Below are 72,089 nucleotides of genomic sequence, written 5' to 3'. Positions count from 1 at the left end.
TTTCCACAAAGGAGGGGCCACAACTGACCCTGGTAACTATCGCCCCATAAGCCTGACTAGCCTAGTCTGCAAGGCTATGGAGTGCATCATCATGGAACTCATTAACAGAGACATTGGGAACCTCCAAACACTTGATCCGTCCCAGTTCGGCTTTGTTACGGGCAGATCATGCCTACTAAACCTGGTTGACTTCTTTGAGACAGTCACCAAGGCCATAGATGAGGGAAAGGTGGTTCACACAGCCTATCTTGACCTCACGAAGGCTTTCAACACCATTCCCCACTTGGGTATTACAGAAAAACTCACCAGCCTGAACATAAACCCCTACATCATGAGATGGGTTGCCAACTGGCTTACAGACAGAACTCACACAATAAGAATAGTGGGCTCCAGGTCCAACTCTAAACCAGTCACAAGTGGTGTCCCACAAGGCTCAGTCCTGGGACCCCTACTGTTTGGCATATACTTCTCAGAAGTACAGGCAAACACAGGAGGACTATGGCTAACTATGTTCGCCGATGACTGCAAACTGGGAGCCATAATTGACTCTCTGGCTGACACAGACATCCTCCAAAAGGGCCTTACTGAGATGGACACCCAGTGTCAAAGTCATGGCCTCAAGCTAAATGCCAAAAAATGCATAGTTATCCCATTTGGGAAAAACAAAGCACCCACGAATTACCACATAGGTGGCAGCCCCCTTAATACAGGCAAGGTAATAAGGGATCTGGGGACCCAGGTAGATAGTAATCTCTCCTTTGACAATCATATTGCCAAAGTAGTTAGGAAATCTATGTGGCCCATCTAATTACTAAAGGGTTCCCATCTAAAAATAAAGAGGTTATAGTGCCCCTCTACTCTTCACTCATTAGACCCATATAAAGTACAATGCCCCATTTGGGGTGTACCTCACAAGGCACTTCCAACAGCTGGAAAGACCACAAAAGTACCTCACCGAGAGGATTACTGGCCTCAAACATATGTCCTATGCAGCCCGACTGAAAAAATTCTGGTTGTACTCAGTGGCATATCGCTTACTCAGAGGTGATCTCTGCCTGACTTACAAAGCCATGTCCAACTCAGAATTGATGGACATGCTCCACCTAAAGAAATCCAAGTCACTGTGGGCCATGTGCTCTAGTGAGCTAAACCTCACCACAATAATAAATAGAACATGCTGGAGGGATAGTTTTCTGTCACAGAGATTCCCCATGCTTTGGAACAAAATTCCAAACTACATCAGGCAGAGCCCCTCACTAACACTCTTCAAGAGAAACCTTGATGAGTGGATGGGTAACAGAAAATACACCCCTGGGATCACTTCATTGGCTCTTCTTGACAGAGGATCAGTTAATTAATCAATGGGAGGGCGAAAGCTAACACACTCTGGCTAGGCTTATAAATGCCCTCGGGCAGATAGCCTAGTTCCTACCTATGAACCTATGAACCTATGAAGTAACGTTAGCGCTTTTGTATTGGGAAATGCCAATATTTAATCAGACAAAAATCACAATGTGAGCTTCCTTTAAATAACTAACAGTCAATCACATGACATAAATCAGCTGACTACAAGTTAAAAAGACAAAAAAATCAAAGCTCAGATATATCTACAATGTTTAAAATATACAATGATTCTACGAAACATCAAGTGTTTCAACAACAATATTTCATCCCTTGTCACTGAAAAATAAGTAAATGACCTTAGCAAGGCTTTTAATTTTAAAATACAAGCTAGAGAACAGGTTTCATTCAAACATGGTTCTTTTGAGAAATATGTTTTTGAAATAAGATTACCCATAAGTATTAATTGATAATTTGGTTAAAGAGGTTAGTCTGAAAAGGATGTCTGGCCACTTTAAAGCTATATTGAATGATCAGTATATGAGAACTACATCCTCATTAGAACTTTTAGATGCACCATCTGATATTGACCTTACTGTTCAATTTTTGGAAGAGCAGAATATGACTATTCTGTCCCCTTTGAACCTTATGAATGCATCAGTTATTAATATCACCAATAACGATTGTGGTATAACTAGCTATCCTGATAGCACAGGTGATAACAATAGTAATGAACCTTTAAGTTTTTCATTGACTTTTGTTACACCTTATATCAGACATGCTAATAATTTAAAGTATATTTTGTTTAGAAACTGGAGATTGATTGTAACAGACACAATTCTTGCTCCAAAATTTCCTTTTCACCCTAAACTGATTTTTAAGAAGGGTCAAAATCTTAAAAACTTGCTAGAGTTTAAAAAATGTAACAATATTTTTTCTAGGGTGACTAGTATATATGTGTGAGGCTTGTCCATATTGCCGATACATAGAAACAGGGAAATCATTTACGATTAGGGATGTAAAATGTGATGTGAAATGAAGGTATAATTGTCATTCTAAAAGCATTATTTATTTGGCTAAGTGTAAAATCTGTCCATGTTTTTACATTGGTAAAACCGATAGAAGATTTAAAGAATGCCTTTACGAACATGTATATGCTATTAGAAACCATAAGTGTGACAATGCCTTAGCTAAACACATTTTCAATAAACCACAGCATTAATTTTCATTTAAAATTATTGATCATGTTATACAGGAGAAGAAAGGTAGACCACTATCTTTAAAATTAGAACAAAAAGAACTTTTATGGCAACTCTGAATGGATGCTTACAGAGAACCAGGTTTGAATGAAACCAGTTCTCTAGCTTGTATTTTGTAGCTTGTATTTTAAAATTAAAAGCCTTGCTAATGTAATTTACTTATTTTTCAGTGACAAGGGATGAAATATTGTTGCTGAAACATTTTACTGATGTTTCGTAGAACCATTGTATATTTTAAACATTGTAAATATATTTGAGTTTTGATGTTTTGTATTTTTAATTTGTAGTCAGCTGATTTGTGTCATGTGATTGATTGCTAGTTATTTAAAGGAAGCTCACATTGTGATTTTTGTCTGATAAAGTATTGACATTTCATAATACGAAAGCACTAATGTTACTTCATTAAATTCTGTTTCTTACTGCTGTCATGCCTTTCTTTCTTTTTTATATGCAAAGAATTATATACACCATATCACCATGGAATGTAAGAATAATGAAACAAGGTAAACCTGAGGTGGAGAATGATGAGTCTACAAGGACAAGCAGTGACATCTTGGAAATTAGTGAATTAAAAGAGCCTGGAATGGGGATAATCATCAGATCTTCTTGTGTCATGACTTTTACAGAAGAAATGGAGTAACACTTGTAGTTAAAAAAACTTAGTGTTTGGCTACAACTCAAAAATGATAGCATGGTCTTAATCAGACTGCATAGCTAGACATTTAGTATTGCAGTAATACTAGTTTATGACCCAACTACATATGCCTACAAGGAAGTTAATCAGTTTTATAAGGATCTGCAATAAAAAGATGTTATATTCATCATAGGTGATTGCAATTCTAAAGTTGATGATAAGAGAACACCTCAAATAATGGACAGGCCTGACCTTGGAGTAAGAAATGAAGTAAGACATGCACTGGTAGAGTTCTGTAAAGATAATTCACTCATCATAGCAAATAGTCTCTCTCAACAATATAAGAGATGGCTTTACACAAAACTATCATGATATGGCCAACACCAAAATTAGACTCACTGTGTAATTTGCAGTTAAAGATGGAAGGGTTCTATACAATCAGGAAAAACAAGCCTTGGAGATGATTGTGGCTTAGTCCATCAGCTTTTTATTGCAAAATTTAGAAACAAATTAAAGAAAGCAAGAATAAAAATGTGGTCAGTGAGATATGACCTCAACAGTATTTGAAGTTAATATGTAGTGAAAGTGAAGAGCAGATTTAAGCAATGTGTTTGATATTGTCCAGGAGGTGACATAAAAAAAAACATTCCAAACAGGAAGAAGTTTAAGAATGTAAAATGTTTGTATGGAATGTAAAATGCTTGTATGTGCATGCTTCAGGAATGGCTGAGAAAGTGAAGGTAATGTAGTTAGGAGAAATATGTCAAACTATGTGCAGAGCTTCAGAGAACAGCAAGAAAACCTAAAAGACATATTTAAAACAATAGTTAAAAAAACTGGATGAAGTCAATGGAAAGGGAAAGCAAAAGATACGTTGTTGTAGTTGTTGTTGTGTCTTTCGGCTTTTCCCAGTTAGGGGTCACCACAGCGGAACTCCGGTCCGCTAATGATTGGCAGTAGATTTTTTACACGCCGAGTTGCCAGCTCTGACGCACAACCTTCAACGAAGGTATGCCCATTCACACGTGTCTCCACACAGAAGATGCTTTAGCTGAGAATCTAACGGGACAACGTCTTAGTGTGAGGCGACAATGCTACCGCAGCACCACCACCGCAGTACAGAAAGCAAAAGATATACTCAAGAAAATTGGTGCCATTAGGTGAAACTTACAGTTAAAAATGGGCATGATCAAAATCAAAGATGGGAGGAGCCTGGCAGAGGCAGAAGACATTAATTTATTTTTATTTATTTTATTTTATTTTATTTTACATTTGTTAACCGGGAGAGTCCGAATGGATACATGTCCATTTTCAGCGGAGGCCCGGGGAGAAAAGCTCCAGGTACATAACAGACATATGAACATTGTTAATGCAAAAAAGGAAGATAGTTGAGTTCTAAATACAATATAAAGATACATCACATCTTGGGAAAAAAATAACAGCAGCATATAAAAAAAAACATAGGTCAGTTACAAAGGCAAGGCGCCTAAGGATAGTGAGGTAAGAGAAGGGTAAATGATAGTGGTTAATCAGGTTTGGAACAGGGACATTGCCAGAGAGTATTGAGATGGGGTTTAAGCTTTTTTTGAATTGTAGGAGTGAAGGCTCTGAGGTGAGCATGGTCGGTAGGGAGTTCCACATTTTACCTACAAAGTTTGAGAATAGAGAATCCCCAGCAGAATTATTGGCTTTGGTAGTTTGAGCTAAGATCTTATTGGAGGAGCATAAAGATTGCAGGTTAATATAGGGGTGAATGATGTTTTTCAGAGCTGGTGTTTTCTCTGGGTGATACAGTATCTGGTGAGCCGTTTTGAGTTGGTTGAAATGGAGTTGGCTGGAAAACTCTAACCACCCTAGTTGCTTCAAGTTAGTGCAGTGGTGCATTCTAAAGGTGGATTTTGTGGCAAATCTAGCTATGTGATTGTAACAAGAAGCAAGTTTGTTAAGGGTTGTCTTGTTTAGGTTTGCAAAGAGGGAGGCATAGAAAAGAGTTGATAGTAGGTGTGTGCTGGCAATTGTAATTTTAGCGTGAGGAGTGAGAAAGTGTTTTACTTTATAGAGAGCCAAGCTTTTTATTGACGGTTTTGATGGTTAGATTGAAATGGGTGTCAAATTTAAGGGAGTTATCAATGGTAACACCTAATAGCTTTGTGTGAGCTTCTGGTGATATAGTGATTCCATTGGAGGATGTAATAGAGAAGGTGGGGGGAAGAGTCTTGTTAGTGGGTGAGAAAGTAAGTAGTTTTGTTTTGTTGGGGTTAAGAACTAGTTGATGACTTGAGAACCATTTTTCTATTAGGTTGAAGGTGTCTTGGGTTGAAGCAGTGAGGTCTGCCAGGTTGGAGGCAGTGCTGATGATAGTCGCATCATCTGAATATTGAATGCATGTGGCATGGGGGGTGATTGTGGGCAGGTCATTAACAAAGATGGTGAAGAGAAGAGGGCCAAGAATAGATCCTTGGGGAACTCCAAGTGTAACAGGTAGGCATGTGGATAATTTGTCCTGCCATAGAACAGCCTGTTGCCTATTGGACAGGTAGGATTGGAACCATTTCAGCGTGGAATTGCTGAGTGATAGTTTTTTTAATGTATGGAGGAGTTGAATGTGGTTCACCATATCAAAGGCCTTGGAGAGTTCTAAGAAAAGAGCAGATGATAGTTTATTATTGTTTCTGAAGTTATTGATGGTATTAGAAAAGGATAGTAGGGCTGATGTGGTACTGTGATTTGGCCTGAAGCCATGTTGGGAGTTGGCTAGAATTTTATTTTTGGTGAGGTGTTCCATCAGTTGTTTGTGGACACACTTTTCCATAATTTTGGCCAGGGGTGAGAGTATAGCTATAGGTCTGTAGTTGGTTAGCTCTAGTGAGCTACCACCTTTATGGAGAGGAATAATGTGGGACATTTTCCATATGGAGGATGAAGGCTTCTGACAAGGTACGGTTTATTATTATGGAGACGGGATAGGAAATGGCCTCAGCTGCTTTTGCAGAAACTCAGCTGGGAGAAGGTCAGCTGCTAGCTTAGTGGTTTTAGTTTTTAAGAAGAGATGTTATAGAGGATATGGGTACTGGATCAAAGGTAAACAGATGATCTGATGTAGTTGTAGTATTCTGCTGGCATGGGTAGTGGAGTGGGCTGGTTGTTTGTTTGAATTGTGTGGCCAGGGATTGTATAGTTTCTGTGAAGAAACTATTGAATGTGTTAGCAATGTTTACAGGGCACTGTTGTTTGCAAGTTGTTGGAGTGGGGCTGGTTGCCTGGCCTGGGTGCAGGAGCTTGTTTAAGCCTGCCCAGAATTTTTGTGGATTATTAAGGTGTTTGTGTTGGAGGTGGAGGAAGAAGTTTTTTTTATAATTTAAGATCATTCTTTTAGTTTCATTTCTAAGTTGCCGGAAGGTTTGGTGGGAGTGTGGGTCTTTAGAGGTACGCCATGTGACCCACATCTTGTTTGTAGATAGGATTTTGGATTTTGTTTCCTTAGAGAGTCATGGTGCGGTTTGAGTTCTAATGGACCGTTTTGGAGCATGGGAATCTAGAATCTTGAGGAGGGTGGTGTTGAAGTAGATAACTGCCTCTTCAAGAGGAAGAGACTTGAGTATTGTCCAGTTATGGGCTTTAAGTTCAGTTTGAAAAATGGAGGCGTTGAATTTATTATTGTTCCTGATTTTTTTTATGGTTGTAAGAAGGGGGGTGATTTTCTTGAATTTGATAACATAGGTGAGTAAGTGATCACTCATGTCCTCTGGGTGATTACCTGCTGAGTACTGGTTAGGATCTTTATTAGTAAGGATCCAGTCCAGGATGCTGTCTTTGTTTTGGGGATTACCTAGTCTGGTAGGAGTGGATATGAGCTGAGAATAGCCATGTAGATTTATGCTGCTAGATGGGGAGCTAGATGAGAAGGAATTCTAATCGATGTTGAAGTCACCTAACACTATGGATTCCTGGGGGTGAGTTTGAGTTAACCAGTGGAGAAAGTCCTCTAAGGTTTTGTTATTATTGTTGCCTGGGGGGATGTAAATACATGCTATATTTATGCTTTTATGTTTGTTTGGTTGAAGTTTTACAAGTAGAATTTTGGCATTGTTTGTTAGGAGGGGTTGTGACAAGAGTTCACAGAGTTCACAGCAAATTAAGAGTTAGTGACAAGAATATACAGGAGGTCTATATAAGAAAGTCCATAACATTACTGATATGCACATCGGTATGTTCACATATCTAGAGCTGGATATCCTCTAGAGTGAAGTCTTGTGAAAAACAAGACTGCATGACATAAAAATGATGGAATTTCAGAAAAATTGTCAAAATTCTGCAAAATAATTATGTTTCAGTGTTGCCCAGAATTTTGGGCAAATTTGAAAAACACGACAGTGGCATGTAGATTGTTAAAGGTTAATTTATATACCAATGCCTAAAAGGGTAACGCTGAAGAGTGCTCAACTTATTGAATAAGTGTAAATGTTTTATACATTTGCAAGATAATGATCCCAGAAGCTAGACTCCAGCAGTATCTGGAGTGAGAATAGCCAGATGTACAAATCAGTTTTAGAAGGGGCACATGAACTAGAGGTCAAATTGTCAAATTCTGCTAGATAAGTGAGGACGCACATAACTGCACAGGAATTTACCTTTCAGTTAAGGATTTGAGGCCTAGAGTAGACACTAAGGTGGGCAATAAACCGAGGAAGCTGTAAAGCTGTAGAATACCACAGAAGAAAGTCCTGTGGGTGTAGTCAAGGTATAACAGAAAAAACCTACACATAGATGAACTTAAGCAGTTTGGTTTGAATGGCTGAAGCAAACCTGCTGTGTTCCAATTAAGAGACTTTTCCCCAGGATTCAATAAAGCTTATACAGAATGTAAGAATAGTGCAGCTGCTCCTGCATGGAATATGGCTGCCAAGCGATCCAGTAAACAAGCCTGGGGATGTGCACGAACACCACTGAATAATGCTAATTACCTCATTTTCTGCTGAAAACCATGCAAATGAGGTGAATTAGTGATTCAGTAAGCAGACAGGCATCCATGCAGGAATAGTGTAAGGTACAGAAATATATTCGGCTACTAGCCAAATACATTTCTGCAAAAATCAAAACAGAGGCATGACAGCTCAAAGTAAAGCATGTATTATACCTCTTAGGCATACCAATGGTCAAATATATTGCCATTGGCATGGAAATGTGTTGCAAAATTATAAAAATAAAAGTTTTTTTTTTTTTTTTGGCCGATCTCGGCTGTTTAAGCATATTGCAGTGGCGCGCAAATGGGATCATGCCGAGAATAAAAAAGAAACATGAAAAGCCAATTTTAAGTCAAATCTGCATTTTGCTATTATAGTCTATGGCATGCAGAATCAAAACAATAACAGGTAACACTGGTTGCTAAGGAGGAAGGCTGTGGTCTAGTGGTATAACCAGGGACTAAGGCAGTGGGTACTGAATCACTAAAGGGGAGACCATTCTCTGGCTGCACCTAATCATGTAGGAGATATAAGGCAGAGGTGTAAGCAGGAGAAGCAGCTGACATGAAAAGGAGGGTGTGTCATGCTTGGTGTAAGCAAACTGGAGCTCCACTGCAGAGAGTTGAGCTTAGCTAAGCACAGCTAAGCAAAGGGGTGTGTCTCAGGCTGTATTGACTTATTCCATGAAATGAAGAGAGTGTTTGTGTCCATAGGAGGGCCATTTCTGCTTAAAAGTGTTTACTTTAGCTAAACGAGTTTGCTTGGTGAGCACCGGGTCTAAAACAAAACAAAAACAAAATGGAAAAAAAATGTAAATAGCAGAACTGTTTACATTTGGGCACCCGGGTTGTGCAGTGCAACTCATGGCTTAAAAGAGGCAGAAATGGGAAGAGAAAAAAAAGGCAAATAGCAGAATAAAAGCAATCAAGTACTAATAAAATAGCAAGCAGGTGGAATGTACCATAGCTTGCCAATCATGCAGGCAGCATCTGCAGCACAATAGTATAAACTGTACAAACACCTTTCAGTCTGGTTTTCCCACAAACCTTGCACCATTGGTATACAGATGCAGGGGGATTTTAACCAAAAAATGTTAAGGGTTGCCGTTGCTTTGATATATCAGTATGTGCTAGAGACTGAGGGTTGTGGGAAGGATAATGCTGACAACCGCCCCAGAATGAGGAGGAAGAGAAAAGTGTTCAGATCCAGGGTAACCTACCAGAGGCTACATGATCTGGAGATAGTAGAGCACTACAGGGTGGACAGAGACATCCTTCAGCAAATCATCAAGCTGTGCCAGCCTCAACTCAGACCCAGAGCCAACAGAGGGGAACCCATCCCAGTAGATACCAAGGTATGTGTATCCTTAAGAATACAAGCTACAGGTACTTTCCAAAGAGCTACTGGGGACATGATGGGGGTCTAACAGGAATCTGCATCCTGGGTACTCCACCAGTTCCTGGATGCCATGCTGCCACATGCCAGTGAGCACATTTACATCCCCAACATCCGTGAGGAGAAGAACAGCAATATGCTTCTCTTCCACCATGTAGCAGAATACCCGGAGTTACTGGGTGTGATAGACTGCACGCACATCCACATCAAAGCACCACCCAATGAACAGGGTAGGGTCTACATAAACCACAAGGGCTTCCCCTCCATCAACTGCCAGGCCTTGTGCAATGCCCAGGGCATTATTATAAATGTATGTGCTGGCAGCCCCCTTGAAGCTATTACGACTCCCACATCTGGCATTTGTCACAGCTGTACCAGGCATTTGCCAGGGGGGACATCCCATATGGCCATCTGGTGGGGGATGCTGGCTATGCATTGGAGCCATGGATGATGACACCCATCCAGAATGCACACACACCCACTCAGGAATGACATAATGAGGCACACACACAAACCAGGATCATTATAAAGCATGTGTTTGAAATGCTCAAGTCATGGTTCCACTGCCTTGACATATCTGTGGAACCTTGCAGTACTCTCCAGCCACATGTTCATACATGTTCATAGTATGTGCCATGCTGCACAATATGATCCTGTGGAAACAGCTGCAGCAGGAACAGCACGGGGAAGGGTCACACAGCCCCGCACCATTGCCAAGGTCCCCACAAGCACAGAGGGTCTCAAAGGAGCAAGCCCCTCAGCCAACTCTGTAGGCAGACGGAGGTGTGCTCAATATGCCCAGGCCTTGGCAAAGAGGCAATGCATAGCACACACACACTGACACTGTAGGGACCCAGGAACTGACACCTCTCTGACTTGCACACACATAAAAATGGATGCCAAACACATCACAATACCTGTAGCTTACCCTGTACAGGCAGTGTACTGCGTGCATCCGACAGAGTCAGCTCTCACCCACCATCTCCACAACTGCCACAGGCACAAGGTAAGTCAGTCTTCTAAACAATAAATGAATGGAGTAGTATGTTCTGGTAGCATATCTATGGTATCACTGCATGCGTGCAAGGGAATGGGGTGGCCTACCGCAGTAGCAGCAGATAACTGACAGCTATGTGGAACACCAGGAAATGTCTGACCAATAATGGTTTGCCCACACTATGCAGTATTTTCCAAGGTGACAGATTTCACTGCAGTATATGCGGGGGGGGGGGGGGCAACTAAGGGGGGTCATAGGTCACATGCATGGATGCTAATATGGGGATCCCATACTCACCCCTCAGACTCACCCAGCAAGTCAGCCATAGAAAACCATAAAAGAATGTCTGGCAAAAGCCCACAAATGGTGACAATGATGTAATACCCCCTACAGACTTACACAGTGATATCACAGCAAGCCTTCTAGTTGCAGTAAGGGTCTGAAGGGTAAGAAGTCTGAAACTCAATTGTATGCCATTACAATCTAACCTGTGGCCTCTAGTGATATACCTCTATTCTCCAAGATAGGGTATGATACTCTGCTAAATGGAACCAAAACGTAAAGCCAATATCAGCACAGCATGTGCAAATGTGTACCAATGACAGGTGTGCCCCCTCACACCTATATTCCCATAGAAATGCAGTAACATGTAGGTTTGTAGGGTAATAGCAGCAGAGCACACATATTGCCAGGGCTGTCTCAATCAACATGATAACTTGTTGCATGTCCACAATATGCAGGGGTCAATGATCTATGTATATGAGTGGGAAATACTGTGAGGATGTGGCCAGCACTTACTCTCAACTGTTGCATCTTAGTGGCCTAGGTACAGTACTGTGGTATACAGGGCCATGTTCCAAGAATTGCAGTGCCAACTACTTTGCTTGTCAGCTACACCTACGGTGGGAGTTGTACACACTGTCCAGATGTCAATATCCATTACTGCCGGTAATCTGGACAGGTCATGGACAGGGGGCCACACATATGAACAGTACACAGGTCGGAGTAACCTACACAAAGCCTACTATACCTCCCAACTGTACAGACCTTTTTCAGAATGTACAGAGGTTTGCATCATATTTGTGGTGTCTCTGGCATGAAATAGTGATTGTGTGGTAAATCATTGGCAAACCACTAAAGTCTAAAGTCAGAAAATAATGATGGATTGTAGTTTCAGACCTCACACTCTATAGAAAATGTATGCTAATGCATCATCTGTTATTGCATCACCCTTCTAAGTTTGTAAGGCCAATTGTTAAAATGGTCCCTATATTTAGGCCTTTGTCACCCAATTACTTATGGCTTTGTCTAGATATCTAGCTGTTATACGTAGAGAGGTATGGTGCCTAGTAACACAGCAAGTATCTGAAGGTCAGTGTACTGGCAGGTCATAAAAGGCTGCCACCTTACCATGTCAGCACTGACAAAATGTCACTGGCCAACAGCCATACCCCTGGAATGGCAGGTTGCCACAGAAGGAGCAGAAGTATGACTTGTATATCTGTTATGCTTGTCCTAACATTGTATTTTCCTGCAAAGTATTTGTAAAACAAGAAAAGGTCATGTTAAAACATCAATGGCAGACAGTGGAGAAGCAGATGTCATACCATGACAGAAAGCAAGCAAGTAACAAATTGGTCCCCCAACTGTCTATGTATGGCAGAACAGTATCAACACCCTGTCCCCATGTGTGGGCCTTCATCTGACCGTCATATGTGGGCCTGTCCAGATATCAGACTCAGTGACAGTTTGACAGCTAGGCCAAAATGTAGCCACATAATAACATAGTAACAAAAGCTGTCTGTGGACCCCAGCAAATGTAGTGGTGCAATGATGGACAACCTGCCAATTAGGTATACTCAGAGGTGTATAGACCATAACTGTGTGTGATGTTATGGCATTTTGAAACACAGTAGTGATAGTACCCAGTTTCAAACCACAAACGAAGTTACACCAAAACCAGTTTATTCGATAAAGCTTTCGGGTCTACACCCTTCATCAGTATAATTTTACAACAGAAATGAGACATTTAAGTAGGAGAACCAATTAAACAAATGCTTCAGCCCAACCCACTCACTCACTAACCTAAAATTATTTAAAAGGGCAACCCCATACACACAAGAGAATTCTTATACATACACATACAAAGAATTTAAATTCACTTTAAATATATCTTAAAATAGCTTAAAATATATATACATATATACATACAACACATACATGCATGATTCACATTAGTCAAATAAATTTAAACATATATTTATACCTAAGAGATAATAAAAATAAAATAATGCCCTCTTACTATAGCTAATAGCTTCATAATTTTTCTCTTTGCTTCTTCACTAATAAGGGTTTTAAATTCACAGCATTATTCAAACCTGGACTCACGTCTGCTTGGAGCCTAATGATCCATTCCAATTCCTTTAATTCTAGGAGGTTATTAATGTCTCCCTTTCTTATACTAATATTGACTGCTGCCAATACCCTAAACTTGAATATATGATTACTTCCTTCTTCCATAATGTGCTTACTTAAAGCATTAGTTTGTAGCTTTCTTCTAATGTCTGACTTATGTTCTATTATCCTTTCTTTGAGATTTCTAGTAGTTTTGCCTACATAAAATGAAGTGCAGGCTAAACACGATGCTAAATATACAATTTTTCTACATTACATGTGGTCAGTGTATTTATTTTATAAATCTGTCCATCAGTAGGATGTTCAAAATAATCTCTACCCTCAAATAAATCATTGCAGCATGAACAATTATAACATTTCCTTGTGCCTATCTCTTTCTGAGTTGTAGGTTTACTCTTGAAATCTTTATAGCAAAGCTTTTGTTTTAAAGTTTCTGCACTTCTATATGCCAAAGAAGGTTTACCTCCTACTATAGATTGAATCTCAGGCATAGCTAACAGTATAGGCCAGTTTTTCCTTAATATAGCATTCACATTATATGTATTAAGGTTATAGGTAGTTATATACCTTACATAATCCTTACCTTTATACACTTTATCCTTTTCAGATGTCATACCTCCTAACAATATAGGTTTATAGTGTCCTTCTCTTTCTATTATAACTTTATTTAACTCCTGCTCAATAAGTTCTAGGGGGTATCCACTTGCTTGGAACTCTTGAGCTATGCTGTTAACTTGCTCAGTAAAATTACCATCATCTGTGTTTAACTTACACAGTCTAATAAATTGTGATTTCATAACACCTTTATAAATATGAGGTGCATGCATACTATTCTTAGTTATATATCTTAAAGAGTCAACCTCTTTCCAATATACCTTTGATGTTATTTTGTTGTTATTTATTGAAAGTGTTACATCCAGGAAGTTAATACTATCCTTAGAAGCTTCTAGTTTAAATCTCAAAAAATCAGTAGAACTATTTAAGTATTGCACATATTCCTCAAGTTCTAGTAGTGTACCTTTCCATAACAAAAAACAGTCATCGACAAATCTTTGTAAAAAACTACCATCTTATTTAGAGGGTTGTCATTTTGCATCAGCACTTCTTTCTCCCATTCATATAGTACTAAATTGGCATAAGTATTTGCCACTGATGTGCCCATCGCAACACCTTTAAGCTGTAGAAATAGTTTCTGATCAAAAATAAATACATTGTGCATCAATACTACTTCTAAAAGCGCACATAAAGTTTCTATTTCCCTACTATGCATTTTTATTTCATTATTTAGAAAATTCCTTACTGCATTAACCCCATATTCATTAGGGATAACAGTGAATATGGATGTGATATCTAAAGTGACCATAATACAATTGTCCATATTATTTCCAGACTGCCATTTATACAGGCATTCCAGGAAGTCATCAGTATTTTTAACACTGTATTACAAGTTTTAAATACTTTCCTAGCATATTCTGTAGATATTTTGAAATGGGTTCTGTTATCCATCCACCACCTGAGACTATAGGCCTCAGAGGTGGATTTAACAGATCTTTATGTATTTTGGGGTTACCATAAATTTGGGGTATTCTAGGGCATGAAACAGTCAGATAATTAAACAATTCCAAACTAATGTCATTTGTTAATTGTAAATCATAAATCATCATGTTAACATCAGCTATAACTTTCTGCACTTGGACATATGGAATTTCTTTAAAAGTTCCCTCATCATTTAAGATCTCATACAATTTTTCATAATAATACTCTCTTTTCATGATCACACTTGCACCACCTTTATCTGCTTGTTTTATCACAATAGCATCATTAATCATCAATTCATTCATGGCCAAGTTCTCCTGATATGTGATATTATAAACTTTCTTCTTACAAGTTCTACTTTTGTAATAATTTCTTATATCACACTCAACTACATTTGCAGTGGCAGAGGCTCAGTTTTCAAGCATATATTGAGCTGGGTATTGTGCCAAGAGGCTTAAGAATCTTGAAAATGCCATCATATGGCAATACTTATAGTGACTTATTAATGCAATGGCAAAAGCTTAATTTAAAATTAAGAGCAGACTATATCGCTCTAATGAATACCTTTTTTGAGCCTATAGAGAATGCACTACTAAAAGAAATAGAAGTACTAGAACAAAGAATAACATCTATGTCTTGCTTTAATGAGCTAATAGAACTTTATCAAGATTTTTTAACACGTATTCAAACACTAGACTTGAAATTGCAGCAAAGAAAAAGAACTAAGCTACAAAGAGATATGTTTGATTTTAAGCATAATCAAATCTTCTCTTGGCCAAGAGAAGCACCTAAGGGTGTTGTTAATAATAAGAAGATTCAACCTAATATTCAAAGTAACAGAAAATCTAATACGTTAGATCAACTGAATACATTTGAATCCACTAACGTAATATCTAAAGATTCCACGCAATTTACTGCAGTTTCTAATCCTGGTAGGATTAGTGCATCTGTTACTTTAAGAACTGCTGAAGCTGAAAGAAGACAAGATACGCATGACGATGTTAATAAAAATGATGCAGTACGCCCTAGAGTGAAAACCAGCATGGCGCCGGAATTAACAGCAGGCAAAAAGAAATTAATCCAAAAGGAAATTACTTCGCTTTCACCTTTTTCGTTAAAACTTCCTGAGAAGGTCGTTTCACCATCTATACAAAAGGAGACCCCTTTTTTATTCCAGCAGCAACATCTACCGAATGCGAGCGGGAAACGGAAGGTCAGCAGTCCATTAATTCACGACAAACCGAACAAACGCTAACTAAAGTAATTAAAGGTACATTAAATTTATCTAACATTATATTAACAGAAGCGCAAAGCTCACTTTTAAGCAAAGGGCTAAAATTCATTCCGAATAAGAGAGACAACGTGGTGCAAGCGTTGATGGACTTGAAAATGTTTATACGTAGTATTGCACTGAAACTGATTTTTAAAAATGAAAATGAACATAAACCTGTTTTTAAAAGATCTAGTTTATTTATGCCTTTACTATGCCTGATTTTGCTTGCTTTTTCAAATGTAGTTGAGTGTGATATAAGAAATTATTACAAAAGTAGAACTTGTAAGAAGAAAGTTTATAATATGACATATCAGGAGAACTTGGCCATGAATGAATTGATGATTAATGATGCTATTGTGATAAAACAAGCAGATAAAGGTGGTGCAAGTGTGATCATGAAAAGAGAGTATTATTATGAAAAATTCTATGATATCTTGAATGATGAGGAAACTTTTAAAGAAATTCCATATGTCCAAGTGCAGAAAGTTATAGCTGATGTTAACATGATGATTTATGATTTACAATTAACAAATGACATTAGTTTGGAATTGTTTAATTATCTGACTGTTTCATGCCCTAGAATACCCCAAATTTATGGTAACCCCAAAATACATAAAGATCTGTTAAATCCACCTCTGAGGCCTATAGTCTCAGGTGGTGGATGGATAACAGAACCCATTTCAAAATATCTACAGAATATGCTAGGAAAGTATTTAAAAACTTGTAATACAGTGTTAAAAAATACTGATGACTTCCTGGAATGCCTGTATAAATGGCAGTCTGGAAATAATATGGACAATTGTATTATGGTCACTTTAGATATCACATCCCTATTCACTATTATCCCTAATGAATATGGGGTTAATGCAGTAAGGAATTTTCTAAATAATGAAATAAAAATGCATAGTAAGGAAATAGAAACTTTATGTGCACTTTTAGAAGTAGTATTGATGCACAATGTATTTATTTTTGATCAGAAACTATTTCTACAGCTTAAAGGTGTTGCGATGGGCACATCAGTGGCAAATACTTATGCCAATTTAGTACTATATGAATGGGAGAAAGAAGTGCTGATGCAAAATGACAACCCTCTAAATAAGATGGTAGTTTTTTTACAAAAGATTTGTAGATGACTGTTTTTTGTTATGGAAAGGTACACTACTAGCACTTGAGGAATATGTGCAATACTTAAATAGTTCTACTGATTTTTTTGAGATTTAAACTAGAAGCTTCTAAGGATAGTATTAACTTCCTGGATGTAACACTTTCAATAAATAACAACAAAATAACATCAAAGGTATATAGGAAAGAGGTTGACTCTTTAAGATATATAACTAAGAATAGTATGCATGCACCTCATATTTATAAAGGTGTTATGAAATCACAATTTATTAGACTGTGTAAGTTAAACACAGATGATGGTAATTTTACTGAGCAAGTTAACAGCATAGCTCAAGAGCTCCAAGCAAGGGGATACCCCCTAGAACTTATTGAGCAGGAGTTAAATAAAGTTATAATAGAAAGAGAAGGACACTATAACCCTATATTGTTCGGAGGTATGACATCTGAAAAGGATAAAGTGTATAAAGGTAAGGATTATGTAAGGTATATAACTACCTATAACCTTAATACATATAATGTGAATGCTATATTAAGGAAAAACTGGCCTATACTGTTAGCTATGCCTGAGATTCAATCTATAGTAGGAGGTAAACCTTCTTTGGCATATAGAAGTGCAGAAACTTTAAAACAAAAGCTTTGCTATAAAGATTTCAAGAGTAAACCTACAACTCAGAAAGAGATAGGCACAAGGAAATGTTATAATTGTTCATGCTGCAATGATTTATTTGAGGGTAGAGATTATTTTGAACATCCTACTGATGGACAGATTTATAAAATAAATACACTGACCACATGTAATGTAGAAAAAAATGTATATTTAGCATCGTGTTTAGCCTGCACTTCATTTTATGTAGGCAAAACTACTAGAAAAGTCAAAGAAAGGATAATAGAACACAAGTCAGACATTAGAAGAAAGCTACAAACTAATGCTTTAAGTAAGCACATTATGGAAGAAGGAAGTAATCATATATTCAAGTTTAGGGTATTGGCAGCAGTCAATATTAGTATAAGAAAGGGAGACATTAATAACCTCCTAGAATTAAAGGAATTGGAATGGATCATTAGGCTCCAAGCAGACGTGAGTCCAGGTTTGAATAATACTGTGAATTTAAAACCCTTATTAGTGAAGAAGCAAAGAAAATTATGAAGCTATTAGCTATAGTAAGAGGGCATTATTTTATTTTTATTATCTCTTAGGTATAAATATATGTTTAAATTTATTTGACTAATGTGAATCATGCATGTATGTGTTGTATGTATATATGTGTATATATTTTAAGCTATTTTAAGATATATTTAAAGTGAATTTAAATTCTTTGTATGTGTATATATAAAAATTCTCTTGTGTGTATGGGGTTGCCCTTTTAAATAATTTTAGGTTAGTGAGTGAGTGGGTTGGGCTGAAGCATTTGTTTAATTGGTTCTCCTACTTAAATGTCTCATTTCTGTTGTAAAATTATACTGATGAAGGGTGTAGACCCGAAAGCTTTATCGAATAAACTGGTTTTGGTGTAACTTCGTTTATGTTATGGCATTTACCATGCTCACACCAGAATTACAAATACATAATAGCAGCCACTGTGGACAAAGCTTGTGACCAGACTTCAGAAGGACAAAGAGACACACAGAAGTGGGAGGTGAACTACTGGCCAGACAAATGGAGAATGTGCACACCAGAGCATATTTTGCAGTAACATAGGTGCCTTGCAGTGTATGGAGTCAGTAAGCATCACCTGCAAATACAAAACACACATCCACATAAGTGGAGGTCCACAACAAATCAAACCCTAAGTAAAGGACACCTCAGACGCAAAAACACATGAGAACTTCCCAAATCTACACATCATAGACCACGCATACACCACACACCAGGGTCCTGCAAATACTAAGGTCTTACCATACACACTGTGAGACACACAGATGTGCTACACACCAGGCAGGATAAAGAGAAAGTCATGATTACTTGTTTGCCAGGTGCTATAAACTGCCATATCACACATGCACTCATGCCACCCAACAACAGGTACAGGCATCACACTAGCCTGGTCCATGCTGGTGTGAAAGATGTCAGAGGTACCTCATGGACTATAAAAAGACAGACATGATGCAGTGTGCTGAATATGTGTCCCATGCAGGTATGTCCCTAGCTGTAAACAGCATCCTACTGTCACCCAGAGTGATGGATCAATACGAACAGAAAGTGATTGTCAGTAACACCTGACTCACTTACCATTGTCACCCCAGGGGGATCCACTGCCTGGCAGCCTGGGAACATATGAGTAACCAAATGCACTGCCTTGCTACAGATGGCCTGCATCAGTCTCACAAGGCCTACAGGCCTCTGGCAAAGCCCCATGCCTCACCCATAGTGCCATTGCAAGGAATGTCATGAGGTCCATACTACCAACATAACACAGTCAACAAAATGCAAATGAAAGGCCATGCCGCTAAATGCTTGTAGCATACCTCTTGACCTCGTAGAGCAGGAAATCTGGACAAAGCTATACATAATGATGGGATAAAGGCCCAAATATAGGGACACTTGTGAAATAATGCTCTCATAATGTTAGAAAGGTGATAGAATAACAGAGGGGGTGTGTAGTAGCATTGATGTCATGATGGGTGTGAAGTCTGAAACTCTACTGTTCAGTCATTATTCTCTGACTGCAACCCTGAGTGATATGCAACAAACTTGCTAGAAAACTGCAATGTTAAGGGAAACTGACCAGATATATGAAGCATGAATCTGGATAATCTGTAAGAATCTGTACAGTTGACAGGTATGGCCACACCAGGATATGACCTTTCAGGTAAGAAGAATACCACACAACCAGGAGATCCCCAGCCAGTATATCACCAAGATGCTCAACCTTTTACACAGCTTCATCAGTCAATCGGCTATAGCTACACCTCCCACATGGCCAGATTGTGCAATAATGTCTAGCCTTTCCCTCATAATATAGGTCTGTGCATCATCCATCTTCTGTTTCTCTGGTAAATAACTGTGATTATCTGATTATATCTGTCAGGAGGTAATGACACAATACAGTACAGTGTCAAACATTACATATGTCAAAATTGTCTGCTAAAACAAACCCCTGTAACTCAAGCAACTCATACATTGATAAGAGCAATAGTTACAGTACCCCCTATGTTTGGCCCATTGTTTCCCCATATTGGCAGCCTATCACCAGATATATTGCACAAACAGGTTACAAGGTATGGCTGTAGCACACAACACCCTGGACTGGAGTACAACTATCCCTGGAATGGAGTCCCACACTTACTATAGAAGATCATACTGAGTATGCTGCTACACATAAGAGAATTGAAGCCCATGTCTAAAACCACATCAGACTTATATGTATCTGTATTGTGCAAATTTCTTTGCATACACACAGCTATGTGAACCTGTCTCCACACACGCCCATCAGACAGGATTACCCACAGCCAGCTGTAGGTGGCACATATGTGGTATATTTGCATCTGTTACATGTGATACACACACATATATATTGGAAACATATTACAATATGTCAAGCATGCACACACATAGACATGGGGAAGAGAGGGATAAACAGTGATAGAGTGAGACACACAGGGAGACACACACAGAGTGAGTCATACATAAGGATAACCTGAATGGCACAGAGTGATGTCCTGCTTCAGACAGTTGCATACCAGTTGTAACCATTGGCACTTGCCAGCAAGAAGATGAGATTCATTGTCTGATGGGACTGAGGTGGGGGTTGGAATATCACATCACTTACATGTGTGTGTGTGTGTGTGTGTGTGTGTGTGTGTGTGTGTGTGTGTGTGTGTGTGTGTGTGTGTGTGTGTGTGTGTGTGTGTGTGTGTGTGTGTGTGTGTGTGTGTGTCTGTCTGTAGGTCTAAGTATTATGATGCCTTACCCACCCAGTACATTTCCCATGTCTCTACTTTACAAGATCTGCTAATGTCATTCACTTTAGAAGTACCTTTGGGCTGGCTTCAGTCCTGTAAGCACTATAGCATGTGTGATAACTGTGTAACACTCTCATACAAATAACTAGATAGTTAGAGGTTCTAACCACAGTCCTTGCATATGTAACTGTGTGTGTGTGTGTGTGTGTGTGTGTGTGTGTGTGTGTGTGTGTGTGTGTGTGTGTGTGTGTGTGTGTGTTTGGGGAAGGAGGGGAATGTGTGTGTGTAAGAATAAGTGTTTTAGTCCATTCCCACCCAGTACACCTGCCATGGGGAGGGTGTGTGTGTGTATGTGTGTGTGTGTGTGTGTGTGTGTGTGTGTGTGTGTGTGTGTGCGTGTGTGTGTGTGTGTGTGTGTGTGTGTGTGTGTGTGTGTGTGTGTGTGTGTGTGTGTGTGTGTGTCTGTAGGAATAAGTGTTTTAAGAATTCCCACATAGTGCACCTCCCATTACCCCACTTCACAAGATCTGCTGATGTAATTCACTGTAGAAGTACCGTTGGAGTGGCCTCTGCCTTATAAGCTCTGTGGTGCATGTGATAATTGCATAGCACTATAGTACAAATGACTATTTAGGTAGGGGTTCTAATCTCAGTCCTGGCAAATGTAAAAATGTTTGTAGGTTAAAGATTTTGAGCCCAGTCACACCCAGTTCACTTCCCATTGCCATACGTTAGCAGCCCTGCCAATGTCAGTCACCTTAGAAGTACCTTTGGGCAGCCCACAGCTGTACAAGCTCTGTGGTGCATGTGATAAATGTGTAACACTATAGTGCAAATATCTATTTAGGTAGGGGTTCTAATCTCAGTCCTGCCAAATGTAAAAGTGTTTGTAAGTTAAAGATTTTGAGCCCAGTCACACCCAGTACAATTGCCATTGCACTACTTCAGCAGTCCTGCTGATGTCAGCCACCTTAAAAGTACCTTTGGGCAGCCCACAGCCATACATGTGTGATAATTGCGTAGCACTATAATACAAATAACTAGCCAATTATGGGTTCTAATCTCAGTCCTGGCAAATATAAAAGTGTGTGTGTGTATGTGTCTGTAGTTTAAGGATTTTGAGCCCATTCACACCCAATACACTTCCCATTGCCCTACCATTGCCCTACTTTAGCAGTCATGCTGATGTCAGTCACCTTAGAAGTACCTTTGGGCAGCCCACAGCCCTACAAACTCTGTGGTGCATGGGGTAACTTTGTAACACTATAATACAAATATCTAATTATATAGGAGTTCTAATCTCAGTCCTGGCAAATGTAAAAGTGTGTGTGTTTGTAGGTTAAAGATTTTGATCCCAGTACACTTCCCATTGCCCTACTTTAGCAGTCCTGCTGATGCCAGTCACCTTAGAAATACCTTTGGGCAACCTACAGCCCTACAAGCTCTATAGTATGTATGATACTTGCATAACACTATAGTACAAATAACTAGTTAGGTAGGGGTTCTAATCTCAGTCCTGGTAAATGTAAAAGCTTGTGTGTATTTGTAGGTTAAAGATTTTGAGCCCACTCACACCCAGTACACTTCCCATTGCCCTAGGTTTGCAGTCCTGCTGATGTCAGTCACCTTAGAACTACCTTTGGGCAGCTGACAGCCCTACAAGCTGTGTGGTGCATGTGATAATTGTGTAATACTATAGTACAAATAACTAGTTAAGCAGAGGTTCTAATCTCAGTCCTGGCAAATGTGCATTTGTGTAAGTATGTATATGTGTAGGTTAAAGTATTTTATGTCCTCTCTATCACCCAATACATCACCCAATGCCATACTTTACAAGGGTTGGTGATGTTCCTCACCTTAGAAGTACCTTGGGACACCCTTCATCCTATAAGCTCTGTGGCGCATGCGATAAATGCATAACACTGTATAGCAATAACTAGGTAAGTAGGGGTTCTAATGTCAGTCCTGCCAAGTGTGTGGGTGTGGATAAACAGTGTTCTTTTGGGGTGTGTGTGTGTGTTTGGGATGAGAACTATATCCATTGGGGGGTGGGTTTTGCAAGTTTTTGTTGTGGTCCACCCAGTACACGTCACAATGTCCACTTTACAAGGCCCATTGTTGTCATCCACTGTAGATCTAGCTGTAGACACTCTACAGCCCTATAAGCTCTGTGCCACATGCAATAACTATGCAATGGTATGGAATAAATAACAAGACAGGCAGGACTTCTAATCCTTGGATACCATTCCCCACTCAGGAATCATAGACAAACACAGTCAGTTAGGCATCAACCCCTATATCACTAGGTGGTTTGCAAACTGGCTCACAGATAGAACCCACAGAGTGAAAGCAGCGGACTCCATGTCAGACTGCTGACCAGTCATGAGTGGAGTTCCACAGGGTTTGGTCCTGGGTCCCCTCGTGTTTGGTATCTAAGGCTCTGAAGTTCAGCCCAACATGAAGGGACTCTGACTGACAATGTTCACAGACTACTGCAAGATGGGTGCTATTATTACCTCCCCACATGATGCTGACATCCTGCAGAAAGGCCTTACTGAGACCTACGACTGGTGTCCAAACCCTGGAGTTAAGCTCAATGCCAGAAAATGTGCCACCATCTCCTTTGGGAACAACTTGGTTCCCATGAATCACCTTATTGATGGTAGTCCACTAAACACTGAAGTCATTATAAGAGAACTGGGAACACAGGTTGACAGCGAGCTCTCTGTTGACCACCACAGTGCCACTGTGTTCAGCTCATTACTAAGGGTGTTGCATCCAGGAAATAAGAGGTCATTGTCTCCCTCTAATCTTCCTTCATTAGGCCAATCAATGAGTACAATGGCTCATTTGGCATGTACCTCACTGGACACCTGCAACAACTGTAGAAGCTGCAAAAGTGTCTCACAAAGAGGATCCTAGGCCTTAAAAACTTGTCCTATATGGACAGACTACAATAACTCCAACTATTCTCCGTCTCATATCACCTACTTAGAGGCAATCTCTGCTTGACTTACAAAGCCATGTCTGACCCAGCTCTGTCAGGAATGCTACATCTAAGGAACTCAATCTGTCCACACTACATGGCCCAGAGACCTCAAACCTATTTCCACAATCAACAGAATATGCTGGAGGCACAGGTTTATAACCAAGAGACTGCCCAAGCTATGGAATAGACTTCACATACATGTCAAGCAGAGCACCTCACTGGCCCTCTGCAAGAGAAACCTGGATGAGTGAATGAGGAATAGAAATCCCACCCTGTGGATCACTCCAGTGGTTATACTCGTTAGACACACTGGGGACTAATGTCAGGTGGTACGATGCTAAGGTAATCCCATGGGCTAGGCTTGTAAAGGCTCCATGGCCATTCACCTAGTACACACCTATGAACCTATGGATCTCAGTGCTGACAAACTTGTATGTGTTCAATAGTGTGTATAAAAGTGTTTGCGAGTGTGTAAACATGTAGATGAAAGTAGTTTGAGGCCCTTCTCACCTGGTACACCTTCCATTGCCATTCTTTACAAGGGCTGGTGATGTTATTCACTTTATAGGTACCTTGCTCCATGGTGTGTGCGGTAACTACATAACACTAAGTACCAATGACTACATAGGTAGGGGCTCTAATATGAGTCCTGGCAAATGTGTGTGCAAGTGTTTGTGTGTGTATTTGTAGGATACATCATATTGAGGCCTCACTCTCCCAGTACACTACCCATTGCCATACTTTACAAGGGCTGGTGATGTTGTTATCAGAAGAACTGTGGGACACTCTTCATACTATAAGCTCTGTGCCACATGCGATAAGTGCATAATACTATATTAGCAATAACTAGATAGGTAGGGCTTCTAATCTCAGTCCTGGCAAATTTTGTGTGTGTGTGTGTGTGTGTGTGTGTGTGTGTGTGTGTGTGTGTGTGTGTGTGTGTGTGTGTGTGTGTGTGCAAGAACTGTATCCTGTGTATGTGTCTGAGTGAGACCTATACCCACTGGGGGTGGGTTTTACATTTCTAGGCTGTGGTACTCCCAGTACACATCCCAAGGTCCACTTTATCAGGCCCACTGTCTTCATCAATTGTAGAGGTATCTGTTGACACTCTTCAGCCCAGTAAGCCCTGTGCCACATGCAGGAACCATGTGACAGTATGGACTGACTAACAAGATAGGCAGGGCTGCTAATCTCAGTCCTGGCAAATGTGTGCATGAGTGTATTTGTGTTTTTAAGTGTGTATAACTGTAGGCTCAATTATTGTGGTCAATTTTCACCCAGTAAATCACCCATTGCCATACTTTACAAGCCGTAGTGATGTTGTTCACCTTAGAATAATCTTGGGACACTCTTCAACCTGTAAGCTTTGTGGCGCATGTGATAAATGCATAATACTTTAGTAGCAATGACTAGATAGGTAGAGGTTCTATTCTTAGTCCTAGGAAATATGTATGTGTGTGAAAATAGTATTCTCTGTGTGTGTGTGTGTGTGTGTGTGTGTGTGTGTGTGTGTGTGTGTGTGTGTGTGTGTGTGTGTGTGTATGTTTGAGTAGTAACTGTATCCATTGGGCAATGTGGTTTAAAATTTTAGGCCATGGAACTCTCAGTGCACATCCCAAGGTCCACTTTACAAAGACCGCTGTTCACATCTACCATAGAGGTATTTGTAGACACTTTTCAGCCCTATAAGCCCCGTGCCATTTGCAACAGCTATGTAACAGTTTGGAATGAATAACAAGATAGGAAGGGCTGCTAATGCCTGTACTGCCATGTGTGTGTGTGTGTGTGTGTGTGTGTGTGTGTGTGTGTGTGTGTGTGTGTGTGTGTGTGTGTGTGTGTGTGTACGCGCGCGCACACACATTGGTGTGTATAGCAGTGTTTGTGAGTGTGCAGACTCATAGGTGACAGTCTAATGAGTCCTCCCACACCCAGTAGACTCCTCACTGCCATTACTCACAAGGGCATGTGATGTTATTCACTTTACAGGTACCTTGGAACAGTCATCACACTATTAGTTCCATACCACCTGTGATAACCGCATAACACTGTAGTACCATCAACTAGATGGGTAGATGGGTAGGGGTTCCAAACCAAACACTGTGATCCTGTGTATGTGTGTGTGTGTGTGTGTGTGTGTGTGTGTGTGTGTGTGTGTGTGTGTGTGTGTGTGTGTGTGTGTGTGTGTGTGTGTGTGTTACTGTGTGTGTGTGTGTGTTACTGTGTGTGTGTGGGAACATTATTCTGTGTGTGTTTAGTCAACACAATATCCTCTGGGGGGGTGTGGGTTTTACCAATTTGAGGTGTGCTCCACCCACTAAGCTTACCATTGCCCCCTTTACAAGGGCTGCTGATGTCAACCACCATAGACTTACCTGTATGCACCCCTCAGCCCTATAAGCTCTGTGGCACATGCAATGATTGTTACACAGACCTGGTAAATGTGTACATATACAGTTGTACCTCTGCTATGACACGGTCGATGTGTTACCACTCTGCCATATCCCTCATTTGCTATGTCTGCTGGGCCACATCCTGCTGACACACAGACACCTAGAACACAAACAGAATACATACCTCTCAACCTCTTAGAGCAAGAAATCAGGACAAAGCCATAAATGAAAGTGGTACAGAGGTAAAAAAAATGGACTTTTTTTAACTATTCCTCTTACAAACTTAGAAAGTTGATAGAATAACTGGTTTTGCATTGGCTTGAATTTTCTGAAGGGTGTTAAGTCTGAAACTCAAATGTCTGTCATTATTTTTTAACTTCAACCTTTAATGATTTTCCACTAATTTTCCAAAAAAACAAAATTTTATGGAAAACAGGTAAAAACATATAAGGCAACAATCTGGACATTCTGTGAAAAGCTGTACAGTTGAGAGGTATGACATCATGTGAGATTACGTTCAGTCAGAGTTACTAACACCAGTAATGCATCATGGCTGAAAAGATACACAAACTCTGAAGTGTACCCATTACAAATGCCAGCTGACAGCACCTTACACAGTATTACAGAGCTAAACTATACTTAAATCACCCTGTGCATCAGAACCATATTAGCATGTCCCTGCATCGCTGATATGAATGACATGAATGTATCATCATATGCGCAGGGTGTTGTGTGGGTTTGCCAGAGCCCTAGGCTGGGTAATATGGTTGAGATCATGTGTGTGTGTGTGTTTGTAGGGGTGTTCAATGAATGGGCGATGCAGAGGTGGTGTTTGTGTGTCTGAAGATGACCTGGCTGTGATGGTGATGTGTGTGTGTTTGTATGCACACAGTCAACCCATGTGGCTGCCCTACACAGGAGTATGTTGGGCAGCTGTAGACTGTACATAGCAGAGTGTACAGTTCACTGTCTCTGACCATGGACACATGAACAGGTCCTGCCAGAGGTCTCACTGGCACCACCAGGCCCAAGGCCAGATACAGTACTACTCCCCAACGGTGGCTGCTGTCTGCTGGATCCATGTCCCTGATGGGACTGGCCAGGACAATGTGCCTATGGCCTGCTCCATTGTGGTGTGGACAGCACCTGCCCTTCAGTACTGCTGGCTGGACTGCACTATGGGATTGTGAAGGTGTATGGCCACATAGACTCTCAGCTGATGTTGGTGCTGACCTACATCCATATAGCCAATGCCCATCTCCAACCACATGCTGCAGCACAGACATTCCATGGTTGAAGGTCGCCAAGGTCTCACCCTACCATCTTTTCGTGACCTCAGTATTTTGACGTGTGGCCTCAACAAGGTCATGTATGTCATCACGTAAGCCAAGAGTAAGAGTTGCAGCCAAGACCTTGAGTATTTGTCTGGTGTGTTCATTACATGTCTGTGCATCCATGACAGCCTGAAACATGCATCTGGTGACATCTGCTATGTCACTTGCAACAGTGGCTTAACGGGCAGCAGTCCTCCTTCCATCCACCTGTGTGGGACCTTGCCTGCACTCTGGTTATGGCTAGTGTCTACACTCACACTTGCCATAGTCACCACACTAGCCTGCTCCATGCCACTACCTGACAACTGTCCATATCTGTGGCTTCTGGGGTTGGGGTATGTGTGGGCATTGTGACTGTGTGCGGGGACATTGTGGATGACTGTGGCATGCCAACTGATGGCACAGATTCAGGCCCTGACAACCCCACCTGTGCCTCACTAGGACCACCATCATGGTCAGAGTCTGCAGAAACAATGACATCTGATTCTGAGCAGGAGGGACCACGATCACCATGTCCACCTGTGAGGGGAAGACAACATATGTAAATTCATACCTGCACTACAAGGTTTGCTTGCGCACACACACACACACACACACACACACACACACACACACACACACACACACACACATGGACACACACGGACACACACAGACACACACAGACACACAAAGACACATACAGGTGAGGTGGCACAAAGGTATTACACAGACCTCACAATAGCCAACTGGTGACATTCACGACACACAGTCAGACTACAACATACACACTCTGGACAGGCCCTCAACATCATGCAGTGCAGCCTTTTCCACTTAATGTTACTACTAATATACACCTGTGGAATACATGAGTAATGTTAGCAGATGATGGGCCTTCACCTAGCACACACTGCACCCATGCACACATTATTGCTGTTCATCTGTATAGCACAGTGGCAACTGCTACAGAACATACCTCTCAACTGTACAGAGTTTCGGTAAATATCTAGATGTGTGGCTCATATTTTTGGTCTGTTTCTCATAAATCCTGTTTGTCTGATACATTACTGGGATGATCTGTGGATTGTCACCACTAATTAATGACATAATTTGAGTTGCAGACCTCAAAACCTTCAGTAAATGCATGTTAAAACAAAACCAGTTATTCTAACAACTTTGTAAGCTTACAGTGGATAAAATAAGTGTACACACCCCTGTTAACAGGTCAGGTTTTTGTGATATATAACATGAGATCACAGAAATCATGTCATAACTTTTCCCAACTTTAATGTGATCTATACCCTGTGCAATTCAATTGAAGAACATGCACATTGGTTAGGGGTAACATATAGTAAATTAAATACATACAATAGGCTGGTTGCATGAGTGTGCACACCATTAAACTAATACTTTGTTAAAGCACCTTTTGATTTAATTACATCATTCATTCCTCTTGGGAAGGTGTCTATCAGCATAGCACATCTTGGCTTGGCAATATTTGCACACTCTCCCTTGTAAAAGCCCTCCAACTCTGTCAGATTGTGAGGGCATCTCTTGTGCACAGCCCTCTTCAGGTCACTCCACAGATTTTCTATTGGATGTAGGTGTGGGCTCTGGCTGGGCCAGTCCAGAACATTAAATGTCTTCTGGTGAAGCCATTCATTTGTTGATTTTGATGTATGGTTTGGGTCATTGTCATGTGGAAAGGTGGAATTCCTCTCCATCTACAGCTATCTAGCAGACACCTGATGAATTTGGGTCAAAAGGGACTGGTATTTGGAACTGTTCATAATCCCCTCCAACTTGGCTAAAGCCCCAGTTCCAGCTTATGAACAGCAACCTCAAAGCAGGGCACTGCCATCACCATGCTTCACCGTGGGGATGGTGTTCTTTTGGTGATGTGCAGTGTTGTTATTGCACCAAACAAACCTTTAGGAATTGTGGCCAAAAAGTTCAACCTTGGTTTCATTAGACCATAACACATTTTTCCACATGCTTTGGGGAGACTTGATGTATTGTTTTTCAGAATTTAGCCAGTGCTGGATGTTGTCTGGTGCGAGAAAATGCTTCCATCTTCTAACCCTATCCCATAGGCAAGGCATATGGAGAATACAGGAGATTGTTGTCACCTGTAGTACACAACCAGTACTTGCCAGAGATTCCTGAAACTCCTTTAGTGTTGCTGTAGGTCTCCTGGCAGCATTCCTGACCAGTTTTGGTCTTGTCTTCTCATCAAATTTGGAGGGACGTTCTCTTCTTCGCAATGTCACTGTTGTCCCATATTTTTTCCACCTTTTGATGGTTGTCTTCACCATATTCCATGGTATATGCAATGCTGTAGAAATGTTTTTGTACACTTCTCTGGTCTGATACCTTTCCACAATGAGATCCCTTTAAAGCTATGTAAGCTCTCTGCGAACCATGGCTGTTGCTGTAGCAGGTAACTGAGTAAATGTCTGGAAAAGTCTAGTAGAACAGCTGACCATTATTCATTGTTAATCAAAGAGTCTCTGTAATTGATGGCAGGTGTGTACCCCAAGAAGGTGTAATGTTGTAATTAAAGTAAAAGCTGCTTCAACAAAGTATTAGCTTCAGGCTGTGCATACTTATGCATCTAGCTTATTGTATGTGTTTTATTTTTCATACCTGTTCCCCTAACATATTTGTTTGTTTATCAATTGAATTGTACAGGTTATAGGTCACATTAAAGGTGTGAAGAGTTGTGAAATGCTTTATTGTGGTCTCATTTTTGTAAGTCACAAATACCTGTAATTTTAACAGGGATGTGTACACTTTTTATATGAACTGTATTAGAGGACGTTTCAAATATGTCCCTAGTTCTGTCCCTTTGTCCCCCCATTTTATCAGTCTTTGTCCAGATTTCTTGCACTGACAAGTTGTGAGGTATGCTATGGATATGTTACACCTCCTGAAAATAGCCCCCTGTGATGACCACTCTGATGCAATGCAGTTAACCCTACCACAAGTGAACATGCACATATTGCAATATGGCTAAGAGTAACAGTTGGCTGCATGGTAAAATGCATGACCTTCACCATAGATGTACACTTGTGTGCATTACAAAACCCAACCCACAAATGCAGTTTGACCTGACATATGCATCTAGATACTCTACGGAAGCCACTATGACTACTACAGTATTTAATTGATGTGCACTGGGGCCTTACCTGGACACTCCTCGCCTGTTGTCTGGGTGCCATCCACCTCCACGACTTGTGTGTGTTGGCTTTGTTGGCATGTGGTGGCTGCCCCAAGGTTGGCAAGGAGCTCCTTCATTGGTGTAAGTGGGGCAGCATAGCAGGACCCCATCTGTGGCGGAATGGTCCCTGGCCATGGCAGCAGCCCCTTGCTAGGCATGCCATATGCATCCATGGTGGCCTAAGTTGTTTACTCTGTGGACAAGCTCGTCACACAAGGTGGTCTGCCCCTGCATATTCTGTTGGCCACGGCCAAACATCACCCCATGGTGGTTGATTATCATCTTGTTGATGGCTGCAGTTTCAGCTGCGGTGTACGCTGGCTGCGTTGCATGCTGCATTTCACCTGGAAGACATAAACAGGGAAACACATCACAGGACTGCATGCATCGGTCAATGTTATTTGCATAACCTGCACATCAACATTGACTAGTATTAGCCACCACTTACGACCACATCATACCCCTGTCATCTATCGGCACAGTATGAGCTTGCATTGCACTCCTGGTCCTGATGTGTAATTTTCCCCCAATGAGGACCAGTAAATTGCATAATCCACCATTCATCATTCACCTTTGTGTAGATGGATGACAGTTGCCACCTTCCTTGCAGATGGGATGTCAATGGTGCTCAGGAGTTGCTGGGAGCATTTGCCTGAGTTCATTTAGGATGCAGACAGGGATGTTATCAGCTCCCATGGAGACATACATTTGTTGCCTTTGATTAGGCATTATGGACCTGCTCCCTGATGATGATGGGAGGGATGTGGGTGCTGTGCATATCCACCTGTACTGATGGTGGGACAGGAAGGTGATGTTGTCCCTTAACCTGTCTGCAGCGGCTTGGCTGTAGCTATGCTGTGTGTGTATGTGGTGTGATTGACCACGAGTACAGGGTGGGTTGGGTTTTTGCCTCTAAGACTGAAGATGGGTGAAGATGGCCTTGTGATTGCTCTTGTTAGATGTGTTCAGTTTGTACTCATAGTTAGCCTTACAGTAATGAACCTGTGACATCATTTGCTTGTTCAGACACAGGTTGACTTGCTTCCAAGTTGGTGCCTGCTTCTACTTGGCCCTGTACAGCCAATATAATGACCAATTATGTGCTTTGTGTACTGCTGCTGTACAGCAAAGGGGATTATTCTACCTTGGTGGAGGCAGGTTTTATGAGTCAGGTATTGCTGAGTCCATACAGCTATGTAGGTGCTCATATAGCTGTTTGTAGTCAGCATGGACACAAGGTCATAACACAGTTGGACAACTCTCCATTTTCAAACTGATAATCATGCTTATTCTAGTACCCATGTCTGTGTCAAGAGAGTGCAACAACCAGTAGCTCTAGAAAGTTATGTCTTTCGGATGCACAGAACCCAGTATTACGCACATGTACACCATGTACAGCTTATTTGCCTGATGTTTAGCATCTCATGAATGTTGTAATGAGACTTCTAGCTACATCTACTCATACATACATGTGCATAGGTAATACCTGATATACATTTATGTTCTATGTCAGTATGTCAGTACACTCTTGCTGCTCAGTCATACCTCTCAACCTGTTAAGCAGGTCATCTGGAGGATGACACACATAAATTAGTGACATCTTATTAATATTGCTGTAACACACTTGAGTCAGTTGATAGCACAGTAGGCTTTCCATTCAAAGACATACCCAGGAGTATGGCTAACACTCATATGTATGCTATTATGTTCTAATGTCAGTCTTCACAGATTTACCAATGATTTGCCAGACATAACAGAACTCTGTAAGTAAATGACTACACATATATACATATGGTTGGTGTGCATAACACTGGACAGTTGAATGGTATGAGCTCAATATATCACATGCAGTTCAACAGACACATCTGTAGTTTACTATGCACATACCCTGTATATGTCTCTTTGATTTGTGAGACAAACATGTCATAGTTGTATTCACAAGTAACATATGAATATTTACAACATCCCACTAGCTGGCCTAGTGGTGTCACAGCCAGTAATGTTCATCAGACACTCCAGTAGTTGTCATATGTGAGCCGTCCTTTCCTGGGGTGACTCAGGAGCCTGAGCTGTGAGCTAAGTCACTGCAGACAGACCCATATGCTATGGCCATAGGTGCTGATCAGTAATATATCAGTACAGCAAGTCTTGTTGAGACATATTTGTTCAACTTCCTATTTCCCATTATTACATGCCCCCCTATTGCATTCCATTGCATGCTTACTTGTCTGACATACCTTTTTTTTCAAAGTATTGTTGATTTTGCTTTCGATTTGTGTTTCTGTTTCTGTCTCTCTGTTTCTCTCTGTTTGCAGATGTAGAGGTATACACCTGTTTTGGCAGCAGCTTCACTTTTCTAGATAATGCTCATGAGCAGGTGATGGCCTGTGCACCAAATGGTGTCCCCCACTTGCTAATTGCATGCAGAACAGCTGTGTTGTTATTCCTATAGCCAATGGCATGGCAACACATTCCTAAAATTGAGTACTTCATGTGGGCATTGCCCCTTTTCCTTGCCTGTAAGGTGGACATCATGGAGGTATGTGGACAACACCATCACAGAAGGAAGTTGGAAATACCTCTTACAACAAAAAATGTGGAGACAGCCAGAATGGCCAGAGGTTTGATTCTTATGTTTGGTCTGTTGCTCATGCAGTTTATGTCCTTAGCAAATCAGTAGCATACTCTGGGGATTGCAGTCAGTAAATGCTAACATCCATTTGTGTTTCTGACTTCATATCCCTCAGAAAAGATATGTGACAACAAACCATGTAACACCACCAGCTTTTTCAGTTTATAACAGCACTATTTTAATTATGCCCCTTTTTTGGCCATCTGTCCTCAAGTATGTCAGGATTTGTCCAGATGTCATGCAGTAAGAGGTTAATAGTTATAGGTTCATAGGTTCATAGGTAGGTACTAGGCTATTTGCCCGAAGGCATTTATAAGCCTAGCCAGAATGTGTTGGCTTTCACGCCCCCTTAGATTAGTTCCCCGTGCCTCTGTCCAGCAGAGCCACTGAAGTGATCCCGGGGTAAACATTCTGTTTCCCATCCACTCATCAAGGTTTCTCTTGAAGAGTGTTAGTGAGGAGCTCTGCCTAATGTAGATTAGAATTTTGTTCCAAAGCATGGGAAGTCTCTGGGACAGGAATCTATCCCTCCAGCATGTCCTATTTATTGTTGTGGTGAGGTTTAGCTCCCTAGAGCATGTGGCTCGAGGGGATAAGGTTTTCATTAGGTGGAGCATGTCCATCAATTCTGCGTTGGACATGGCCTAGTATGTCAGGCATGGATCACCTCTGAGTAGGCGGTATGCAACTGAGTACAGCTGGAATTTCTTCAGTTGAGCTGCATAGGGCATCTGTTTGAGGCCAGAGATCCTCTTCATGAGGTACTTCTGTGGTCTTTTCAGCTGTTGCAGGTGTCTTGTAAGGTACATCCCAAATGGAGCATTGTACTCTATGATGGGTCTGATTAGTGATGAGTAGAGGGGCACAATGACCTCTTTTGATCTGGATGCGAACCCTTTTGTGATTAGGTGGGCCACATAGAAGGATTTTCTACTATCTACTTGGGTCCCCAGATCCCTTATTATGTTTTCTGTATTTTGGGGACTACCACCTATGTGGTAGTTTGTGCGTACATTGTTTTTTCCAAAGGGGATGACTATGCACTTTTTGGCATTAAGCTTGAGGCCATAATTTTGACACCAGGTATCCATATCAGTGAGACCCTTTTGGAGGATGTCTGTGTCAGCTGGAGAGTCAATTATAGCCCCTAGTTTGCAGTCATCTGCGAACTTGGTCAGTCATAGTCCTCCTGTGCTTACCAGTACCTCTGAGAAGTATATGCCGAACAGGAGGGGTCCTAGGACTGAGCCCTAGGGAATGCCACTTGTAACCGGTTTAGAGTCAAACCTAGCTCCCGCAAGTCTCACCATGTGGGTTCTGTTTGTGAGCCAGTTGGCAACCCATCTTGTGATGTAGGAGTTTATGTTCAGGCTGGTGAGCTTCTCTATAATACCAGAATGGGGAATGGTGTCGAAGTCCTTTGCGAGGTCTAGGTAGGCTGTGTGTACCACCATTCCCTTGTCTATAGCCTTGGTAACTGTCTCAAAGAAGTCCACCAGGTTTAGGAGGCATGATCTGCCCTTACAAAGCAGAACTGGGTAGGGTCCAGTGTTTGGAGGTTCCCAATGTCTCTGTTAATAGGTCCATGATGATGCACTCCATAGCCTTGCAGACCAAGCATGTTAGGCTTATAGGGTGATAGTTCCCAGGGTCTGTTGTGGCTCCACCTTTGTGGAGTGGAATAACTTGCAGTGCGCCACTCTATGGGTATGTAGCCTGTGGAGAGGCTGAGTTTGAACAGTATGTTTAGGTGAGGGGTTAGTTTGTCTTTGAGTTCATGTATGACGCAGCCTGGGACACCGTCTGGTCCCATTGATGCTGTGTTTTTGGCTTTGGAGAGGGTTGTTTTAACCTGAGTGTCTGTGATTTCAGGGGCTCTACATTCTTCTGGTATGGTTATGGGCCCTTTTGGGGGTGAGAGGGGGGTGAAGTTAGCACTGAACCTTGTCTGCCAGGATGTTGGTGATATTGGTTGGTTCAGTGTATTTTGTGCAGTTCTGCACTAATTCTGAGCAGATCTGAACATTGCCACTTAAATTCTTGTCATAGCTAAAGAATGCCTTGTGGTTATCTTTGGAGTCTTTGGCAATTTTTCTTTCGAAGCTCGCCTTGGATGATTTTATGAGGGATCGTAGTTTCTTGCTGATACTGATCAGGGATGTCTTCCCTTCTTGGAATTTTACTTTTTTCTGTACTAGTTTCTTCCTTCTATTATATAGCTTGTTTATGGCAGGGGTCCACCAGATTGGTTTCCTATTCTTGGAGGAGTGAGTCTTGGTTTTGCTTGGGATAGCACAATCCATGCTTTCTTGTAGGTGCCCATAGAATGCATTAGTAAAGGATTTTGCAGCTTGGACAGCATTATCCTTTAGAGTGGGGGCTTTGAAACTTTCCACCTCGGTCTTAAGTAACGTGAACTTTGCTTTTGAAGGTTTTCATGCTGGTTTCCTTGTCAAGGAGTGGGAGTGGAATGTGGCTATCCAAAGTAATTTGTTTATGGTCAGATCTAACCAGTGAGGGGTTGACCTCCGGTGTGGAACACCGGTCGCCCATGTTAGTGATGACCAGGTCCAATATGTTGTCACCTCTGGTGGGAGTTTTGACCAGTTGATCCAGGGCATTTGAGTTTATAAATTCTAGTAAATATTGGGCAAGGGAGTTAGTACTTGAGTAGTTCTCCCAGTTAATGTTTGGGTAACTGAAATCACCCAACATTAGGGTGTTTGGTACGATGTTATGTTTCCCAGTGTTTCCAGAAATAAGGAAGGGGGGTCCTGGGACATGGTGGGTGATCTGTAGCAAGCTACAATTTGAATTGCAGTTTTGCCCATTGTTAATAGCACATGGATGATCTCTGAAGCATCATGCTATGCCACTAACCTGTAGGTGTGGGTATCCTTGATGAATATGGATATGCCCCCACCTTTTGTATTTCGGTCTGGGTTCTGTGGCTGAAATGTATGGTATGAGTTGTAGGCTGGTAGTGCTGGGGTGCTCTCTGGAGCCTTAAACCAGGTTTCTGTTACTACACATATATCGATTTTTTCCATACTGAGGAGTGCCTCGAGTGCTTGCATTTTGAGGTTTAGACTTCTGGCATTGAGTAGCATTACCCTTAGTTTTTTTGTTACTTGTACTATTTATGGCAGTGGGTTTGTCTTTTGAGCCTTACCTAAAAAAGGCACTATGGGAGTGGCAAGAGCCTTGGCCAGTATTCAAAAGCCTAAGGGTGATGGGTGCAAGCCTTCTCTAGCGAAGCAGCATGGCTTGTTGAGCATGTCATGCCAGGCGGACAGACACTGGATCCCCTTTGAATGACACCAGAAGCTTAGCCAATTGTTTAAATTGATAATTTTTTCTTTATACCGTGGTATCATTCTTGGTGATGGCAGGATGCTACTCAAGGTCAGGGTCATACCGGCCTGGGCTACGTGATCAGAGAGCTCTTCCATGTCTCTTTTCATGTAGTCCAGGGAGGTACGGCTCAGGTCATTCACACCAACATGGACAATGACAGAGTCATATTTGTACTTGTTCTGGAGTGACCTGAGTGCTTGTGTTATGTGGTAGATCCTGGAACCCGACAGGCAGCTAACAGTAACCTTCCCCTTATTCATCCTAATGAGTGGGACGTCAGTGTGCCTGACTATAGAGTCACCTATTACTAGTATGTTGGGTATGTTATTTTACCTTAAGGGCTGTGATTGCGTGGCACACTGGTTTTTGTGAAGTATGTGTTTCATGGTTTGTGTTGGGGTTGGAGGTTGCTTGGATGTCTGCTTTGGAGGTCTCTGTTGCTTTTGCAGATTTTTATTTAGAGCCTCCGAGTATGTTTTCGTGTATTTATCTGTGTTTTTTGCTGGTGCTGGTTTATTGTGTCTATTTGAGACTGGTGGTGTGATGCAAGTATTTCCCTTCTCCTTTTGACTGACTGATCCAGTCTTGGGTTAAGAGAATTTAGCCTCCAGTTTAGCTGTATAATTGCATCTCTTGCATGTGTTAGTGTTTGGTGGTAGGAGGAAAGGGTTGTCTGTGTACATAAGGCAGTTGTAACATTGCCTCAAAAAGCCCAGATTCACCAGTTGGACTGGAGAGTACACCTGAAACTGCTCTTTGGACATGCCTGGATAGGTACACTGAACTGTTTTACTGAATGGCTGGTAAGGTCAAATAGAGAGTCTTGTCCTTCTGTACAGTATGGGGGGTGGTCTAGTGCTAGGGTTTATAAGTGCTTGCTATGAGTTTTGAGCAAGTGCCAGACTGAGAAATGAATGGCTTGAGTGCTTAAGTTGAAAGTTTGTTTAGTTCCAAGGGTAAAATTGAAGAGCGGACTTTGTGGAACCGGGAATAGTTATAGTTACCTAACCAGCACTGCCTGGCAAGCAAAACCAGACAATTGCGGTTTTTATAGCAGGGAAATAAAAGAGATAGAAATTAGCCCAAAATGGCCAATACACTACTAATTTCTGGGCTGAAACCACTCCTCCATGGACAGATAGGCTGCTCAAAGCTCCCCTCTCTCACAGGTGAACAGAGAAACTTTCTTCTGTTCAAGTAAGGTATGGGCAAACACATAGATTTGTAACACAGCCCTGAATTCAGCACTAACCTGAAAACTGGACTATACTAGCTTAGAAAGGTGGGAAACAAGTATATATTTTTTATTTTTTTTTTGTTTTTTTTCCAGAAAATAAAGCAGATACAATCAAGAAAACACTTTAAATGCACAGAGAAGGATACTTATTGTTATATATCTCAGATCAGAGTTGTAGTCAATGCCCCTAGTAATAAAGTAGGAAGAAACACAAATACAGTAATCAGGCAAGTACTTACTGCACACTCCTGCTACAGGGATGCAGGGGAACTTTCTCCAAAAAAGATGGCCTGGATCAATGCTCAAGTTATACAAACAAAGCAAGATTCAGCAGGCCTGAATCTGGTCTATGCTACAGCAATAAGGTGCATTAATTTCAGAAAGAAACAGTTTAAATAAGCAGGCACAGTAAGCCTGTGACCAGAAATTCCCCAGTTCAGAAGGGCAGAATCCAGCCTCTCCTAACACAATAATGCAGACCACAAACCTTCTTAATGTAGAATAACTGTCCTGAAGCCCAAGTGCTTAAACCAGAACTGATACACTTTTAGAATAGCAGACACTGAGCCTTCAATCAGCAATTCCCAACTTAGCAGGATGTAAGCTACCTGTCCTACCACAACAGTGCTGACCACAAACCTTCTTAATGTAAAACAACTGGTATGAAGCCCAAGTGCTTAAACCAAAAGGCTAAGAATAACAGTTACAATTTAATCAGGCTACTACCAAGCAGTAATAAATGCAGCAGAATAAATAAAACTGAGTACTTTAAGAAGAGGCAAAAGCAAAATAAAGTAGGAGGAAACACAAATACAGTAAAATCAGATGAATAAAGTGCAAATTTTATTTTTTTTTTGTTAGTAAAGTGCAAGGATAGAGGAAGGAAGAACCTAAGCGGGTTGGCCTTCTCAAATCTTCTCTCTGTATTAAGTAGAGTGAACTCTAAACTCAGAATATGATCTCACTGTACTCGGTTAAGTGAGCAAATGAGATGGACTCAGGAAGAGTGTTCAAATACAGACTTACAGGAGGGGCGGGCAATCCCAGAACCCCCAGGACTAACACCAAAACAAGAACAGGTAGGGTGGGTAGGTGGGAAACTAACTGCAGAGAGACACACAGCACACTATATTCAGTGAAACACACAATTAGGTAACAGAAAAAATGAAATACAGTACTTTTAAAACTGCAAGTTTGTACTTAACTTCAGCTTCTAATGCAGGTGATTGTAGCCAACCAAGTCTCTCAGAAGTTGAGCATAAATTGAATTCTCAAACTTTGTGGCTAGCACTTAAAGTACAGAGAAAGCCCTCTAGGCTAACAGTTAAATATCGGATAACAAAGAAGTGAGAAGACCACCACCCCTCTTATAGCAAAGAGACACACAGCACACTATATTCAGTGAAACACACAATTAGGTAACAGAAAAAATGAAATACAGTACTTTTACAAGGGTCTATATCAAAACATCGAAGTTTTAAAACTTCGAATGTTCTAATATCGACCCATTTTGATTGAACTCTGAAAATAGCGAAGCTGCAGAACACCGAATCCTTTCCTAGGGAAAGAATTTGGTTGGCCGGTTCTGTGGCTTCACTATTTTCATCGGTGTGGTGGAGATTTATGGGTCAAGTTCAGGTAAGTGTGCGAATGTGTGTTGTTAGGATTAGGGTGCAGGTTAGTTGAGTTAGGATTAGGGTGCGGGTTAGGTGAATTAGGTTTAGGGGGGAGTTAAGTGATTTAGGGTTAGGGAGCGGGTTAGGTGAGTGTGCAATAGTGACGGACCTTAGGGTTAGGGTTTGGGTTAAGGTAAGTGGATAGATAATAGTGTATGTATAGTTTAGTGTAGGGTTAGTTGTAGGATTATAAGTGTATGTGTGTGTATTGATGTTTTTTAGGCGTGCTTATGTTGTGTGTATGTGTTTTGTAATAGCAAATTTATTACTTGGGAAAAAATTGCTGTTTTGAATGTTTCATATTATGTGCTTTAGATATTTTAGGACCGATGAAATAGTGTTCGCTATTTTCATCTTTTGATAATGTGATATAAACGCCTTTTAAAACTGCAAGTTAGTACTTAACTTCAGCTTTTAATGCAGGTGATTGTAACCAACCACGTCTCTAAAAAGTTGAGCCTAAAATTAATTCTCAAACTTTGTGGCTAACACTTAAAGTGCAGAGGAAGCCCTTTAGGCTAACAGTTAAATATCAGATAACAAAGAAGTGAGAAGACCACCACCCCCTCGTATAGAAAAGAGACACACAGCACACTATATTCAGTGAAACAGACAATTAGGTAACAGAAAAAATGAAATACAGTACTTTTACAAGGGTCTATATCAAAACATCGAAGTTTTAAAACTTCGAATGTTCTAATATCGACCCATTTTGATTGAACTCTGAAAATAGCGAAGCTGCAGAATACCGAATCCTTTCCTAGGGAAAGAATTCGGTTGGCCGGTTCTGTGGCTTCACTATTTTCATCACTGTGGTGGAGATTTACGGGTCAAGTTCAGGTAAGTGTGCGAATGTGTGTTGTTAGGATTAGGGTGCAGGTTAGGTGAGTTAGGATTAGGGTGCGGGTTATGTGAATTAGGTTTAGGGGGAGTTAAGTGATTTAGGGTTAGGGAGCGGGTTAGGTGAGTGTGCAATAGTGACGAACCTTAGGGTTAGGGTTTGGGTTAAGGTAAGTGGATAGATAATAGTGTATGTATAGTTTAGTGTAGGGTTAGTTGTAGGATTATAAGTGTATGTGTGTGTATTGATGTTTTTTAGGCGTGCTTGTGTTGTGTGTATGTGTTTTGTAATAGCAAATTTATTACTTGGGAAAAAATTGCTGTTTTGAATGTTTCATATTATGTGCTTTAGATATTTTAGGACCAATGAAATAGTGTTCGCTATTTTCATCTTTCGATAATGTGATATAAACGCCTTTTAAAACTGCAAGTTAGTACTTAACTTCAGCTTTTAATGCAGGTGATTGTAACCAACCACGTCTCTAAGAAGTTGAGCCTAAAATTAATTCTCAAACTTTGTGGCTAACACTTAAAGTACAGAGGAAGCCCTTTAGGCTAACAGTTAAATATCAGATAACAAAGAAGTGAGAAGACCACCACCCCCTCGTATAGCAAAAGACACACAGCACACTATATTCAGTGAAACAGACAATTAGGTAACAGAAAAAAATGAAATACAGTTCTTTTAAAACTGCAAGTTTGTACTTAACTTCAGCTTCTAATGCAGGTGATTGTAGCCAACCAAGTCTCTCAGACGTTGAGCAAAAAATGAATTCTCAAACTTTGTGGCTAGCACTTAAAGTACAGAGGAAGCCCTTTAGCTATCATTATGTAGTGCCTTCATTCCTGATGTCATCCCAGTGATGTAGCAGAATGCCAGACATGTTATGAGGAAGAAGCTATATATATATATAAATATATATATATATATATATATATATATATATATATATATATATATAAGGATAAACCCTGGACATTCTGTGGGAATCTGTACAGTTGAGAGGTCTGTGTATGTCTGGCAATTGTTAACAGACAGTCAGGATTGTGTAGCAGTGTAATGAATAAATGTTAGTTGGGCTGTGTAGGGAGGGGAGTAGATGTAAGTGTCATGGTGCCTCTTCTATCCAACTGTCCATGCTGCTCCAGTTTCTGGTGGTCTATCAGCTGTCTGTGTGTTTAGGGGAAGACTGAGACATGTCCTGTACCACCTCATGATTCCTACTTCACTGTGACGTGTGGCAGTATATGTAGGGGTAGTGTGTGAGTGGCAAACATATTTTTGTTAACACAGACATTATGATCAAGTGTTCATTCGACTTAACAGAATGTGACTGTGACTGTGGTGAAATGGCTTGTGGGTATGCACTGTCATACCGGTGTCTGTTTATCACTACTGTTACATCCCTGTAGTGCCTGATATATTTGAAAATGCAAGTGCAATTCCCCATAGCTGATTTGGTGTAGTGTTGTGTCAGTCTGACTGTAGTTTGGATGGTGCTTGGTGACATGCTTAGCAGCTCAGTGTAGTTTCCTTAATGTCATGTTATGTCCAGATATGCATAGGGTGTCCAGTTGTCTGACTCATATCTTTGGTCTGGTCCCCATAAATGTTGTGTATTTCTGACATATCAGTGGGATGATGTAAAGATAAACGTCATTAATTACTGAGAAGCAACTTAGTCTTGCACTTGTGCTATTTCAGTCAATATATGTTAGAACAGATGATGTTACTGCAGCAAGTGTCTCAGCTTATCTACTCAAGTATTTCAGATATGTCCCTATTTTCATGGCTTTCTCCCCTCACTTTGTCAAACTGGGTCCAGATTAGTGCACTAAGGTGTTCTGAGCATACCTGTCAACTGGCTGGATTGTTTCAGAATGTCTAGGTTCATAGGTTCATAGGTTCATAGGTAGGTACTAGGCTATCTGCCCAAAAGCATTTATAAGCCTAGCCAGAATGTGTTGGCTTTTGCTGCCCCCTTAGATTAGTTCCATGTGCCTCTGTCCAGCAGATCCACTGAAGTGATCCCTGGGATAAACTTTCTGTTTCCCATCCACTCATCAACGTTTCTCTTGAAGAGGATTAGCGAGGAGCTCTGCCTAATGTAGATTGGAATCTTGTTCCAGAGCATGGGAAGTCTCTGGGGCAGGAATCTATCCCTCCAGCATGTCCTATTTATTGTTGTGGTGAGGTTTAGATCCCTGGAGCATGTGGCTCATGGGGATATGGTTTTCTTTAGGTGGAGCATGTCCATCAGTTCTGGGTTGGACATAGCGTTGTATGTCAGGCAGAGATCACCCTTGAGTAGGCAGTATGCAACCGAGAACAGCTCGAGTTTCTTCAGTAGAGCTGCATAGGGCATCTGCTTGAGGCCAGTGATTCTCTTGGTGAGGTACTTCTGTGGTCTTTCCAGTTGTTGCAGGTGTCTTGTAAGGTACATCTCAAATGGGGCATTGTACTCTATGATGGGTCTGATGAGTGATGCGTAGAGGGGCCCAATGACCTCTTTAGATCTGGATGCAAACCCTTTTGTGATTAGGTGGGCCACATAGAAGGATTTTCTAACCACTTTGGCAATGTGATTTTCAAAGGAGAGATTACTATCTACTTGGGTCCTCAGATCCCTTATTACTTCTTCCGTATTTAGGGGGCTACTACCTATGTGGTAGTTTGTTGGTACTTTGTTTTTTCCAAAGGGGAGGACTATGCACTTTTTGGCATTTAGATTGAGGCCATGGTTTTAATACCAGGTATCTGTCTCAGTAAGACCCTTTTGGAGAATGTCTCTGTCAGCCAGAGAGTCAATTATAGCCCATAGTTTGCAGTCATCTGTGAACTCGGTCAGCCATAGTCCTCCTGTGCTTGCCTGTACCTCTGAGAAGTATATGCCAAACAGGGGGTCCTAGGACTGAGCCCTGGGGAATGCCACTTGTAACCGGTTTAGAGTTAGACCTAGCTCCCGCAACTCTTATCATGTGGGTTCTGTCCATGAGCCAGTTGTCAACCCATCTCATGACATAGGGGTTTATGTTCAGGCTGGTGAGCTTGTCTATAATACCTGAGTGGGAAATGGTGTCAAAGGCCTTTGTGAGGTCTAGATAGGCTGTGTGGATCACCTTTCCCCTCATCTATAGCCTTGGTAACTGTCTTAAAGAAGTCCACCAGGTTTAGGAGGCATGATCTGCCCTTAACAAAGCTGAACTGGGTAGGGTCCAATGTTTGGAGGTTCCCAATGTCTCTGTTAATGAGATCCATGATAATGTGCTCCATAGCTTTGCAGACCAAGTTAGTCAGGCTTATAGGGTGATAGTTCCCTGGGTCCGTTGTGGCTCTACCTTTGTGGAGTGGAATAACCACTGCTGTGTGCCACTCTGTGGGCATGTAGCCTGTGGAGAGGCTGAGTTTAAACAGTGTGTTTAGGTGAGGGGTTAGTTCATCTTTGAGCTTGTGTAGGACGCAGCTTGGGACACCGTCTGGTCCCATTGATGCTGTGTTTTTGGCTTTGGAGAGGGCTGTTTTAACCTGAGTGTCTGTGATTTCAGAGGCACTACATTCTTCTGATATAGTTATGGGCCCTTTTAGGGGTGAGAGGGGCTGAAGTTTGCATTGAACCTGTCTGCCAGGATATTGGCTATATCGGTCGGTTCAGTGTATTTTGTGCCATTCTGCACTAACTCCGAGCAGATCTGAGAATTGCCACTTAGATTCTTGACATAACTAAAGAATGCCTTGTGGTTATCTTTGGAGTCCATGGCAATTTTTTTTTTCGAAGCTAGCCTTGGATGATTTTATGAGGGAATGTAGTTTCTTGCTGATACTGATCAGGGATGTCTTCCCTTATTGGGATTTTACTCTTTTCTGTACTAGTTTCCTCCTTCTATTGTATAGCTTGTTTATGGCAGGGGTCCACCAGACTGGTTTCTTTTCTTGGAGGAGTGAGTCTTAGTTTTGTTTGCGATAGCACGATCCATGCATTCTTGTAGGTGCCCATACAGTGCATTAGTAAAGGATTTTGCAGCTTGGACAGCATTATCCTTTAGCATGGAGGATTTGAAAGTTCCTACATTGGTCTTAAGTAACATGAAGTTTGCTTTTGAAAAGTTTCATGGTGGTTTCTTTGACCGGGGGTGATGGGGAATGTGGATATCCAGAGTGATTAGTTTATGGTCAGCTCTAACCAGCAAGGGGTTGACCTCCTGTCTGGAACATTGGTCACCCATGTTAGTGATGACCAGGTCCAATATGTTGTTACCTATGGTGGGGGTGTTGACCAGTTGATCCAGGGCTTTTGAGTTTATAAATTTTAGGAAATGTTGGGCTAGGGAGTTTGTACTTGAGTAGTTCTCCCAGTTAATGTTTGGGTAATTGAAATCATCCAATATCAGGGTGTTTGATAGGACCTTTATGTTTCCCAGTGTTTCCAGAAATGCAGAGTGAGGGTCCTGGGACATGGTGGGTAATCTGTAGCAAGCTATAATTTGAATAGCAGTTTTACCCGTTGTTAGTTGCATGTGGATGATCTGTGAAGCATCGTGCTGTGCCACTAACCTGGAGGTGTGGGTATCCATGATGAATATGGATACTCCCCCACCTTTGTATTTCAGTCTGGGTTTTGTGGCCAAAATGTATGGTATGAGTTGTAGCCTGGTAGTGCTGGGGTGCTCTTTGGAGCCTTAAACCAAGTTTCTGTTACTGCACATATATCAATTTTCTCCATACTGAGGAGTGCCTCGAGTGTGTGCATTTTAAGGTTTAGACTTTTGGCACTGATTAGCATTGCCCTCAGTTTTTTTTTTACTTGTGCTATTTACGGCAGTGGGTTTGTCTTTTGAGCCTTGCCTAAAAAAGGCACTATGGGGGTGGCAAGAGCCTTGGCCAGTATTTGAAAGCCTAAGGGTTACAGGTGCAAGCTGTCTCTAGCAAAGCAGCATGGCTTGTCGAGCATGTCATCCCTGGCTGACAGACACTGGATCCCCTTTGAATGACACCAGAAGCTTAGCTAATTGTTGAAATTGATAATTTTTTCTCTATACCGTGGTATCTCTCTTGGTGAGGGCAGGATGCTACTCAGGGTCAGGGTCATACCGGCCTGGGCTATGTGATCAGAGAGCTCCTCCATGTCTCTTTTCATGTAGTCCCGGGAGGTATGGCTCAGGTCATTCACACCAACATGGACAATGACAGAGTCATAATTGTACTTGTTCTGGAGTGACCTGAGTGCTTGCATTATGTGGTGGATCCTGGCACCCGACAGGCAGCTAACAGTAACCTTCTCCTTGTTCAGCCTAGTGAGTGGGACATCAGTGTGCCTGACTATAGAGTCACCTATTACTAGTGTGTTGGGTATGTTATTTTGCCTTAAGGGCTGTGATTGTGTGGCACACTGGTTTTGTGATGTATGTGTTTCATGGTTTGTGTTGGGGGGGGTGGAGGTTGCTTGGATGTCTGCTTTGGAGGTCTCTGTTGCTTTTGCATATTTTTATTTAGAACCTCCGAGTATGTTTTCGTGTTTTTATGTCTGTTTTTTGCCGGTGCTGGTTTCATAGGTCTATGTGAGACTGGTGATGTGGTGCAAGTAATTGCCTTCTCCTCTTGACTGCCTGGTCCAGTCTTGGGTTGAGAGAGCTTAGCCTTCCGTTTGGCTGTATAATTGCATCTCTCGCATGTATTAGTGTTTGGTGGAAGGAGGAGAGGGTTGTCTGTGTACATGAGGCAATTGTAACATTGCCTCAATATGCCCAGATTCACCAGTTGGACTGGAGAGTACACCTGAAACTGCCCTTTGGACATGCCTGGATAGGTAAAGTGAACTATTTTCCTGATTGGCTGGTAAGGTTGAATAGAGAGCCTTGTCCTTCTCTACAGTGTACAGGGGTCTAGTGCGAAGGTTTATTTGGGCTTGGTATGAGTTTTGAGCAAGTGCCGGGATGAGCAGTGAATGGTTTGTGTGCTTAAGTTGAAAGTTTGACTAGTTCCAAGGGAAAAATTGAAGAATAGACGTTGTGGTGCCGGGAATAGTTATACCCTTGCTAACTGGAATGTGGGTTTTATAGCAGGGAAATGAAAGAGACAGAAATTAGCCCAAAATGGCCAATAAACTACTAATTTCTGGGATGAAACCACTCCTCCAGGGACAGATAGGCTGCTCAAAGCTCCCTCTCTCACAGTGAACAGAGAAACTTCCTTCTATCCAAGTAAGGTATGGGCAAACACAGAAACTTGTAACACAGCCCTGAATTCAGCACTAACCTCATAACTGGACTATACTAGCTTAGAAAGGTGGGAAAACAAGTATATATTTTTTGTTTTTTTGTTTTTTTCAGAAAAAAAAGCAGATGCAATCAAAAAAACACTTTAAATGCACATAAATGGCTATCAGACTTGAGTGTGTAGCCTACAACAGTTAAACAGGTAATTTAAACACAAAAATGACTGTTAAAGTGCAGGCAGTAAAATAAGTGCAATATGTAGCTGAAATAAGCTTTTTCAATCACAGAAACTCTATAAAATCGGTGTTTTAGGTGAAATTAGCTAAAGGCAGCAAGAAAATGCTGAAAAATGATACTTAATCACTCCAAAATCTCTCTTTTGTCTCTCTGCTGCTGTAGAACTCTGCAGGGCACCAGGCAGGAGCTTGCTGAGCTGTATACAAGTGCAAAAACCTCACAAATGTGGATTTTATAGCAGGGAAATGAAATAGATAGAAATTAGCCCAAAATGGCCAATAAACTACTAATTTCTGGGCTGAAACCACTCCTCCAGGGCCAGATAGGCTGCTCCAAGCTCCCTCTCTCACAGTGAACAGAGAAACTTCAAATTCTATCCAAGTAAGGTATGGGCAAACACAGAAACTTGTAACACAGCCCTGAATTCAGTGCTAACCTAAAAACTGGACTATACTAGATTAGAATGGTGGGAAAACAAGTATTTTTTTTTTTGTTTTTTTTTCAGAAAATAAAGCAGATACAATCAAAAAAACACTTTAAATGTACATAAATGACTATCACACTTGAGTGTGTAGCATACAACAGTTAAACAGATTATTTAAACACAAAAATGACTTTGTTAAAGGGCACACAATAAAATAAGCACAATATGTTGCTGAAACAGTTTTTTAAATCACAGAAACTCTAGAAAATCTGTGTTTTACATGGAATTAGCTAAAGGCAGCAAAAAAAATGCAGGAACATGATACTTAATCACTCCAAAGTCTCTCTTTTGTCTCTCTACTGCTGTAGAACTCTGCAGGGCCCCAGGCAGGAGCTTGCTGAGCTGTATACTAGCCTCTAGGTTTATTGCTCATATTTTTGGTCTGTTCCACAAATTATTTGTGTTTCTCTGGTAAATCACCGTGATGATCTGAGGATTTCTGTCGCTAAATGATGACATGCATTTCAGTGTCAGACCTCATATCCTTCAGAAAATGTATGCTGACACAAACCCTGTTACTCCAGCAACTTTCTACATTTATAATAGCAATATTAAACATATGCCCCTAGTTTTCGCCCATTGTCCCCCCATTTTGACAGATGTCTTGCACTAAGAGGTTGAGAGTTATGGTTCTGAGGTATGACTGTACTACCTGTTATGTGTTGTTGTGTCTTTCAGCGTTTCCCGGTTAGGGGTCGCCACAGCGGAACTCCGGTCCGCTAATGATTGGCAATAGATTTTTACGTGCCAAGTTGCCAGCTCTGACAAGCAACCTTCAACAAAGGTACGCCCATTCACACATGTCTCCACACAGAAGATGCTCTAGCTGAGAATTGAACAGGCCAGCGTCTTACTGTGAGGCGACAACGCTACCGCAGCACCACTACGGCAGTACTGCCTGTTATGTGTGTGTGTGTATATATATAAAAATGTGAATATATGTTTTCATATATATGTATCTCCATACATGTATATATATATATATATATATATATATATATATATATATGTGTGTGTGTGTGTGTGTGTGTGTAGATATATATATATATATATATATATATATATATATATATATATATATATATATATATATATATATGCAAAACCTGTGTGATTCCACAGAGCTATTTTCCTACTGTTGAATGACTCTACTGCATGATATGTTTGAAAAATCATCAGAAATTCCTATAACTCAAATGGTGCAGTGGTACATTGCTAATGCACAAGGTCCTGGGTTTGAAACTTGGCAGGGCTGTTTATTTTGCTGCTAGGCAGAACAGTGGCTGATGGAGACACAATGATTAAAGAGGTTTTAAGCAGCTTTAAGGAGGTTTGCACTGGTATGCATGTTGCTAAGCGATGTCAAGATATGGTAAATTATAGACATTCTTAATCTGTTTTGGCTTCACTTAGCATCCCCCAAACTTGCTTACTCCCGCTTACACCCACACTAATTTCTTTAAAAGAAAAGAAAAGGGGGTGATAGGAAAGTGGTGAAAAAGGGGCATGCAGAGAGGAAAACAATGTGAAAGGTAGCTAGGGATGTGCAGGACTGGCGTAGGGAAGGTCCATAGCTGTCCATTTCCTATACAGCAACAGCTGTGCATCCGTACAGAATTTGGAGGTGAATCTGGACACTGAAACCCCAGAGAGAGGGGTGAGAACAACTGAAATGTGTTGTCAAACCAATTGGACTGGATTACATGTGTCCAGTGGACATGTGTGCATAGTGAACTGCTATATATGGGGTGATATGTTTTCTGGGACAGATGCCCTTTTTTATTTTAGGTGAGAGTGGGATGTTGGGGAAAGGTTGTAGGTACATCTGGAGAGGTAGTTTTGGTAGTGAGACAGACAAGACAGCAGACAAGGGTGGTGTATTACACATGTGGGGGATAAACACCTTAGACGGAGAGGGTGGTTGGGAATCAGAGGCCCATGAGTCCCCATATGGATATAGTGGGACTGACATCCCCACCAACAGGCAGTCACTACTATACCATCACAGCCACAAACTGTAAAGAGGGGGGCAGGGGAGATGATGACCTGAACAGTGATGACTATGTGGTCAGATGTTACCAAGGAGTATGGCACTGTAGAAGTGCTACAGTGGCTACTCATGTTGGTTAGGACCAGGTACAGGATATTTCCACCTGTCCTAGGAGTGTTGACCAGATGTCTAGTAGTAAGAGCTTCAGAGGTATGTGATATCATTATTTAGTGACTGCACTCCAGGTATCATCCCATTAGCTTAGCAGACTCCTGGACATGGTATGCTGCAGTGGCCATGGATATGGTCACACACCCTGGGCATTCTATGGAAATCTGTACATATGAGAGTTATGTATGTCTGGCCATTGTGAACAGACTGCCACGATTGTGTAGCAGTGTTGTGTGTAGATGTTTATTGGACTGAGTAGGGAGAGTAGCAGATGTGAGTGTCATAGATCCTTTTTCTATCTGACTCTGCATGCTGCTATGGCTGCTGGTGGTCTATCAGGTGTGTATCTTTGTAGGGGCAGACTGAGAAATATCCTGTAACACCTCAGGTTTCCAAGTACACTGTCAGTTAGGCCAGTATATGCTGGTGTAGTGTGTGACTGGCAATCAGGATATGTTTGTTCAAACAGTTGTTCTACTCTACAGTTCATTTTGGGTACTGGTATGTTGCTATGACTGTGGTGCAAATGGATGTGGGTGGACATTTTTGCACTATTATCTACTTTTCCCGACAGTTCCATCCCTGAATTGCATGATACATTTGGATATATATGGGTAATTTCCCAGAGCTGATTTGGGGTAATGTCATGTTGGTCTTCCTGTGGTTCAGAAGGTGATGGGTGACATGATTAGCAGCTGTTATGGGTTTTCCCATTCTGTTACATGACTGCGGTCATACCTCTCCACTGGCCAGATGTCTAGACACTGTCCAGATGTGTGGTTCATATGTTTGGTCTGCTGCCTATAACAGTTGTGGGTTTCTGAGGAATCACTGGGATAATATGAGCATTGACATCAGTAAATAATGACATTCATTTATGTTTCAGACTTGGAACCTATCTGGAATTGTATATTAAAGTATACCATTCCACTCTAACAGTCTTCTACACATATTACAGCTATATTTCAAAGATGTCACTATTGTTTGCCCTTTATCCTTCCACTTTGTTGGGCTTTTTATAGATGTATTGCAGTAAGACGTTATCTGGATTCACTTTACATGCTCGAAATTCTGAAATATTGATTTTCAGAATATCAAGCCCATAAAGTGAAAATCCAAAAAGATCAAAAACCCAGAAGCGTGAAATTCAAAATATCGCATTTCGGAGATGTTGAATTAGTGTTGTGCTGTGTTCATGGATTCAGGTAAGTGTTTATGTTTTAAGGGTTTAGGGTAGGGGCTGTAGTGTGTGTTAGAGTGTTTTGTTACTGTGATGTGTGTGTGCAAGGGGAATGTAACTTGTGCGGTGGTGTTTCGTTTGTTTGTGTATGTTGTTTAATCTTGGAGTTAGCATATTTAAGTAGAGGGGTGTAGGGGACTTGCCCCCCACATGGGGGTGCAGGGGCTTGTATGTAGGATAGAGTTGTGTGTTTGTGTGTGGGGAGGAAGGTGTGTATATGTGTATGTGTGTGGTGTGTGTGTAGTATAGAAGTCGCGATTTTGAATTTCGCACTTCTGGGTTTTCTATCTTTTCGGATTTCTACTTTATGGGCTCGAGATTCTGAAATTCGATATTTCAGAATTTCGAGCATGTAAAGTGAATCCATAAATATATATATATATATATATATATATATATATATATATGTGTGTGTGTGTGTGTGTGTGTGTATGAATATATGTACATATGCATATATATATATATATATATATATATATATATATATATATATATATATATACATATATATATATATATATATATATATATATATATATATATATATATATATATATACATACATACATATATAACTGCGGTGGTGGTGCTGCGGTAGCTCTGTCGCCTGACAGTAAGACGTTGTCCCGTTCGATTCTCAGCTAGAGCGTCTTCTGTCTGGAGACATGCGTGAATGGGCGTACCTTCGTTGAAGGTTGTGCGTCAGAGCTGGCAACTCGGAAACATAAAAAAAATCTACTACCAATCATTAGCGGACCGTAGTTCCGCTGTGGCGACCCCTAACCGGGAAAAGCAGAAAGACACAACAACAACATATACATACATATATATATATTGGTGGTTTACTATCATAATATCATCGTTCACTAACCTGCCATACAAATCAACGTGAAGCATAATATCAAAGAGTAGACATCCCGTATATTGTAAATATCGGTCTGGAAGTCGCCCAGCAAATCAATTCGAACTAGTGACTGTTGCACACCTGAATCCAACATACTGTGATGATGAAAATAAAACCGCGACGCAGACCTGCATGTCACATTACTGAAGACATGCATAGAGGGAGCTGCTAACTGGTGTTGCCAGTAAATGTCAGTAGTTGATATAATCAGTTGGTAAGCGGATAATACCTGACACCCAGTGGAGTTATTGAAGCTGTCCACTGAAGGCTTAAACAGACAGGATATCTAACATCAGGGAGGACCTTGGAAGAGTGAGTGTAATACTAACAAATGCAGCAGGTGCATGTTTCTGATGGTAACCCTGGTTATGTCAGCAGGAGTGTATGTATATACGCAGGATAATGAAGCTTATGTATTTCAATGTGATTGATATGGGACAGCCTATAAGCATACATGATCTTTGTAGCAAACATCAGTTAATAGCAATGTTGTAATGAATATGATCATGAATAGCTAGCTGCATGAAAATGTCAATGTACTATAAGTTGCCATACTGTGTAATGATTCCTGCCACCTGTGGAATAGACTTTGTGCAGCTGTTGGCAATGCCACCTCATATAGCTGTAAGAAGCCTAGACGTGTATTCTTGTAACTGATTACAGCTTACCATATGGAGTATTGTACAGAATATATAACTGCCAAAATATTCTGTAGTAGTCACCATATTGCTTGAGCTATCCAGATAATGAGGTATATTCCAGCAGATAATACTAACATTTGTGTATGGAGGGGTAACACCATAGTGAGGCTGTTGACATGGTGGATGTTTTAAGTACTGTTTTCATAACTTCAAATACAAATTGTCTGTAGTAAATATAATGTCGCATATAACTCTGAATTGCCGATAGTGGACTGAATTGGGTGTTGCATTTAGCAGCAGTGGACAGTGCTACTGATTATTCCAGGGGTAGTGTTAGTTATTGGTTTTACATAGAACCTAAATGCTGGAGTGTAGTAAACTAGTTGTAGTTGACTACACTGTTAGTAGTCAAAGGCACTGTTATTGATTTGTAGGTGTGCTAAGTTAAGATGCCTGACCAGCCTAATGTAAGCTATCCTGGAGTTATTGGCAATAAGTATGATACAGTTAAGTCTCAGAAGGGATGCTCAATCGTATGTATTGATGGGTACCAGTACTAGTTGGAAAAGAAAACCCTCAAGAGAAACTACTGGTGTTGTACTCAGAAGGCAAGGCAGAAGTGTAAAGGCCGTTGCGTAATGGAGAAATGTGATGGGGAGGAGAAGCTACTCAAAACTATTGAACATTTCCAAACACCTGATGTAGTCAGGGTAGAGCAGACAAGGGTACGGGAAGCTATCATGAGGCATGCTGAACAGACACTGGAGGATCCCTGTAGGATTGTATCAGAGGTTCTGGCAACCGCATCCACTGATGTAGTGACCACCTTGATTAATACAGATGCGCTGAAGCAGTGTGCACGTAGGTTCAGGCATAGAAATAGCGCACATCCCAGGATAGATGTAGCTAGTCTAGATCTAAGCCCTGACATGGTACCATTGAAACAGGGCCACTTCATCATTAAACATAGCACCCTACATAGCCATATGTACGATGTTGTGATTTTCACAACCGAGAGTAACCTTGGCCTGCTGTATAATTCTGAATATATTCTTGTAGATAGAACCTTCCCCATTAGCGCGAGAGTGTAAGCAGGTGTACTCCATACATTGCAGCTTGGATGGTTCTGCCAACAGTAAAGTAGTACCTGTTGTATATGCCATATTCCCTTCTAAATGTGAGGAGTGCTATGATCAGTTCTGGGCTACCCTGATGTCTTTATGTGAGGAATTCCAGCTGCAGTTCTAACCTGGGATGGTACTAAGTGATTTTGAGAATGGGGCTGTAAATAGCATCATAAAGCACCTCCCCAACAGTATGGCCAAGGGTTGCTGGTTCCATCTCTGTCAAATTATCTGGAGGCAGATCCAAAAGCTAAATGTGACACAAGTGTATGGCACTAACACGCAATTTGCACTGTTATGTAAGCAAATCCTTGCCCTTGCATTTATATGTACGGAACATATTATGGAGACATTTACATCTATTGAGGAGGTGTTGGGTGACAGGGGTGCTCCACTATGTGAGTTTTTCAAAAATAACTACATTCTAGGGTGTCCTAGATGCTACGGCATGAGAGGTACAACCTCCGAGAGACAACCACCCCTCTTCGATATTCCATTCTGGAATCAAGCTGATACAATCACTATGGGCTACCCAAGGAGTCAGAATGCCATAGAAGGCTGGCACTATAGACTGAGGAGTCTACTGGGGAAAAGGACCTGTATATCATAGATGTATCGCATGCCATTTGTCTGGAGCAGAACCATTTAGAGGATGTTAAACAGAAGTTTCTATGTTGTGTTCTGTCATCACCCAAGAAGCGTAGGTTTTCTGACAAGGAACATATGATATAACGTCTACTGTCTAAACAGGTTTATCTAACTCCATTGGGCTGTGTACAATTGATGGTGCATCACTGCTTCTTTTGAAATAATTGCTGGATACTTCTCAGTGTGCAACATCTGTGTGCAGCTGCTGTACATACTGTAGTACATGTCATCACAGTTTTATTATTGGGATGTGCTTTGCATTTAACTATTACACAGCTCATTCACATGTTTGGCATTCACCTTTCTGGAAGAAATACATGTCTATTGTGGATATTTTCACCACTTATCTATGGAAACACCTGTTTTATTTTATTACTGCACGTTTGGAGTGGTTTGCTGCAAAATAACGAAAAATGTTGCAATTCAATTTTTTTGACATTTCTGCACGACTTACGACATTTACTATACTCAGTTTATTGTAATTTCGGCTTATATTTTTGGTGTTAAATACACTTTTTATTTTCAATTTTGATTTATTGATAGTATAGATATACATATATATGTATATAAGGGTACTATGGATATATAATTACTCCTTATGTTGAATGACTGTTGTGCATGATATGTTTGTAAAAGCATTACAAATGCCTACAGCTCAGATGGCATAGAGGTATGTTGTTGTGATTGCAGTGCACAGTGTCCTGGGTTCCATATTTGGAAGTGATGACCTTTTTCATTAATGTTAAATGACCAGAATGAATGATATGTTTGTAAAAGTATTATGATCTCCCACAGCTCAGATGGTGTACTGGTATGTTACTGTCATTGTAGTGCCAGTGGCTTGGGATTGAGACTTGGCAGGGCTGATTGTTTTGTTGCTGGGCAGAACAAGGGCTGGTGGAAACATAGTAATTAAAGCACTTTTAAGCAGCTGTAAGTGGGTTTACGTGGTTTTGCCTGAAGCTAAGCGATGCTAACAGACAGTTACGTTCTCTTAGCTTTGCTTAGCACCACCCACTTACTCCCACTTTCACCTACACTAATTTTCATTAAAGCAAAGAAAAATGGTGAGAAGAAAGGGGTGAAATGGGGGCAAGCAGGGGGTAAAACATTAGGAAAACCAGCTAGGAATGTGCAGGATGGGTGTAGGAAAGGACCATAGCTCTACATTTCGTCTGCAGCAAAAGCTGTTGGTAATATGCAGAATTTGGAATTTACAGCCTCACACCCAACAGGGAGGGGTGTTGGCAACAGACATTCACATAATAATATGGGAGTTGATTGATTAGTTTGTGTTTAAATGGAGGTGAAATGTAGAGCTATGTATGGGGCAATGTTTTTTTTGCAGGGCAGATGCCCTTTTTTAAGGTGAGAGTGGGATGTTGGGGAAGGGCTGTAGGTATGTTTGGGGAGGTAGGCTGGGTAGGATAGTTGTATTTGCAGACAGACAAGACAGATAAGACAGCAGACAGGGGCATTTTATGACAGATAAACACCTTTAACAGGGAGGGTGGTTGTGAATCCAAAGCCCATGAGCCCTCAAATGGATACAGTGGGACTGAGGTCACAACCCATGGGCAGTCACCACTGCTCCTTCATGGCCCTGAAGGTGGCTGTGCTGGGGGGTGAACAGGAGGGGCAGTGTGCCTCTTGAGGTGCACCAGGCCACCCTCAATCTGGCGCAGCTGTCCATCCAACTCTGCTTGGATGGCACTGTGCACCAAACCCCAGAACTGACTGCGGGTGACAGACTCCTGTCCATGCCTGCTATCGGGGTTGATGGGTCCCATCCCCTGAGGCGGTTCCACCCAAAGGTGATGCAGGACCAACGGATGAGGAAGTCCTGGGTTGGGTCCCAGACATGCTGGAGCCCAGTGGCATGGCCAGATGAGGTGGGACAGGTGGATCCGCCAGGATCTGCCTTTCCAAACATGCTGTGGTGTTGAGGTTTTACAAAATGTATTGGTTAGTCATGAACTCCACATTTCAAAATTAGTTATAACAGCATGCGTGGGTGTTCCTATTAACACAAACCAACAGATTTGAAACAGTTGCATAGCAAACAGAACACATGCATAAATGGAACAACAGTATTCATCGTAACAGCATGCCAGTAATATTGATGGCAACAGGCCACCAACAATGGTATTTGAACAAGTTATGTTAACATGCAAACAATCAAATATATGAAAAATAATAGAACGCAAGTCCCAACATTAGGTTTGGAGAACAACATACCCGTAGTATATGGATAATAATTATTGATGCAGATGAGGGGTGGAGGGAGGGACAAAAAGTCCATTAACAACTGTTTATGCTTCTATTTTCAACAACAATACTGTTCAAAACTCTGTGGGTCTGCCCTCACTTTACAACTACCTATGGCCCATAGCTTCTATAGCACAAACATACCTATTAAACTGCCAGCCTGGAATGGTATGGGGCAAACTGTGACAACTCTGGGTACATGAATAGAGGGGACTTATACATGTCAGGGTTACATATCTGGCACAGAAGGGGTACCTTGAACTTCTGCTATGTGCATGTGCTACTGGCATACTTCAACAGGGTTCCTATCTGTGTCCAGGATTATTGGCAGCAGTGACTGTTATCAGCGACAGTGTGACACTTCAGAGACATGTATCAGGAACATACCACTCAACCTCTTAGAGCATGAAATCTGGAAAAAGCTATAAATAAAAGTGGGACAAAGTCCCAAAAATAGGGACCGTTTTTAAATATTGCTCTGACAAACTTAGAAAGTAGGTAGACTAACAGGTTTTGTATTTGCATGGATTTTCTGAAGGATATGAAGTCTGAAACTTAAATGTCTATCATTATTTTCTAACTTCAATCTTTAATGATTTGCCACTAATTTGACATAAAACCACAACTTTATGAAAAATGGACCATAAATCTGAGGCAAAATTCTGGACATTATGCAAACAGCTGAGAGGTATGATTCGGGAAGTGTGCATATTGTATGTATCTATCCTGCTGTCATTCCCAGGCATGTGGTAGGACAGTTGAGCAGTTTATTAGTATACCCTTCATACAGCTACTACCAACATTTCCTTACCTGTAAAATCTGTGGAGAAAATGTATGTTAACACTACCTGACAGTTTTTACATTTATTCCTGATTCCTTGTGTGCAGATATGCACACATCTTAGTACCACTCCCCGGATTCTAACTGTGTGGGTGTGCAAAATTAACAACTAAAATATTTCTCATCACACTGAGCTAATGGGACACTGCAGTTTCTTGTTTCACTGGTTTCTGCCTAATAGTCTCTTGGTTAGACAGTCTGAACTTGTAATCCTGTGATGCATGCATGGCAGATAGTTATTGTACTGTGCATTAATCCTTTGGATTACTACCACCTGGGAACCAAAGGTTAACACAAGGCAATGCTGCATGGAAAAACTTTGAAACTTTACACATTACTATGCAGGGTTCAGAGCTTAGTGCAGTATATATATATTTCACATTTCATTTATATATTGTTTTACAGCTCCACCATCTACAGTTTTTCTTGACAGCTGTTTCACAGAACAACCTTGGTTAATGTATGCTGTTGCAGCCATATTTGCTGTGAAGAACGTGTATACATTCTGCAACAGTTTTTTGTAGGGATCTTTATTGCACATCAATATTAGTCAGACAAACATTTTTATTTATTTAGTTAACACAGTAACAGTATACCTAATAGCAGTAAGCAATGCACTCCTTCTTAGCTATTTGCACAATATACTGCAAATAGATTTGAACTCAAAGGCCTGTCAGCACAGGCTCAGCAGTCTGTCATCATGGGCTTCGACTAGCCCTCTCTGCTGCAGCTGTAGGGGAGAAAAACAAACATTATGCATATCTGTCTATTACATTCTCAGGATAGTATTTGCTAAAAACTACTTGATAGTGATACTTGCTCACTACTGGAGCATTCCATGCCCGTGCATCTTGGATCCACTGGGTCAAGACCGCCTTCCTCCACTTTAGGTCAGCATAGTGGTGCCATACCTGCTCACCAGACCGGGTAATGCCAGTAGCACTGGTGAGATCATGTGCGAGATGGTCCTAGGCCTCAGCTTTGTATTGTGAGCCCTGGTACTGGCCCTGCAGCAGTCTCTCCTCATGTTTTTCTACAAGGAGTCCAGCCATGACCCTCAACTCCTAAATGCTCCAGTGCTGTGCCTGAAAGTGTGCTCCTTCACCTACACCAGCCATAGTACCTGCCACAGATGGACTATAACAGATTCTGGCTGTATTCCCACCTGTGCCATTTATATAAGGTGATATTCCCACCCTTTGCTGTCATTGGACCATTTTGAATATGTTAAGCTCTTCTAAGCAGATCGCAAATCTGCTAAGCTGATTTGAACAGTGCTTAAAAGGGTGTATGCTGAGCACTACTTAACAGTATCCGCTTAGCTGAGCTACCTGCAGCTTAGCATTCACTTCTAAGCAATGGTTACACCTGGTAAGCATGGCTGAGCATTGCTCACTTTTCATTTTTTAGTACATATCAGAATAATTACTTCATTTAGTCAGTGTATATGATTTACTTTACATGACATCCCTCTATGTGCTTTCATTAAATTAGCAAGTGGTGTGACTATACTGTATGGGACACTTGTGCATACATGGGTTGTTTCATGTTATATGCACTCACACTTCTGTTTTACACCAGCTACACTACACTGGTTGACAAAAAAAACAGTTACTACATAATTTAAGTTGCAAATAATAATTTTAACACTGTTTTGCCATATAAAAATAACTTGCCTGTTTTGGTACTTGAACAGTGAATGCCTCTGCGTGTAAAGCTGGGACTCTAACCACTACACTATCTCAGTTTGGGGATTTCAGCTGTATATTTTTATTTATCTCCCTTGGGATGCTTAAGCAATGTTGAGCAGAGGGCCATAACACGCACACCTGCTCAGCTACTCTTAAACATTCCTTAGTATGGAAAAAAAATAATTATATTATTTCTGGCCTTCCACAGCTTTCTTGCTCTAGGAAGTTGACAGGTATGTGAGGCAGGCATCTGGGTATTCTGTATAAATCTGTTGAGTTGATGGCTATGGATGTATGGCACTTTTAGATGGCAGACATTTCTGTTTCAGTCTACATACCTGCAAGAAGTCCATGCTACTGCAAACCTTTTATTCTATCAGCTTTCAGGTTTGTCAGTGCAATATTTAGGATGTTTCCCTATTTTTGGGGCTTTGTCCCCCCATTATGTACGGCTTTGTACTGCTTTATTGCTCTAAGAGGGTGAAATGTATGTGAGGTGGGCATTCTGCAGACACCTGTACAGTTAATGGCTATGGCAGTATGGCACTTTTAACAATGCAGGGGGTGTGTGACAGAACCTGTCACACACCCCCTGCATTTCCTTACAGATCTACAAGCTATTTCAGTGTCCACAGACACTGACATAGCTATTTTATTAGCTGTCAGTGTCTGCAGACACTGACAGCACTTGTAAAGTGCTATATGGCACTTTTACAATGCAGGGGGTGTGTGCCAATACCTGTCACACATCTTCGGCATAGTTTCTTGCTCTCCTAGCTATTTCAGTGTCTGTGGACACTGAAATACTTTTGAAAGTGCTGTACAGCACTTTCTGAATGCAGGGGGAATGTTCAATGTCCATGCACTACTTAAACATGCCCCCTGCACTTGTTCACTGTTCATGTCCGTTTAGCCTTAACAGCAGCACGCCTTCATGAATATGCAAGGTGTGCTGCTGTTAATGCTAATGCTACATCGACACGAACCACTCCGTGCAGGAATAGCTCTATTTTGCACAGAGTTTATTGAATCCAGGGGTATCCGTGCTGGTCTTTATTTAGGACCTCCTTTTCTTTCTCTTTGCTTATACTCTAATTGATAGGGAAGGCAATCTCTAACTGCATTCCAACTAAGTTATTGGTGTCTTCCCATTCTATTACCTTGGTTCTTTTTCCAGTTTTCTCCAAAATATTCCAGCCCTCACTTTCCTATTGTCTGTATCCCTAATTGTAATTATCTCTATCAGAAAAATCTATTTTCCCCATTCCTGTGTTGGCTCAGTTCTTAGAATACCTTCTGCTACTTTATACTATTCTTTATGATTATTGTTGTTCTCCTTAAACATCTGCATCCAAAATCCCAGTCTCTCCCTGTTACTTGAGCTTCCCCCCATTTCACTATCATCTTTTTCTACTTTAAATTATAGTTTTCTGCTTGTGCTATGTATAGGAGCCTTAACTGTATTGCTTTGAAATACCCCTTCAGCTCAGGTAATCCCAATCCACCTTGTTCTATTGGAAGAATAAGCTTATCCCATTTGACTATTATCATCTTCCCATCCCAGATAAAATCCTTCAGCTCTTTATTAATTTCTATCCACAACTTCTCCTCTGATTGATAAAAATATGCCGGGCCTGTGTATAAGACTAAGGAACTAAAAACATTTGACTGCTTGTATCTTACTATTAACATCCATACAAAAAAGCTTCCATTTTCTCAGTTTTTGTAATATCTTTTGTTTAGTCTCTTCAGACATATCCTTAGCTGTCACACTGGTATCATTTTAATACATTCTCCTAAATACTACATTTTGTCATATATCCATAAGTATGGATATTGCTGAATCAATTTGTATGTGTGTGCATAATTTACCGCTATTGCTTTTGTTTTTGCTTCATTAATTTTGTATCCCAAACAGTTTGAAACTGTGATAATATGTTCTCAGCACTGTAATGTACCTTTCTGGTGTTGTCAGATCTAAAATAATGTCATCTGCACATAGAGCCATCTTTTCTTGACTACCATACCAACAGTATCCTTACATTTGCCAATGGTTCTGAATATAATGCAAATAACAAAGGGGAGAGGGTACACCCTTGCTTGGTTCCACTCCCCAAGCAGAGATTATCTGAGAGGACCCTACCCATATTAATTGTCACCTCTGATCCCTCATACATCCTCTTATTCAACCTTATAATTTTATTAGGGAATTCAAATGCTGCCATTGTTCTGCTCATAAAGTCCCAGCTTACTCTGTCAAATGCTTTCTCTGCATCAAGACTCACCAACAACAGTGGTATTTTCTTACAACATGCTTCCCTCTGAATCATCACTGTTCTTTTAATGTTGTCAGATGTTTGCCTCTCCTCCACAAAACCACTTTCAATTTTGGCATCAATTTTTCCATTTTTTTAGCCATAATACACATAAGTATTTTATAATCATGATGTAGTATTGAAATGGGCATATATGAAGCTGAATCTGATAGATCCTTACTCTCCTTAGGTATTACAGCTACCACTGCTTTCTTCCAGGATGTCAATACTTCTCTTCTTAAAATACTTTTAAACAAAACCTTCCAGATCTTTATCAGTGTTTCCCTCCTAGCTTCCAAATTTCTGTAGGAATACCATCTATTCCTGGGGACTTTCCTGTAGTTTGGTTATACATCACCATCTTTATCTCATCTAAAACAGTCTGCATTTAAATTGGAACCTGTGCACTGAGAGAGAGCCTTACAAGACTATCTGCAAATATATAGAGCTGAGTATATTTTTCTGTATTATTCTGTATTATAGAGCTAAATTGTTGCTTAGATATCTGTTGTCTTACTGTTCTGCAAATATATAGAGATCAGTATATATTTTTCTGGTTTTATAATTTGCACTGTGATTCCTCACATCTCTGTTGAAACTGTCTTCCCCACCCCACCCTCATTTTCTGCCTTGTCTTCAGCTGATATAACCGTTTTTTATAGCTTGTGTGTTGCTTAACTCCAGGTTCCTTTAATTAGACCTATTAAAAACAGTCTGCATTTAAATTGGAACCTGTGCACTGAGAGAGAGCCTTACAAGACTATCTGCAAATATATAAAGCTGAGTATATTTTTCTGTATTATTCTGTATTATAGAGCTAAATTGTTGCTTAGATATCTGTTGTCTTACTGTTCTGCAAATATACAGAGATCAGTATATATTTTTCTGGTTTTATAATTTGCACTGTGATTCCTCACATCTCTGTTGAAACTGTCTTCCCCACCCACCCTCCCTGTTCTTGGTTGTAGTTTAAATTTGGTGGCTTTTGCAGTGCCCGCCCCACTGTAGATTTGATCTAGGACACTCCCCCAGTCCCATCTCTTTACCACATTCTACCTAATAAACCCATTCTGCATTTGCTTTTAGTCCTTTTTAATTTAATTACATTTTTTCAAACTGTGTGTGGACTAATATTGCTGCATACTCAAGTGTGCCAGCTTGCACTGCATGTGAATTGTTTTTACTACTGTTTTTGCTACTTTTCTGAAAAATAAAATTGTAAGACTGTTTCCTACCTTTCCTGTAATTAGTGTTCCAGATACAGATTTGCTGTATCCAGAACTGTTTGTAAGCTTCTGAGCCCCCCAAGCCTTTCTGTGTTGGAGGGAAGCCTTCTAGCTTATCAGTGGGAGTGGTAAGCATTAGGTAACCTGTCTACCACATAAGGAGTGGTTCTGGCCCAGAATTTGTAGTTATTGGCCGTCTAGGCAGTCTTCCATCTCTGTCAACTTTCTGATTTGAAGGCCTGCATTTGCACTTGTTTCTGTCCTGTAACTCCTGGGCCCATCTCATTTGCTCACTCAAGAAAAAAAAATGTATCTGCTTTTACTGTATTTGTGTTTCTTCCTACTGTATTTTGCTTTTGCGTCATCTTAATAGTACTCAGTTGTATTTATTACTGCTTGGTGTAACTCATTCTAAGCCTTTTAGTTTAGGCGCTTGGGCTTCAAACCAGTTGTTTTACATTAAGAAGGTTTGTGGTCTACACTGTAGTGGCAGAACAGGTAGCTTACATCCTTCTAAGTTGGGAACTGCTGATTGAGGGCTCAGTGTCTGCTATTCTAAAAGTGTATTAATTCTGGTTCAAGCACTTGGGCTTCAGGCCAGTTATTTTACATTAAGAGGGTTCGTGGTCTGCACTCTTGTGGGAGGAGAAGCTGGCCTCTGCCCTTCTGAGCTGGGAATTTCTGGTTAAAGGCTTATAGTGCCTGCATATTTGAACTGCTTCTTACTGAAATTGGTGCACCTTGTTTGCTGTAGTATAGACTAGATCCAGGCCTGCTGAATCTAGCTTTGTTTGTATAACTTGAGCACTAATCCAGGCATTCTTTAAAGTATTCAATTGTATTTATTACTGCTTGGTAGTAACTTGATTAAAGTGTAGCTATCATTCTAAGTATTTTGGATTAAGCACTTGGGCTTCAGACCAGTTGTTTTACATTAGGAAGGTTTGTGGTCTGCACTGTGGTGGCAGGACAGGTAGCTTACATCCTTCTAAGTTGGGAACTGCTGATTGAGGGCTCAGTGTCTGTTATTCTAAAAGTGTATTAGTTCTGGTTTAAGCACTTGGGCTTCAGGCCAGTTGTTTTACATTAAGAAGGTTCGTGGTCTGCACTCTTGTGGGAGGAGAGGCTGGACTCTGCCTTCTGAGCTGGGAATTTCTGGTTAAAGGCTTATAGTGCCTGCATATTTGAACTGTTTCTTACTGAAATTGGTACACCTTGTTTGCTGTAGCATAGACTAGATCCAGGCCTGCTGAATCTAGCTTTGTTGGTATGCTTGTTGTTTGTTTGCTTGTTATTTCCCTGAAACGCTAATTCCACCTAAAACGTGGCTTTTCAGTGCTTCTGTGGATCCCTAGTGATATCTGCATTGCTTACTGTACTTATTTCCTTATTTCACTTGAAAGAAAGTTACTGTTTGTCATTTTTGCATTTAAGTTACCTGTAGCACATTGCATTTAAGTTACCTGGCACTTGCTCACTAAAGCAATTATATAAGTCAGCACTAAAAAATTAAAAGCACTACACCCTCACAAACTCCCTTGAGTACCTTGTTCCCCATTGGCCCTTTTTTTCAATTATAAAGGAATTCCCAATACTATTCTAGCATGTCCAAAGGTCAGTTGTCAATCTCCTCTCCGGTCCAGCTGGTGAATCTGGGAATCTTGAGGCAATGTTACAACTGCCTCATGTACACAGACAACACTCTCCTCCTCCCAACAAATTCCAACACATGTGAGAGATGCAACCATATAGCCAAACTGGAGGCTAAGCTCTCTCAACTTAGTACTGGCGTAACCAGTCAGGAGGAGAAGGAAACCACACTCACTACAATTCCAGTCTCACATAGACCTACCACAACAGCAAACCAAACACATAAACACATAAAAACATACTCGGAGGCTCTAAATAAAAATCTGCCTTAGCAGCAGAGACCTCCAAAGCAGACACCCAAGCAACCGCTACCCCAAAACAAAACACGTGCAACACATAGCTCATAAAGCCAGTGTGCCGAACAGTCACAGCCCTTAAGGCTAAACAACACACCTGATACACTTGTAATAGGTGACTCTATCATCAGGCACACTGACGTCCTGCTCACCAGGCTGAACAAGGAGAAGGTCATGGTAAGCTGCCTGTTGAGCGCTAGGATCCGCCACATAACACAAGCACCCAGGTCATTCCAAGGCAAGTACAAATATGACTCGGTCATTGTCCATGCTGATGTGAATGACCTGAGACATACCTTCCTGGACTACATGAAAAGAGACATAGAGAAGCTCTCTGAGCATGTAGCCCAGGCCGGTATAACCCTGACCTTGAGTAGCATCTTACCCTCACCAAGAATGATGCCACAATATGAAGACAAGATGATCAATTTCAACAATTGGCTTAAGTATTGGTGTCATTCAAAGGGGATCCAATGCCTGTCAGCCTGGGATGACATGCTCGACAAGCCACGATGCTTTGCTAGGGACGGCTTGCACCTGTCACCCCTGGGCTTTTGGATATTGGCAAAGGCTCTTGCTTCCCCCATAGTGCCTTTTTAGGCAAGGCTCAAAAGACAAACCCACCTCCATAGGTATCACAAGGGATAAGAAACTAAGAGTAATGCTACTCAACGCCAGAAGTCTAAACCTCAAGATGCATGCACTCGAAACTCTCCTTAGCATGGAGAACATCAATATCTGTGCAGTAACAGAAACCTGGTTCAAGGTTCCCGAGAGCACCCCAGCACTACCAGGTTATACCTCATGCCATGCTTTTCAGCCCCAAAACTTGGACCGAACAACAAAAGGAGGGGGAGTATCAGTATTCGTCAAAGATACCCACACCTCCAGGTCGGTAGCACAGCACAAAGCATCAGAGACTATCTATGTGCAACTAACAATGGGTAAAACTGCCTTCCAGTTTATAGCCTGCTACAGACCACCCTCCCAAACCCAGGAACCCCACTCGGCCTTCCTGAGAACACTGGAAAATATGAAGGTCTCTCCAAACACCATTATATTGGGCGACTTCAACTACCCAAACATAGACTGGGAGCATTACTCTAGCTCTAACACCCTAGCCCAAAGGTTCCTAGAATTTATAAACTCAAATGCTATGGAACAACTTGTTACCACTCCCACAAGAGGGGAAAACATACTGGACCTGGTCATCACCAACATGGGTACTCTATACTCCAGACTAGAAGTGTATCCCTCACTAGTAAGATCAGACCATAAACTAATCTCACTGGATATTCACATCCCGACCCCACCCCCTGCCCAGAAAACCACAGTGAAAAACTTCTCTAAAGCAAATTTCACACACCTCAAAACTGAGGTGGAATCCTTCAAAGCCGCCGAGCCTGTGGAAAATATGGCCCAGACCGCAGAATCCTTTATAAACGCATTCTATGAACACCTTCAGGAATGCATGGATCATGCAATCCCAAATAAAACCAAGACCCAATCCTCCAAAGGCAGGTGGTCTGGTGGACCTTAGCCATAAACAAACTATACAATAGAAGGAGGAAGCTACTACATGATAAAGCAAAATCCCAAAAAGGGAAGGCATCTCTGATCAGTATTAGCAAAAAACTACGGGCACTCATAAAATTGTCTAAGGCCAGCTTCGAGATAAAAATTGCACAGGACACTAAGGATAATCACAAGGCTTTCTTTAGTTATGTTAGGAACCTGGGTGGGAATTCCCAGATATGCTCAGAATTAGTCCAAAATGACAAAAAATACATCGAACCCACAGACATTGCCAACATCCTAGCTGACAGGTTCAGCACAAACTTCTCCCCCACTCCCCACCAAAAGGGCAAATATGTATCCCAGCAGAGTGCTGCCCTCCTGACATCTCAGATGCTCAGGTAAGAGCCGCCCTCTCCAAAGCAAAAAACACAGAATCAATGGGACCAGACGGTGTCCCGGGCTGCATCCTACATGAACTCAAAGAAGAGCTAAACCCACACCTAAAACTACTGCTCAATCTCAGCCTTACTACAGGATATGTACCCAAAGAGTGGCGTACAGCAACAGTGGTCCCTCTCCACAAAGGTGGTGCCTCAATGGATCCTGGAAACTATCGCTCCATAAGCCTGACTAGCTAGGTCTGCAAAGCTATGGAAAGGATCATCATGGACCTCATAAATAAAGATATTGGGGACCTACAGACAATGGATCCTACCCAGTTTGGCTTTGTTAGTGGCAGGTCCTGCCTCTTAAACCTGGTCAATTTCTTTGAAACAGTCACCAAAGCCATTGACGAGGGGAAGGTGATCCACACAGCCTACCTGGACCTTGCAAAAGCCTTCGATACAATACCCCACTCGGGCATTATAGATAAGCTCACCAGCTTAAATATAAACCCCTATGTCACTAGATGGGTTGCAAACTGGCTCAAGGACAGAACCTACATGGTTAGAATTGCTGGAGCCATGTAAGACTCCAAACCAGTTACAAGTGGCATCCCACAAGGCTCAGTCCTGGGACCTCTCTTGTTTGGTATATATTTCTTGGAGGTACAGACCAACATGGAAGGACTGTGGCTGACCAAGTTCGCAGATGACTGCAAACTGGGTGCCATAATCGACTCTCCAGCCGACACAAGCATCCTCCAAAAGGGCCTCATAGAAACAGACAACTGGTGCCAGAGCCATGGCCTCAAGCTAAACGCCAAAACGTGTATAGTCATCCCCTTTGGCAAAAACAAAGTGCCCACAAATTACCACAAAGGTGGTAATCCATTAAGTACAGAAGAAGTCATTAGGGACCTGGGGACCCAAGTTGATAGCAATCTCTCATTTGACAACCATGTGGCCAAAGTGGTTAGAAAAACATTTTATATAGCCCACCTAATCATGAAGGGATTCACATCTAGATCAGGGGAGGTCATCGTGCCTCTTTACTCATCCCTCATCAGGCCCATAATTGAGTACAATGCCCCTTTTGGGATGTACCTTACCAGACACCTGCAGCAACTGGAAAGACCCCAAAAGTACCTCACCAAGAGGATCAAAGGGCTCAAACAGATGCCATATGCTGCCCGGTTAAAGAAACTCCAGCTCTACTCAGTGGCATACCGCCTGCTCAGAGACAATCTGTGCCTGACGTATAAAGCCATGTCCAACCCGGAATTAATGGACATGCTGTACCTCAGAAAATCCAAATCCCATCGAGCTACGCGCTCGAGAGACTTGAACCTCAGCACTGAAATAAATAGGACATGCTGGAGGGACAGATTCATAACCCAGAGGCTCCCTTCACTCTGGAATAAAATCCCAGTCCAGGTTAGGCAGTGTCCCTCATTGACTCTCTTCAACAGGAATCTTGATGAGTGGATGGGAGATAGTAGGTTTATCCCGGGTATCACTTCTGTGTCACTGTTAGACAGAGGCACAGTATACTAACCTCGAAAAAGGGCATAGCAAAATTAATTTAAAATGGGTGGTGAAAGCCAAACACACTCTGGCTAGGCTTATAAATGCCCTAGGGCAGATAGCCTAGTATGAACCTATGAACCTGTTAGTAATACAGCCTATAATCATTTCCATTTGTACATTTTCTTGATTTCCATATTTCTCTGCTTTATACAGACTTTCACAGAAATTCCTAAATATTTCTAATACTTCTACAGGATCCCTTGTTATCTTCCTTGTTATAGGCTTCCTAAGCTCGGTGACAGCCCTTTCTACTTTCTGTTGCCTGAGTTTTTATGCTAAAAGTTTTTGTGCTGTAGAGTTACTATCAAAAAGCAGCTGCTTAGCAGCTATCTTCCTAAACTCATGCATATTATCGATGTAATCCCTTATTTTCTGTTTAGCATTCTGCAGTTGGTCCTCTTCTTGTTCTGTGAGATTCTCCCTATTTTGTAATTCTTTAACATTTGTCAGTGTCTCTAAAGAATTCTTGTTACTTCTTAATCATATCTCCCTTTCATTTATTTCCACCTATTTTTAAATTCCACTTTAATTTCATTCCACTCCCTAGCTATATTTTCAGAAGGAATCTCTATTTTCTTTAATACCTCCTGAATAATTTCCACTACCCATTCCTTAAATTCCTATATTTTCAACAGATAGGTGGGAAAGTTATCTAACCACATAGAAGCAGTGTTTTCAGCCTTGGATAATACATTGTTTCTGGAAGATTTGGGTGGGAGGTGTGGATGCTGATAAGAGTTCTGGGCAAGGGGGAGGTGAAGTTAAAGCTAAATTTATCTGCTAGAAGACTGGCTATGTCTTCAGGCTTAGACTATGTAATATCATTTACCATAAGCTTGGTGGAATTTTGAACATTATTTCTAAGATTTGTAAGATAAAGAAACAGTGGAAAATGCAGAAGCTTTGAATCCAAAAGGCAGAGCACGGATTGTTTATTTAGTAGTGAGCGCTTTCGGTAGGGAAGTTTTCCCCACCTTCCTCAGACTAAGTCTTTTAGTCTGAGGAAGGTGGGGAAAACTTCCCTACCGAAAGCGCTTACTACTAAATAAACAATCCGTGCTCTGCCTTTTGAATTCAAAGCTTCTGCATTTTCCACTGTTTCTTTTTGTTTCTGGTCGTTGTGATTTCTTATTTTACAAGATTTGTAAGATATTTAAAAAGACTTTGCAATTACCTTCATAGGATCACAAGATGATAGGAGGTTACTAGGCTAATTGCCCTAGGGTCTTTACAAGCCTAGCCAAATACAACTCCTGATCCCTAGAATATCAAGGTATTAAGCAGAATTAAGTTAACAACTATTGCCCCTGTCCAAGAGGGACACAGGTGAAACTCCCAGGGTGAATTTGTAGTTTCTCATCCAGTCATCCAAATTACACTTAAATAAGGTCAGCGATGGCCTCTGTTTCATCTGAACTGGAAGTTTGCTCCAAAGGAGAGGTAACTTCTGAGAGACATATCTGTCTCTCCAGCAAGTCCTGTTGATGTCACATATTAGGTTGAGTTCCCTAGAGTGAGTGCATCTTATACCATTTGATTTAGGAATGTGCATAATTTTCATTAGAGCAGGATCTGAGATCACTTCATATGCAAGGCAGAGGTCACCTCTGAGCAGTTCGTAAGGCACAGAATATAGTGACAGTGATTTCTGTCTGTAAACATATGACATATATTGAAGCCCCTGAATTTTCTTTGTAAGAAACTTCTGAAGTCTTTCCAGTTTCTGCAGGTGCCTGGTAAGGTACATACCAAAGGTAGAACTGTACTCTATTATTGGCCCGATGAGTAAGGAGTAAGGGGGGTTATAACCGCTTTTGTCCTGGATGCAATGCCTTTACTTATGAGGTGGGTGACATAGAAAGCCTTTCTTACCACTGTGGAGACATGGTGATCAAAGGAAAGGTTGCTGTCAACAGGTGTGCCCAAATCTCTCACCACTGATTGCATGCTTAGGTTGCTACTAATGTAGCAATCTGCAGGGAGGTTACCCTTGCCAAAGGGGATGATAATGCATTTTTCTCATTGAGTTTTACCCCATGACTTTGGCACCACTCCTTTGTCTGTGAAAGTCCCTCTTGTAGGATGTTGACACCATTTAGGGACTTGATGACTGCACCCACTTTTCAATCATCAGCAAACATTGTCAGCCATAGACCTTTTGTTTTAGCCCCAACACTGATCCCTGTGGAACACCACTGGTTATGGGTCTGCTGGTAGAAGCAGAGTCACCTATTTTGACTGTGTGAGTTATATCGGTGAACCAGTTTGCAACTCACCTGACAATAGACAGGTTGCTCTCCAGCTGGGTGAGTTTATCAATGATGCCTGTGTGGGGAATAGTATCAAAGACCTTGGCCAGGTCCAGGTAGGCCATATGCACAGATTTGCCTTCATCCAGGGCTTTGGCGAATGTCTCAAAGAAGTCCACCAAGTTCAAGAGGCAGGATCTCCCTTTAATGAAGCCAAACTGGGTTAGGACAAGTATTTGGAGGTCTCCTTTATCTTTGTTGATAAGGTCCATGATTATTCTTTGCAGAGCCTTGCTGATTAGGTTGCTCAGGCTTATGGGCCTATAGTTTCCAGGGTCAGTGGAGGTGCCTCCTTTATGCAATGGGATGATGGTTGCTGTTTTCCATTCACCAGGTACAAAACCACTGCTTAGACTGTGGTTAAAAAGAGTATCCAGTGGTGCAGCTAGTTCCTGTTTTAATCCAGTTAGAACACAGCCTGGGATATTGTCAGATCCCAGAGAGACTGTGTTTTTGGCTTTGCAGCGAGTGTTTATAACCTGCTCCTTGGAGATACTAGGTGGAGGGCAGGTGGTAGGGATGCTTTGGGGGATATGTGGCAGGGACAGGGGGTGACATTTTCACTGAACCTGTCAGCTAGCAGGTTAGCTATTTCTGCAGGTTCAGCATATGTGGTACCATTAACAACTAGTTCTGTGCAGATCTGGGTTTTTCCTTTAAGGTTTCTAACATAGCTAATGAAGGCCTTATGGTTATCCTTAGCAAATGGGGCTAATTGGGATTCATAGTTACATTCAGAATACCTTATGAAGTGTCTTATTTGCTTGTTTAAGCCACGGAATGAATGCTCCAATTCAGAGACCGTTCCTTCCGGCTCTTGGGCAGCAATTTCTTTATCTTATTGTATAACCTGTTAATGGTGAATGTCCACCAGGCAGGCTTGTTCTTTCTTGAGGACCTTGTTTTGATCATATCCATTATGGCTGAGTCCATACATTTTTATAGATGCTTATACAAGACACTGCTGTAGATTTCAGTATAGGTGCCCATGCCATCAGTGAGGGAAGGGGATATGAAGCTATTAATGCCATCACTTATTAGGTTGCAATTGGCTTTGGAGAAGTTTTTTAATCTAGTTGCTGCTAATGGGGAGGGGTCAGATGTTATTGTTACATCTAGTGAGACTGATTTGTAATCAGACCTTACTAGGGAGGGTAGCACACATGGGGTGGTACAGCGATCACCCATGTCAGTGTGCACCAGATCCAGAATATCTGGGTCACTTGTGAGGATGTCATCCAACTGGTCCAGGGCATTGGAGTTGATGAGGTCCAAAAACGTTTGGGCAAGTGTGTTAGTACATGTATAATTTACCCAATCTATGGACGAGTAGTTAAAGTCACTTAAAACCAGGGTTTTTTTTTGTATCATGAGTGATTTAAGTAGATGCAAGTATGCAGTGTGGGTATCCTGGTTCATGGAGGGATCCTACAACTGACAATAACATGGAGAGTAGTCTTACCTACAGTCAATTGGACCTGAATTAGTTCAAGGGAATTGTTTTGTTTAACCAACCTAAAGGTGTATTTATCTTTGATGAATATTTGTACTCTGCCTCCTTTTGTACTCGCACTTTCAGTTTGTGATCTGAATGTGTAGAAGGCATTATAACCCAGTATGACTGAGGTGCTTTCCACGGTCTTAAACCAAGTCTCTGTGACTGCACATATGTCAGCAACTTCTTATGTGAGGGCTGCTCCCAGTGAGTGCAGTTTTAGGTTTAGACTCCTAGCATTTAGCAGAATAACCTTGAGGTTTCTTTTTGAAGATATTTTTACATTAGGAAGTTTGTTGTTGTGACATTTCCTAAAAAAAAGGCACTATGGGGGAATGTCTATAAAAACAACACTATACCGG

This window comes from Protopterus annectens, chromosome 4.part0 (genome assembly GCF_019279795.1).
Source record: "Protopterus annectens isolate FY-2018-M chromosome 4.part0, PAN1.0, whole genome shotgun sequence".
Classification (NCBI taxonomy): Eukaryota; Metazoa; Chordata; order Ceratodontiformes; family Protopteridae; genus Protopterus; species Protopterus annectens.
Note: the sequence above shows the minus strand (reverse complement) of the source record.